This window comes from Sinohyriopsis cumingii, chromosome 15 (assembly GCF_028554795.1).
Source record: "Sinohyriopsis cumingii isolate HCF-2022 chromosome 15, ASM2855479v2, whole genome shotgun sequence".
NCBI lineage: Eukaryota > Metazoa > Mollusca > Bivalvia > Unionida > Unionidae > Sinohyriopsis > Sinohyriopsis cumingii.
This window is the reverse complement of record NC_142975.1, coordinates 72,377,148-72,449,236: the sequence shown is the minus strand read 5'-3', so window position 1 is coordinate 72,449,236 and position 72,089 is coordinate 72,377,148. Positions and strand designations below refer to the sequence as shown.

Below are 72,089 nucleotides of genomic sequence, written 5' to 3'. Positions count from 1 at the left end.
GATTTTGTACTCTAATCTTTCCATTTCCTCCTTTGTAATACCAGATAATCTTGTTTCTTTCACGCAATAGTGTTATCTCTGGTATCTTCTAGTTCGTTTATCTAATTCCACTTAAACGTTTCTACATGCTACATTTGTAACATTTAAACACTCCAGATACAATTACTGATATTTGCTTCATCCAGATAGTGCAACGATTCTTCCTGTATCAGCTGATATGTACTTAATTTTGAGGTATTATTTTTTAGACCAGATGTTTTATGAATGCTTTAAAGTTCAACATGGTAAACAAACTGTCCAGGAGAAATGCATTGCTGTTCGAGCAGTTGTCTTAATAGCTGCTTTAAGCTTTTAGGATATTTTTTTAAAGCAAACTTTTTTCAGTAGTCTAACTTTTCTATTGATTGCATCATAATCTACGTGATTCTCGTTAACCTTGATCTTTCTCGGTATCTCATAGGTCCATTTGTAACTCAACTTCAATATTTGTAGTCAAAATCATCATATTTTTCAGAATTATCTCTTTTATTTTATTTGCTGATATCTTATTACCCAGTTAGAATATTGTCTATTCTAAAGTCTTCTAGTCAAGGTTTTTGCTTGCACAATCTTGTTTGATCAGAATATTTATGATGCAGCTTTTATTTACCCCGTATTCTAATTTTCTCAACCCAACCATATTTTGAGTTGCTATTCATCATCATAACGTCATATTTGAATCCATTGAACATTTCATATGCTTGCATGTCCATAATGTCTGCCTGTCACTGTTTATCCAATCTGACTTTCCAGTATGTATACCTTTCTATATGGAAATAATTACCTTAATTGCGTTTGTAATGTGTAGGTAGATTGTTCAGTTAACCAATCCTTCAGTTCTCAGTATTTTGTTTTCCAACTGGTTTTTGTTGTCATCACACTTTTCCATGATTTTCATGTGATATTCTATACATTGTGCTAGCTCAGCTTCTTACTGAACCTTTGGTGTAAGAGTTGTTATGCCACAACATCCTCAGTAAAATAAACTTGTCTTACTGTATTTTGTAAAGCAAATCTTACCCATTAGCAGGTGCCCTACATGGTTGGAAAAACTTGTAATAAATTACCATTAAACACAACTGACTTAGAATTGGTCAGATATATATAACAACAGTATATATGATGATTTCAAATGAGAAATTATCTCACAAGACTGGTCAGTGTGACCTACCTTTGGCCACTGTGAGTATTGCTAATCAAGATCAATACACCTAGAATTAAACGTTTTTTATTTTTATATACCTTAAAGAGATAATGCTAAATGCAAACATCAAGACCAGTTGGAGATTGGGGGAGATACATTATTATTAAAATGTGCTTGGTTCTTCTTTTTCAATGTAGCCCAACCCCAAAAGTATATACTAACACTACTACCATCCACACTCCCACCACCTCTCATTTTAATCTGGCTAGCTGCAACAGACCTTTCAAGTGTTATACTGCATACACCTTGGTTTGCCTAGAGTACTACTGTTTGCAGTTCTTTTATTCTGTCATATTCAGTTTGATCCATTTAGAAAACAATCAGTTCCATATGGTTCCAGTTTAATGGCTCTGTTGATGACAAATACTCCTAATGTTTTAACCCTGCAGGAAGAAACCTACCCACATTGTGTGGCAGTGCCCACTGTGGCCCCTTCCCTCCCTTCCAGCCAACCCACAATGAACAATGTTGATTCAACCAATATTAACAACAGATGCATGCTCTTCAGTAATAAAATAAAATGTATATCTGTATATGTCATACAAGTTTTGCTGTCAAGTGAAAGAGAGACTGATTTTTAGCTGGATAAATTTTACATCAATAAAATATTTTAAAATATATATATTTGAAATAGAGAATTTTTATGAAAAGTAGTAGGTACATAAATAACATAAGCAAGTGAAGTCACAAAAACATTTAGAGGCTTGCTAATAAACAACAAAAAGAATCTTATTTACATGTTCAGAAGTTACATGGATATAACAGATTTATTTACTATTGGAAACTATGTAGTCACACTTAACTAAACTGAACATGCATTTTGAAAACAAAACATCAGCCATGATGAGATTTTATCAGGAAATCAACATTCTTTCAGTAGTGGTACTATGTACAAAAAATCAATTTGATTATAAAGTGCATTACATGTACATGGATTAAAAACACATCAGTTACACACACACACACACACACACACACACAAAGATACACAACAAAACAATAAATAATATATAGACTGTTTGCCTTATTTTTAGTTGAAATGACCTTGACCTTCTTATGCTAAAATCATCAGGCTTTTTTGTCTTGCTAAGGTCAACCCATCTGTGTAGTTTGTTGAAGGTATGTTATTCAAAGCTCAAATTATTATTCAAAACTAAGTCACCTTGTTGGATTGCAGGGACCTTGACTTTTGACCTTTTCATGCCATAATCAACAGAATTCTTCCTGTCTTCAATGGCAACACAGCTATAAAATTTAATGGTACATGTTCAACTTAACCCTCTAGGTTTTGCCACAAAGTTCTTTACTTTCTTTGGTCACTGTGACCTTCACCTTTGACCTTATGACCAAAAATCAATATGCTTCTTCCTATCCAGGGCAGGCCATCTGCAAAGTTTATTGAGGTATGCAGAGCAGAACTAAATTGATTACAAAGAAATTATTCTGTTCTGACTGGCCAGTGACCTTGATATTAATGATCAGATACCCAAAACAGTAAACATCTTTATATCCTATAAGGTCACCTACATGCAAAGTTTGGTAAAAGTGCATGAAGCTGAACTCAAGCAACAGCATGGAGTTAAAATAGTTAACTGACAGATGCACAGATAGTCATGACTAAATCATAATGTGCTCGGCATATGAAAACTCAAATACAAGTACACCCAGACCACAATTTAGTTTTTGCCTCAGTGGTGAATATCTTGGTCATAACACATCTGAACATCATCTTACATGACCCTATCCATAGTAGTGTCAAACAAACTTTGCTAAATAACCAATAAAAAGAAGCCATATCACAAAACCATGAAATATGTATTGTTTATGGGTCCGGGGGAGTAAAACTAATTTCAATAATACAATACTTACCCATTGCTTTACTATAGCTTATGTTTTTTGTGCTGAAAAAAACTATCCATTCGATGTGAATGCATCCTCCAACAAAGTGGAAATTGTCAGTATGATGCAATCAAATAATGCACCTGACTTGTGTCATGCGTAGCAATGTCACAGACAATGATACCACCAGGACATCAGGATAGGAATAGGGCATTTGATAATAGCAATGGGTAATTGGTCCCCCCACAAAAAGACTACATTTTAATAGCAGCAATACATTACCCATCACTACTGCATAGCTAAATTTGTCAGTTAAGTAGTTTGGCTGATATTCTTGTAAGAAATGGAATGCACTCAATGTTGAGGGAGAGGTCCATGTTACAGAATATTGGTGTCTCTCTATTCCACATATTGCTGCCACAAAAATAGATCACAGAGAAAAAATTCCTATGCTCATATGTGGTGCACCACTCCATAACAGAATCGACCAAAATGCATTTCGGGTCACAAGATGAGCAGTACATTACCACTCTTTTTGGGAGGGAGTACATACTGCCCTGAACATGAAGAGTGACCAGCATCTCCCTTCAAGGTGAGGCGATCCAATCCTAAAATGTTAGTCCTACTTTTGGAGGGGCCGCACAGGCCACTTAAGATGGTAACAAGCAAAAGTAGCAGGTGGAGAAAGGCAGAAATTATGGTAGCAGTCAGAATGGTGGAAAGGCATACGCAATCTGATGATCCCACTGAAAGCTGAATACATCCACTGCCCATGCACTATGGTCCAGTACTGTAGAGATGTAAAAAGGAAGTATGTTGTTGAACCTGTTGGCAATCAAGTCCACCAGTGGCTTTACCCATAGTGGGCAAATGGACTATGTAATGGAGTGGTGATGAGTCTATTCTGTGAAAACTGTTTTGAATGACTTAGAGAGACTGTCCACTAAAATATTCCTTCCTTGAATGGACGGTGTGAACTCAGAGGGTGACTTTCTCTGAGGTGGCCCATTGGGGGTTTCAGATCTCCACACAAGGAGCATGTGTGCCTCCCTGATGTCAGAAAAACACTATGACAAACTTCCATGACACATCATCCCCTTACTTGTTGATACACCCTTGCAACATTCGATATACAGCTTTCATTTCTACATTGTTAATGTGGAGAGGGAAATCTTTCCAAGTCTTCTAAGATGTGAAGAATTGTACCTTCTGGCAATAAGTGTGCATCCGAACCTCAATCTGATGCATCAGTGAACAGATAGGAATGAGAGTAAGGTGCATGTATGGGGACCCCAGTCAAGAATCTGTCCTCTTTCATCCACCGGCATAAATAATGATGAAAGTCTGATCCTAGAGAATTAAGAGCTGATAGAGAATCTCTGTGTGGATTCTGCCTTGCAAAGAATAAGAAACGGATGAAGATGTCCTAATGAAAACAGATCCATAGCAACATATAAGGTTCCCAATCAGGACATGTAATAAGAAGAGGAGACAAAGATGTTTTTGAATACAAGTGCCAATTCCATCTTTGTGAGCCAATAAAATCCAGACAAACTTCTGGTTTGTGATGAAATTTATTCCCATGTAACTGTAAAAGTCCCGAGGTAGAACACGTTCTGACATCTCGAGTTGCTATGGATCAACAGCGGAACAGATACTGATAGAGTGTCTGAACCAGAACATTGTGGATCACAGGGTTCCTGCAGACTTAACAAAACCAAATTCCATGACCTTTCCAAAACTTTCCAGGGTCATTCACAAAACTCAATGACTACAATATCTTGCATTACCAAGTAAATTAATTGTTGTGTTCAAAACAAATTTTTGAACTGGTGCTCAGCAAAATCTTTTAAATGGTCTGTGGCATTTATTACTGTGCACTGCAAACCCAGCTCGTAGTTTGAGGCTTCATGTGTACGAAACACTTGGACGACAGTCCATGAGGGTGACTCGCATTCCAATGCTGCTTGGTTGATTGCAATGAGCCAGGAGCAGTTGGGAAGGATACATGTTGATGCCCCAGGAAGACTTGAGAAGCCAGACTCTTGGAGAGGGTCTTGGCTCCAAATGGAAGGTCTTTACCTAATGGATAAGCAAGACCTTTGATGAGTCCAATGTAATATCATAGTGGATATGCAGAACTTCCACCACTAATGCCAATGCAAGAGGAGCAAATGTCTGGATGTCTTGGCCACAGCTTCCAGTATGTATTGAAAGGTGGATTGATTCAAGAAGACTCTCAGCAAACTAGATGTAGCTGAAAAGATGTCAACCTGCCAAGCTATGGTGACAAGAAACCTGGCTTTCTGTTCCATGGCTTCAATTGTTTTGATGGGAAGGTGTGCCCTGACTCCCATTGAAAATACCCATTTTTCTCTTTCTTTGGACAAACCAGCATCCTACTAGGGAAGTTCTGTAGGCCACTTCATAGAATCTACCCTGTAACTGGCAGTATAGACATGGGATCTTAACGTCAAGGGGTGGAATTGGTCCAGCCTCGATATTGCCAAGCGACATTTTAGTCTGTGGAAAAAATCTGAGAAATTTCTTTCATCATGGAGAAATGAGAAGCATGAGGTTGCACAAGAGATATTTTCCAAAATGGAGAGAATTTTGGACTATGTACCACATGGTTGAGGCAAAAGTGAGGGGTTAAGAGGCAGTAGATTTTACTTTACTGCCTTGTTGGGCATCAGAGAGGGTATCAGTGCAATTTGTGTCATGTCCTGTAAAGCGGAGTGGAAAGGAGTGGGGAGACAGGATTATCTGTCTGTCCCCTGATGATGTGATACATTTTGCCTTCTGTTTCAGGTGACCTGATGAGGAGGTGATAGTGGGATATGAGCCATGTCATCACCTCTACCATGGGGGTAGGGTCCTGTAGCCCATGGAGGGATGCAGGACCAGTGACACTAAAGTGGAGGGCCCCGCATAACAATAAGGATTAGCTGGGATAATAGGAAAGGGGTGGATATCAATCCATTTTACTTCCCTAGCCTGAGCTCAGTGGGCAGACTCCCAATCCTGCACAGGATGGGACAGCAGAAGGGGATGGGGGGGGGAAATAAGCAGTCTATAACCTATCCCCATATCATGAGTCCACTGAGTGATAATCGGAGAATACTTCATCAACCTATTCATTATTAAGAAGGGTGCAGTGCTGATCCTTCCCATCTGCAGGACATGACATGCTACCATTAATATGCTGGAAGTGATGCACCACCTCATGTGTTGGAAGGGTAACAAGCTCCTTGGTGTTGTGCACCACCTCTCTAAAGGGAGGGAGTAACATGTGCATGCTGCACCTACTAATGAGAAGGAGGAACATGTTTGTGCAAGCACTCCACCACCATATCAGGAAGGATCAACATGCCTGTGTGATGCTCCATCTCCCTGATGGGATGGAACAAAATGCTTGTGTGGTGTTCCACCTCCATGACAGGAGGGGGCAACACACTACATGGGCATGAGGTGAGCAGTCACCATCTACCTCTTGAAATCTCCATTTTGCGGGGAAGGTGATCTAATCCTTGAACATTCAGTTCTACCTTCATTATGTACCTCAAATGATGCATAAATATTTGTTTTTCTTTTGTTTATTTTTTAAAAATTGATCCCATAATCTCATGGAACCCTTCACTACTCTTCAGAGCTGAAGAGCTAAGCCTCTCACAGGGCCTTAGAGGTCTGTAAGTGAATAATCAGAAAATTCTGATGATGAGGGGGAGGGAACATTTTGTTTCCTCTGCTGTTCATAGGTACTGCTGGAATCAACTTGATTCCAGGTTTCAGAAGCCATAATCTGCAATATGCACAGCGGTATTTTTGTGTGCAATTTGAGAAATGGATACAGCCTGGGTGACTATCCCAAGACCCCTTCTTGTGGTCACACTAACCTTCAGACTGTACTGACAGTATTCTGAAAACAGAATAATGACATTTTATATATCTGTACCATGTACTCACCTTGTTTTTATGCAGTACATACCACATATGCCCTTGTGTATACATGGGGTAAAAAAATAATAACTGCTGAACCTGTCTTTTTCATTTGTTCAATAGAGACATTTACTGTTGTAACCGTTAATGAGGAAAAACAAATGAAAATACACATGCCTTTTAATTACAGTTGAAAACAAGAAGCACTGACAGTAACAACCAAATAATTTTCACCATGTCAATCTTATTTCCAACTGAGAGAGAGAAATATGTTAGTTTCTCATTTCCCTTTAATGTTGGACAGATTGTTACTGTTATTTATTATACTATTAAGGACTCCTCCATACCTTAGTTGTATATTTTAGAATGGTGTACCTAAACCCCAAAGGCAAGGATACACAAGGTATCTTTTATGTCCCCATATTAATTCTAATTTTGAAGGGAGTGAAAGATACTGGCACAGAACTTTTTAAATATGGAATGGATAGTTGCAAGAGTGAGATATTTGTCTTAAAAAGAAACTGGAAGACTGCTAATATGGTACATGGTACAGGTTTTCTACAGGTAGATTTCTCTGGTGATCGAACATAATGTCCATACAGCATGATATTTTTGAAAAAGATGACAATTGTACACATGATACAAGGTGCATTTTACTGACAATTTCCCCACTGTGTGAGGATGTACTCACATGAAACAGATGGTGGGTTTTCAGCACGAAAAAGCATAAGCTAAACAATAGTGATGGGTAATGTATTGCTGCTATTAAAATGCATCAAAATGACCAATTTTTTGCATAAACTGTGATGTATCTACATTTCAAATTATATAATTCTGCATGCAAAAGTGTCCAAGAAAATAAGCTAAAAGCAAAATTTTACATAGATCAATAGAGCATAAAAGATAGGTACCATATACAAAAATACAAATAAAAAACTATAGGTACCATATACAAAAATACAAATAAAAAACTAAACTATTATATTTTTTATACATTTGTTTTTATACCCAGAATTTGAAGGAGCAACACACAATACAAAATCTAAAAGATTTAAGCAGAAATGAAGGACCAATACCCTTTACAAATCTGAGTCAAAACTTCACACATTTCATAACATCATAAAACTTTAAAAAATCTATCTGCTTGCCTGTTAATATGATGCAATTCACAGAATATTTCATCACACCTCTTCATATTCATAAGTAATTTCATTACATATCATACATTACATATCATACATGCTATAAAAACATGTATCAAATATAAAATGTAACATATTATAGAACATTATTCTTTTACAGGTCTTTTTAAATAACAATCATTGAAGCATTTGGTAAGATGATGAATTATATCTTACATTGTACTCATTTTACCAGATAAAAATACTGAAACTTAACAAACAAAACAAACAAACAAAGAAATCTACCAATATCTTAAGACATACTACTGTGGAGGATAGAGACACAATGAAATTTTAAAAAAAATTGTAAAACAATGTCTTGAACTGTTTTTGAAGGCAACCGGAAGTCTTTTAAAAATAAAATAAATTTTTAAACATGTGTCATTACAAAACCAAATTAATAATATACAAAGTACAAAGTACAATCAAACTTACATATATATATATATATATATATATATATATATATATATATATATATATATATATATATAATGTATAGTCGTATGGCTGCAATGAATACAAAATTTAGGACTTTAAACATTTAGATGAAACTACAACAGATGACTACACTATTATCAGTCAGGCTAGTTCTTGCTTCCTGCTTCCTTAACATTTTTGAAAACATGAATACAAAATATTAGTAAAATTTCTGCTAAATATCTGTTTATGTATTAAAACACATAACTGCACACCAGTCAGAAAAAAAAAACTGCTATGAAAAAAACAGCAGCCCAAGGAGGACGAAAGAAGAGATAACGGTAAGCACCAAAGAGAAAGCAAAAGCAGGATTTAAAAATCTGTAAATAATAGATGTAAATAAATTTTACCAAAAATAATACATGTATAATGAAGTCTACACATTTGACCAGTAAACCATGGTCTATTGAAACAACATTTATTAGGGACATTATACATACAATGACCAGTGTCAAACTGAGTAGCTGACGACTATATTAATTTAATGGAGACAGTTTAGTACCTTGACCAGTGAAAACATGCTTGTTCTGCCCCCAATTTGCTTGTGTTGTGCTCCACCTCCATGCTACATGTTGCATGAGGTGAGTGGTGCATTACCTCCCTTTAGGGAAGGAACAAGATGTTGGTATGAACATGAAGAGTGTTCGACATCTCCCTTTCATGGGAGGCCATCAACTCCTTAAACATTTAGTTTTATCTTCATTGGAGACCTCAAATGCAACAGAATTTTATTTTTATTTTTTAAAGTTGGCCCCATATGGAATGGATAGTTGCAAGAGTGAGATATTTGTCTTAAAAAGAAACTGGAAGACTGCTAATATGGTACATGGTACAGGTTTTCTACAGGTAGATTTCTCTGGTGATCGAACATAATGTCCATACAGCAAGATGTTTTTGAAAAAGATGACAATTCTACGCATGACACAAAGTGCATTTTACTGACAATTTCTGCACTGTGTGAGGATGTCTTCACATGAAACTAACAGTGACTTTTTGGCACGAAAAAGCATAAGGAGCATAAAGTATAGGGAACAGTGACATAATTTACCATATACAAAAATACAAATAAAAAAATAAAAAATAATATTTTCATACATTTTTTTTATACACAAAATTTGAAGGAGCAACACACTATACAAAATCTAAAAGATTTAAACAGAAATTAAGGACCAACACCCTTTACAAATCTGAGTGAAAACTTCACACATTTCATAACATCATAAAACTTTAAAAAATCGATCTGCTTGCCTGTTAATATGATGTAATTCACAGAATATTTCATCACACCTCTTCATATTCATAAGCAATTTCACTACATATCATACATGCTATAAAAAAACTCAAATATAAAATGTTACATATTATACATATTATACTTAATTCCTCTACAGGTTTTTTTATAACAAGCATTGAAGCATTTGGTAAGATGATGAATTAAATCTTACATTGTACTCATTTTACCAGATAAAAATACTGAAACTTAACAAACAAAACAAACAAAGAAATGTACCAATAACTACTTTGAAGGATATAGTCACAATGAAAGTTTAAAAAAAAATTGTAAAACCATATGTCTTGGACTGTTTTTGAAGGCAACAGGAAGCCTTTTAAAAATAAAATCAATTGTTTAAACATGTTTCATTACAAAAACAAATAAATAATATATAAAGTACAATCAAACTTATCTATAGTCATATGGCTACAATGAATACAAAATTTAAGACCTGAAGCGTCTGATTCAACTCATACTCATGTACTTGAAAATATAACTACTGACTACACTACTATCAGTCAGGATAGTTCTTGTTTCCTGCTTCGTTAACATTTTTGAAAACATGAATACAAAATATTAGTACAATTTCTGCTAAATATCTGTTTATGTATTTAAACACAAAACTGCACACCAATCAGAAAAACACTATGAAAAAAAAAACACAACCCATGGAGGATGAAAGAAGAAATAAGGACCAGAGAAAGCAAAAGCAGGATTTAGAAATCTGGCTAGATGTATATATATTTTACCAAAAGTAATAAATAAATATTGAAGTCTGCAAATTTAACACATCCTTATATTTATGACCATTAAACCATAGTCTATTGAAACAACATTTATTGGGGGCAATATATATACAATGACCAGCAACAAAATGAATAGCTGACCATTATATTCATTTGCTGGGGACAATTTTGTAGCATGACCAGTGAAAACATACTTGTTCAGCACACAACCTCCCTATCTGGTGGAAGCAACACTTGTGCATTACTCCACCTCCCTGTTCTGAGGATGCAACATGCTTGTGTGGTGCTCCATCTCCCTGAAGAGAGGGAGGAACATTGCTTGTGCAGCACTCCACCTTCCTGATTTGAGGGAGCAACATGCTACATGGGGCATGAGGTGAGTGGTGCATTACCTCCCTTCTGGGAAGGAGCAAGATTTTGGTATGAACATGAAGAATATTTGTCATTTCCCTTTCATGGGGAGGCCATCAACTCCTCAAACATTTAGACTTACCTTCAAGAAAGTCCTCAAATGCCACAGAATTTTTTAAAAAGTTGGTCCCATAAATTCTTGGGCCAAGTGCTCTTGAGAGTGAAGAGCTAAGCCTCTCACTGAGTAATGGAGGGTCTGCAAGTGAAAAACCAGAAAATTCTGACTCTGAAGGGGATGGAACATTTTGTTTCCTCTGCTGTTCATAGGTATTACTGGAATCAATTTTTATTCTAGTTTTGAGAAGTCTATAATCTGCAATATGCACAACATTTTCATATGCACTATGAATGACAGATGCAGTTTTGGTGAGTGCCTCAAGAGCCTTTCTTGTAGCCAGACTCAAAATTTAACAAACAATAAAGAACACGGCACTGTACCCAAAATCTTAAGATTCTGAAGAATGTATTTTCAAAATGAAAATTTTAAAAATGGGAAAACAATGTGGCATGATTTTGAAAGAAACAGTAAGCCTTTTTAAAATAAAATCAATTATTCAACACAATTCATTGCAAAAGTAAACCAATAATAATATAAAGTACAGTCAAACTTAAGTATAGTAGTATGGCTGCAATGAATACCAAACGAAGGATTCAAACTGCTGAGGTGGCAGATTCAATTGTGTACTTGAAACTGCAACAGCTGACAGCACTATTTCTAAGCCAAGTCAAGTCTTGTTCGCTGCTTCCTTATCATTTTTGAAAACATGAATACAAAATATTAGTAAAATTTTTGCTAAATATCTGTTTATGTATTTAAATACAAACTGAACACCAATCAGAAAAAAATGGTATAGAAATAGCAACCTAAGGAGGCTGACAGGAGAGAAGGCCCAATGAGGAAGCAAATGCAGGATTTAAAAATCTGGCTATAAAGTAAACACTTGTTAAGTATTTTTACCAAAAATAATAAATGTACACTAAAGCCTGTGAATCAAATGCATCATTATATATATATATATATATATATATATATATATATATATATATATATATATATATATATATATACATGCTGACTAAACCATAGTATTTAGAAATTATATTTACTGGGGACAATATACACAGAAAGACTAGAGACAAACTGAGTAGATGACCACTATATAAATTTAACTGAGGACATTATACATAAAATGACCAGTGACAAACTGAGGAGCTGACCATTATATACAGAACATAACACAATATAATTATTATAGCACAAAAAATGTGTGGCTGGGTCAACATGACTCTAACAAGCAGATGACCAATTGTATGGAGATGACTGATATTGGTCAGTCTGTACAAGAAAAAAAATTAAATTTATATATGACCAGTTTACGAGCTGGATTATGAGTTAGATCCTCTACCAACAGTATTAGGGCTGAAGATATTGAGGATATAATGAATATAGGGCTGACAACTAAAGTCATTCAAGTGCCAAAGGTAGGTCACAGTACTCCACTTTTGATTTGATATGACTAAAATACTTTCCCCTGGAAATGCATCCTCATATTAATTGTATTATTCTGTATGAGAGATGCGGAGTTGGGTCCAAGATTTTGTTGCTATTATGTGCATTTTACTAAAAATATAAAAGTCACTCAAGCATGAAGATTAGTTCACAGTGACTCAGTTTTGGTATGGCCGAGATTGATCCACATACCAGTTTTCATGAGTGTAAGTGAAACAGGTCTAAAATATCAAAGGTATGTCACGTGTTTAGGTTCTTTTAAACAGTAACAAGAAAAAAGTGAAGACAACAAGCTTTATAAAATTTAACAAATAATCTATTTCCCTAAAACAGCAAGGTAAGAATGAGAAAAAGAACTTACAGTTTTAAGAATCAAATCAAAAAATAATCCAAGAATAATCCAAGAATTAAAAAAAATAGAAGTCCTAGTAATAATATGTTCTAATGAAACTGAGTTTGAATCCTGATGGAATCCAAAATGGAAGGCAATGATGTACGCTGTGGTCAGTGTACACTGATGTGTCAACAGTTCTTTGTTGAATCACAGAAAATAATATTCCAGTGTTTGAATTCTGTAAATTTCGATAACTGTTCTTGTCCAAGAATTAATTTTGATCACAAGTATTTCCAGTGAAAAATAATCTCTTTGAATCCAAATAATCTGAAGAAAAATTAGAAACTGAACTGGTCACAACAAAAAACACCTGAACGTCTCCAGGGTTAAGGCAAGAATAAAATTATTTCTCAACATATAAACATTAAATCTAGCTACTGCACAAAACAGATGCCCAGATGAGGGTCAATCTTCCAGTATTCGAAACAACTGCCACATGTTATTTGTCATGTACTTCAAGTATGGCCTAGATTTCACTTATTAAATCTACTCTAAGAAAGAATATAAAAAAATAAAAAAGTTGTTTACTTCAATTCATGAATCAAGGTCAGGCACAAAGTCAACATCAGATACAAAATTTCTAACTAATGTTTATGAAAAACTGAACTGAATTTCTGGAAAATGTCAAATCCAGCAAATAAAATTACATTACAATAGCACGTAATGGAATATAAATAAAAATTAAAACTAACAAACAAACAATTAAATTAAATCAAATATAAATTAAATCAAATAAACATAACAGGTATAAGAAACAAATTGCTGAAAATATAAAAGTCACTCGAGTGTAAAAGTTAAGACACAGTGATATACTTTTGGTATGGCTAAATTACTCATGTGATTCATCCACAAATTTTCATATGTATAGCTTGTCCAAGATATTACGGAGCAACGAACAAAATGTTGAAATATACAAGTCACTCAAACATGCCAATCAGGGCCGAGTGATTAAGTTATGTGGCTGAGTCACTCTCCTTAAGATTTATCCACATCCCAATCTTCTAAAGTATGGGCCAAATATACAGTGAGTGTACTAAAATATGAATAATATGTCAGAGTGATTTATCTTTGGTATGTTACTTTTATTGAGATGCATCCACACACCAATTTTCACGAGTGAGTGAAAAAGAGTCCAAAATATTTAGGGTTGTATCAAGAAAATGGCTGAAAACACAAGGCACTTAGGTATGAAAAATAGGTTACATTGAGACAATCTTGAGATGGAAAAGTTACTCTTCCTAAGATGTATCATTGTTATTGATTTTCATAAGTGTAGGTGAAATAGGGTCAAAGATATTCATTGTGCAACTAATGCATTGCTAAAAATACAAAAGTTCCTTGAACATGAAAATTAGGTCACAGTAATCCAGATTTTATATGGCTGTATTACCTTTCCTGATCTGCAAGCAAAGATGAAATATGATCCAGAATATTCTGGGCATAATGAACTGAACAAATCAACAAAAAGTGCCAAATGATGCATTGCCTCCAACTTCTTTGTTGGGAGGTAACAAAGCTACAGTGGGTGAATCTTTAAAAGTAACCTAGTATCAAGTAAAGCATTTCTAAAGTGAAAAAGATACAAAATTCCCTGGTCCCACAGAATACACCATGTCCACAGCAGTAACACTGATGGTTATTTGTACAATCTGATCATCCTGACCCTTACATGTTACATATACAGGCAAGAAATTCAATCAAAATGCCTTAATAATCTGTCATTACATTAAAGTGCCTTAACTTTCTGGCTTTGCATGCCTTACTTAAATCTGGCAATTTGAAAAATGGCATATACAAAATTTTTCACTCAACATTTAAAAAAATACCAAATCCAAATGATTGCTAAATTATAGTGTGACTGACAAGGAGCTTTACACAGGCTAAGATGCCTAACAATTCAAAATAAATGACATTTTGATGTAAACTTCTTGACAGTTTTAGTTTTTTAACACAAGATAAAAAATAAAAAAACCTGTCTACTTCTATCAGTCTTCCCTGCTGCATGACAAGTTTAATAATCCTGTTTCACACCTGGCTATATATCTTCAGTCTGTTCCATCTGGGTAAAACAAAATTACTAGCTGCTTCAGAGTAAGTGATGCATCTGAGGTAGCATGAAAATAATTTCATCAAGTCATTTTCATACTTTAGTATCCTCAGCTCTACACCTAAAAGTCATCACCTGCCATAAAATCTTATTTTATAACAAACAAAAATCAACTGTATTTACTAAATCTCATATCAAATATGGGATCTGGGGTGGGAGAACCATTTTACCTCAAATGCCATAAAGAACAGACACAAGTAATGTCCTTTAAATTTCCTGTCAGTATCAAAGCAGAATGCACACACAGAATTGAGGAAATGTGAATATGTGCTTTTCTGTGAATAAGCAGTGATACTGGCATGTTATAAAGATATTATACTACTTACGCAAGTAACGCTACCAAATGTTACAAGACTTAAATTTATTGCCAGACTGAGACTTAAACTGAAGACCTCTCTAACGCTGGACATGCATGCTAACAAAGCTATCCAAGCCAATGCACTGTTCATGTGACATCTTACCCCATATTACTGGAGACATATCCTTGTGTGTCCATTACCAATTACCATGCAGGTTGACACAATTCATGGTCAGACAAGTCTCCAACTCCAGAACTCTAATACAAGAATTCTAGCCAACTGGGTTATCTGAACTGATACACCCAACCTATTCCCATTGCTTATCAGAGATAACTCCATTTGTGTCTAAAAACCATGATCACATACCTCTGTATGAAAACTGAATGTCAAACTTTTGGCATCTATGAAGAGAGTTTCTTATGCTACCAAATGTCACAGGGGAAACAATCACAGCTAAGTTGGGTCTCTGAACTGCAGACCTACTTAACTCTATATAGTCACACTACAAAGAAATCTACCTCAGTTTAATTACTGGCTGTAAATGTTTAGCAAATCTGCAGCTTTGTAAATCAAAATGGCTGTCAGTGAACTGCCCATATTGTGTTATGTACATAATCAATACAAAACAATATCCTGATGAAACAAAAGCTGATTGTCCTATAGTTGTCTTATATGTCAGACACAAAAGGTGCCTGGCCTAAACTTGTCTTATGTGTTAGACGCAAAAGTGGCTTGTCCTATACTTATGTGTTAGAAACAAAAGCTACTTGTCCTATATTGATCCTCTGTGTTAGACACAGAAGCTATAGGTCCTATACTTGTCTTATGTGTTAGAAACAAAAGCTACTTGTCCTATATTGGTCTTCTGTGTTAGACACAAAAGCTATAGGTCCAATACTTGTCTTATGTGTTAGAAACAAAAGCTACTTGTCCTATATTGGTCTTCTGTGTTAGACACAAAAGCTATAGGTCCTATACTTGTCTTATGTGTTAGACACAAAAGCTGCTTGCCCTTTACTTATGTGTTAGACAACAAAGGTGTCAAGTTAAATGAATCCTTCCACAGTATGGCAGTAAGAATACTGTGAATGAAACAATGATAGTTTCAGAAAAGTACTTCATGTACACAGCCATGGACCTACATTAACTGTCAGCTGACAGCCTGTAAGGTAGATTACATATAAATAAATTAAACTCACTTTAAATGAAAGAGTGACAAAAGAGTGACATTTCAGTTGTTTTAAACCACATACATGTTAAAACTTTTTGTAAACACCACTACCTTACTAGAGTGGTAACAAATAAAGCCATTCTAAGCCCAGATCACCTGATTAAATATGCAAATATTTCATTATCAAACATGATATTATTCAATGATGAACATTGTTGCACAATCTGTTCCCGACTGGTAACAATGTCAAAACCCATCAACTTGACTGGTTATCAAACTTGTCAAAAATCTTAACTTCTAACCTGCACTAAAATATAACCAGAATTGTGCTGACATGCTTTTAAGACAATCCAAAAAGTTTCATCAAAAAATCTGTTTATAAATAAAGCCTCAAGAGTGCGAAGGAGCACCTGTTCATGGATGGATGATGCAAGAGACACAATAGAAGTAGGATTATTTCATAAACTCAACAATGGCCAGGTGAGTTAAAAATGTGTAGTACATTATATGCAAGTGTAATTCATGTTGTACTTTATCACATATTCTGGATACACTTGATAATTGTCAAAGATAACAAAAATTTCAGGATTTTTTACATCATCAACACACGAGTCATACAAATCACTGCATGGATTTCTTGGATCCTTAAGAGGAGGTCGAGTATATGTTTTATCACCCGTTGTGTAATCTCCAGCCACAACTCTAACAAGAAACACAATACAGCAGTTTCCACGCTCAGTATAGCGATCTGCAAATTTGGCAGTCTTAGCAAAGTAACTTCCCTTGCCAAGTCGTGTTCCTGTTGTCAGTCCACTGAGACGGAAATCAAAACCCTGACGGCAGATGGCTTCTATGTACTGCGACTGAGTCCCATGGAAAAGATATAGTTCTTTCAGGCCTGGATTCTTCCTTTGCATTTTTTCCTTTTTGCTGTAAATAAAAAGGCTCAATGACAGCAATTTCAACTAAGTCTAAGGTACCATTAAACATCAGTTATCTGACTCCCTGGGGTATGTAGATTTTGTTTTGAGTGTGATTATCTAGATAAATAATAAAACAAATAAATGATTAATCCCAGAGTTCAGTTCATTAGTCTGGATCAGCAAAATGCCCATGATAGTTGGTCTACGGATAATTAAATTACAGTAATTTTGGATTTTTATTTTAAAATCAGTCAATTTACATATGCATATCAACATACATAAAAAAGTTTATCGGTCTTAAGTGTTTTCTGCTTCAGTGTCATATAAAAGATGTTTTCAATAAAGTCAAAATTCCAGACAATAATACATAATTGAGGAATATGCAAAACTTACAAATATGCCTAGCAAACTTTATTTATCTAATTAAATAGATTTTTTGCCTTCATTATAATAACACCATTGCTGTCAAAATGTTCCAGTCCCCAAAAAGTTATAAATGTATAAGAGACTTACAGATTTCTGTAAAAGCATTAAAATATAATCAGGTCATCGACTTATGACCATGGTAGACAGGAAAATTTCATGGCTCTAATTTTGATAATTGTTGTGCTATTCTGCAAACAAACTTCTGGTCAAATCTACTGATGTACAGAAAAAGAGATCAATGGGAGGAAAACTATGTGCCACCATATGCTATCACAGTGGATGCATGCAAAAACATGAAATACTGACAATGTTGATGTTTTTAGAGGTCTCATAAATTAGTTTGGACAATTTACTATACTTTCATGTTCTCCAATTTAAAAAATCTTTATCAATCTTTATAATGACACTGTTTCTATTTAACAGCATTGAAGTTTTGATAAGAATGTTTCAATTTGTTGGCAAAAGTAGGAACACTACATTTCTTTGTTTCAAACTTCATCTTTTAGTTTGCTGCAGAATACAGTTAACACACCAGTGGCAGTATTCTTAAATGTGTCTTTATCTTAACAGGCGATAATATCTTAAGACACTGTTTACGGACAGCCAAACTTTATTTCCCAAGATAATTACTTTACACTTTGCAATTTTCAGACATAATTTAAAGAATTGTATTTATGCACTTATGTGTTTGGTTACAAGTTTCAAATTTAGTTCTACAAGTAAGAGTATCAGAATAAGACAAATCATGTAAGAATATGAGAAAGCCTGCCAGTAGCCTCCTGGAGTTAATGGTTCTTGTCAGGGTTTTCCCTGTGTTTTTCCTCCACTAGTTATACTGGCTGCTATGTATAGCCTATCATGTGCTGAAATAAGGCATTAAAGCCACACAACTGTGGTAAGATAATATAAACTGATTAACATCATTGTCATGAAGTGTAAGAATGGCTTGATTTTCTTCAGAAACGGCCATGACAAGTCATATTATGATTGAAATTATCCCAAATTAGGAGAACCAAAGTTTTATTAGATCACATACAATGATGTAGTAAATAATATTTTTTTAAAGCTATATTATTCACCTGATAAGGAGAAGAAATCTAAATCACAAAATGAATAGAAGTATTGTCACCCTTTATTAAAAGAGAAAATCACTGATGTCAAAGCCGTTATGTAAAAAATATTGTTAAACCCTTGTACAGAGGATATTTCTAATTCTTGCACCATCATATAACATATTGGTGACACATGCATTTTGGATGTACATGTACAATAATGACTTGTATTGGTTTAGACAGGTTATTTCAGTCAATGAAGAACTGCATGCATATTTTAAAATGCAAACTCACACAGGAAGTACAAGGATTTACCACGTTTTTGCCTCTAAAAGTCATCGTGAACCATGAAAATATGCATGAATATTCTGACTGGTTGCATATAGGAAGTACAAGGATTTACCACGTTTTTGCCCCTAAAAATCATCGTGAACCATGAAAATATGCATGGATATTCTGACTGGTTGCAGAATTTGTCATTAAATAAATGGAAGCAGATTTGGCAAAATAAACCTTGAAGGTAATTTTTGAAATAGTCACATTGTCACATACAATCTTTAAGAAAATCCTTGAATGAGACAGGTTTTTTTTAACTTGTTGAACTTTGACAAAATCTCCTTGAACGTCTTGAAGGAATGCAAACAGTTAAGAGTAAATAAAATATACCAATGTTTAAATTCAGGATTGATGTTACTTACATTCATTCAAAAAAATTTAAAAATAATAAGAACTGGGAGGATAAATGATAAATGTCACTGGTATGTATTATGTTGTGGTGGCATGTTTATCACATTTGCAAATGGATGACTAATTCAGTAAGAAATGTAACCCAACTTGGAATGAAATGTGTTTGCAATTCAAAATAGGAGCACAACCCACTTTCCCTAAGAAAAGTGTTGCTTGCAGGTTTTTTGGAAGCCCTTGAAAACCTGTTGAAAAAACTCTCTAGGACTGTATGAACAATTAAGCAGTATTTTATTTCAGCAGTAGGTGGGAGACTAGAAGGAAGGCCATAAATATTGCTAAATGAACCAATTAACTGATCCGGTTTATGCAGTTCAGTACTGAAATTTATACAGTACTAATTACAAAAAAAATTACATTCCAATACTTATTAATTCAAAAGAATTTATAAAACACAATAAATAAGTATATCAGTTTTACGTTGTTTTTTCAAAATACTTTATGATCTATTGAAACTATATGTGACTTGTATAAATGATAATATTTACAAATATGTGTACTTGTTGCATTTAACTCGATTTTAGTTTTTTTTTTTCTTCCTCATGGTGGTGTTGACAAATGTCTAAAAATACACTTGCCCAGTCAGGAAAGCAGTAAAAGTGTTAGTTTCCCAGTCTAAACTCTTACTCAACCAGTTATAATTACTGAAACATGAAACTGATGATGTTGAGTACCTATATTCAACAATCTCAAAGGTTGTTATATTAGAAAAACCAACAGCCATTCCTTAGTCTGCAAGGTTTATGGAAGTGATTGGAAAATTCACTCAACTGCCATAAATTTTCATTTGTCATTATAAGTTGGATGAATGAATTTTCAACTTCTGGCATGACAACACATTATTATGCAGTTTCACATCAGTGAATACTGTGAATTCATGACTGCCATGTACCATAAATGTAAAGGTCCATGTTCAGATGCAGATCAATATGTGAAGACAACTGGACCCCAAACCCAATTCATCAATTTAATTAATAATGTAATGTCTTTGCAAAGCCATAAATATCAATACCCTCAAAGATACTGTACATAATTGTCTACAAGTCAGGTCCAACTGCAAACAACACAGACCCTGATCTGCCATCACACAAGGTGCCAGCAGATCAGGGTCTATGTTGTTTGTTCTGCTGATTACTCCTAACAAACCAAATAGACCCAGATCTGTTGGCACATTATGCAATAGCAGATCTGGGTCTATGCAGTTTGCAGCTGGATCCAACTTGGATGTGGGTATATGGTACATGAAATCATAGTACCCAAGAAAATGACAACCTGACTGCAACATACATGTATCTTGTTTTAAGGTGACTTCACTTTAGAGTGCACAAAACTGTAATGATTCCATGAACAGAGCTATAATGAGATAGCATTGTATTTTCATAGCTTTAATAGGATATCTCCATTCAATACTTACTTATGGTAGTTAGACCAAAGTTCACCATTCTCAATTCTTTCTATGCTGACTATGGATGTTGTGCTTGGCATACTCTCCATAAACAAGGTTTCCACTTTCTGATACTCCTCTCGATTGAACTTCTTCTTCACCTAAAAGGAACAGGCTCAATTAAAAATGTAATAATAATAGCTATTAGCTAAAATGTAATAATTGCAGCTATTAGCTAAAATGCAATAATTACAGCTATTAGCTAAAATGTAATAATTACAGACATTAGCTAAAATGTAATAATTACAGCTATTAGCTAAAAATGTAATGATTACAGCTATTAGCTTAAATGTAATAATTACAGCTATTAGCTTAAATGTAATAATTACAGCTATTAGCTATGGCAGCATCAAAGGGCCCTGCTCATTCCATTACAATTTGCTCAGAAAACACTTCCACAGATGATCGTGTGTCAAGACACAAAAGTTAGGAGAATGGGAAATCAGGGAACACATCTCCTCCAAATGATGATATGGATTTGTTCGAAACCCAACTCATTCAAAGTCTTAACAATATAAAGGTGCATGATACATTTAGCTGAAATTGACAGGATGGGTACTTAGGGGGTATAACTTCAGTAAATGACATTGTAAAATGCTGGAAATCAAACTCATTAAGTGTCTCATCAATATAGGGCCTCTATACAAATTTGGTCAAACCAACAAACCTGGTAAAGTGTAGCTGACAGGTAATAAGGGGCATAACTCTTGTAAATCATGTTGAGGAATGCTGGAAATTAAGTTCTAATTAATATAAGCCTTTTACTATATTTAGTTAAAATCGAAGAGAGCTTGGTAAAGTTCTGCTGTGAAAACAAAAGTCCAGAGATCATGGACAATTGAAGGACATAACTCCTGTAAATGATGAAAAGGAAAGCTGGAAAATGAATAAGAAACTGTTATAAAAAGCTGCATTTGACCTATTTCTAACAATCCTTGTGAAAGATAAGCCGTGGAAATGAAAATGGTGGTGGGGAAGAATAAACAAGGGCAATAACTCCACCATATAATGACAGTTATGGCTGGAAATCAAATCCATCAGAGGATTCATCAATATAAAGTTGCATAATAGATTTGGTTAAACATTAATGCATGTAATTCCCAGTAAAGTTATCCCACAAAAATCAAATTGTTCATGGACAGACTGTGGACAGCAGCCCTACTTGACCATCTACTGTCAAACCTGTGCTAAAGCTCACCTCTTTTAAACAACCACCTGATCACAAAATCTGATTCTATATTATATATTTTAGTTGCCAAAAAATTCGTAAAGGAACAATTGTTTTCACAGATGACTTCTGGGTTTGGATGCTTGGTATCTTCAGACAGATTTCACTGTATATAACATATCCCCATCTACAAACAGCACATGCCCATGTCTGCCATAACTTAACATGATGGCAGATTGATGGCATTCACTAATACGGTTCTCTGAAATAAATGATCATGATCTGCAGGTGCATAATGTAATGAAGGTCAGGTTGTATGTATTAAAGATGTTTGCTTTTGTAAAATATATATTTAAGATCTAGAAATGACATGGTCATTACATTACAACACCATCAATATCATGTGACTTGCTACCTAAGCTGACCATGTGACAAAATATCAAGGTAATGCTTTTACCTCTGGGAGATATTGCAAATAAAATAATGGTGTTGCAGCTTCATCTCTCATTAAATAATGAAATTCTTTTGCAACAATTACAATAACTGTCCTGCGAAAAAAAGTGATAAAGTCATTTTAAAATAACAAACCTTAGGAATTCATTGAAGACTTACAACCTGTTGTAAATCAGCCTGGCAGGCTTTTTGTTTCAGAAACCACTGTGATCTCATAAACTGTGTCATATGAAAAAAAATCCACACACTTTTACCAACAGAAACATTTACCAACACATACTTTCCAACACACATTTTTCTTTATGTATTTAATATGAGAAATCTATGATCATGAACCTTTAAGACTGGTTTTATGGACAATTAATGTTAGTGTATTTTTCCCCATGCTTTCTGATTTAATGACCTTATGCTGGGATGGATATTCAACTAAAGGCAGCACAAGAAAATGCACATGAGCATATACATTATACAGGGGTAAATAGATGTTTGGTTTTGAAAGGCACTATTCAGTACATTATTGGCTATATCATGCCTTGAAATGTGAACTACCAGGTAAGTGCATTTTGCAAGGACAGAGGGAGACAACTCTAACTGGCCTAAGCAGATGAACCTGTGATTTTTGGGGCTCACAAATCCATTGCTATACCAGTTGAGCTATCATGACTCCCTGCACAGAAGTAAATCTGATAGCAAATTAAAAAGGAGTTTATATTTCGTGTTTTCTAGTACTATGTAAAAAAGAAGAGTCTTGCACTAACAAACAAAGGCAATGTATATGTTGAATTCTGGGCAACACAAGCAGCCTGGGTTGGAAGCACATCTCCTGGCCACACACAATGAGCAACAAAGTAGGAAGTTATATTTAGAAAACACACAGCACGTGATATTCATCATGTGCATATACATGTTTAATTTGGCAACAAAGTAACAGAATTTATGTACATAAATACATCCATACAAGTTTCATTCCTTCATCTCAAATGGGTAACAAATTACCAAGCAGAAAGGAAAGTGCAAAAAAAAACATTCAACATACGACATGAAGCCATAGGACTTCCAGATTATATTCCAATGCAGTACATGGCAAACCTACTAATGATGACATATTTACACCAAGCTGCATCCCTTCATCTTGGAAAGCTCCAAAGATAAAGGAGTAGAAAAGAAAGTGTCATAAACATGAAATATTGAGCCATCTTTTATGTGTTTCTGTATCCCCCATAGTGTTGGTGTTTGTTTTTCTGTAAAAACATCAAAAAGAATGAATTTGGAAGAAAAAAGTATTTATTACTTTTGTTTCAGGGTTGCTCTTTGCTATTTGCATTTTGTTATTTTATGGTAGGTCATGCTCAGAAGGTCCCTAGAGCTGATCGTCTTTTTTTCTTCCCAGTTCATTTTTTATGACATATACTTCCATCCTCAGACACTAGCTCCTGCACTGGTTTCTATGTCATGGTCCCTAAATTTTAGTGATCTTGACCAAGGATCAATCTAATGTCTGTGTGTGTTATATGTGTATGGCAGCTGGTTCTATGTCATAGTCCCTAAATTTTAGTGATCTTGACTAAGGATCAATCTAATGTCTGTGTGTGTTATATGTGTATGATATATTGTTTTATTATGTTTGTGTTAGGACTGGCCATATTCTATATTTTAATTTGTATTTAATATTTTTAATTTATTTACTTTTTTATTGCATACAAGAAAGAATGGTGAAGGTATAATAGTTGCATAAAATTATGTATTGTGATTATATATATATATATATATATATATATATATATATATATATATATATATATATATATATACACACACACACACACACACATACACCCACACACATACACCACTCCCACAATAACTCACATCCTGGTATCTTGTGAACCCACTATCACATGGGGTCAAGTGCAGATCCCATATTTTATACCAGAAATTTTTTTTTATCCATATTGGTTGAACCTTAAGAAAATCTTGACCAAATTTGGTAACTGAAACGTTTAATTATCACTTGTTTAATGGTCGGACATGGTAGATAGGACCTGGAAATTTTAATCAACATTATCAAATGATCAACTTTTAAAAAGAAGTCATATAATTTATTACAATTTCTTTCCAAACGACATATTTAGTACAATGTAATTAAAGACATTCAAGGAAATTTTGAACAATTAATGTCACTTACACATGGTGTATACAGTACATTAATATTTAAATGCCAGTAATTTTTTATTGAGTGAAATTTGTGTTATAGTTTTATCTTTTAGTTCCTCTTAAGTGTAATCATCATAAATGTAATGTGTATTTAAATGTAAAATGTGTCAATCTATGGTAACAGCTATGTCTGTGAGAGTTTCTCTGAGAACATGCTTAAGTGCTGACCGCGTTTTGATAACTGACTTGTGGAAGTATTTTATTGTTGCACTGAATTAAAACCTGGAATCCCTTGTATTATCACATTAATTATGTCTTTTGAATCAAGTAAAAGCAGTGGAATAAAAGAAAAATTTAAAAGTCATGCAAATCTTATGTACTTAAAATCTAGCGGCCCTGGCTGTATATCGGGTGAAGTCACTTTAGCCGATCATTCATACACTGTTAAAAATGTTATTACGTATGTAATATATAAGTAAACTACCTTAATTTAATTGACTCATTCATAGCTGTGATCAAGCATAGCAAAGCAACCAAGCGAAATTAAAACTTTGTCAAATAAAGAGCTTGGTTTCAAATATTTGGACCATTGTAGGCAAATGAGTTTCAGAGAATTCCTGAATTGTCACTTAGAGATATCTTAAAGGATGATAAGAAGTTTCACTATTACTTCTAATGAAATCATGACATCAATACTGTACCAACTGAACAATACAAAAATTGAGTTTCAATGTAGATGATATTCTCACGAAATAAATGTTACTAGTTTTTTTTAAAAAAGGAATCTTGTTGGGTGGTATATCTATAGTTAGTCTTGTTCCCTGCTTCATTGATCCCCTACTTGGTACTATACTATTAAATACCACTTCATGAACCAGACTAATCAACAAAATAAAAAGCTGTGACGTAATTAATGCACAGATGCTTTTGCAAAATTGTATGTTAGAATAATGTTAACAATCTTTGACATGTTGGATGTTTTGAAAATAAATGTAATTTATACAGAATAACGAACAGCTTCATTAGAAAAGCGCATTTTTGACAATTGTTATCAATGTGATTGTAAAAAAAAAGGATTCAGTCATTAATTTTGTAGCTGTATACATACATATTTGTTGAGTTCCTCCCCTCCACAGTAATTGTATATTGTGAAAGGGGATAAAAGTCTCTCAGCGCTGCATCATGGATAACGTAACTAAATACAAAATACTTGGTGAACACCGATCTATTCATTAGTGACGATAGCAGTTATCTTCTTGTTCAGTGGTTTAATTACCTACTGGATAGAACAAATACCTAACACAAAAGGGAGATAACTAGGTTACCAAAAGCCTCAATAGTCTTAAGGTCTAGAGAGGTATAAGCTCAGACAATCAGATGCAAAATCATCTCAGATTCTACCTGTTATAAAGCTAAAGCAAAATCATACTTAAAATGGTCTCAAACTCAGCCAATCAGACACAACCCAACCAATATATAAAAAAGTGAAACTAATTAAGAAGTTGGATCAAAATCTGAAAAGAAATATATTTGCTACAGTGTTGACAAGCTCGGCTAAAAAGATGCAAGATCATTTAACATACATGGACCTCAGTGATGATCATGCTCAAACGAGATCTTGATAATATAAAGCCTATTTACTAAGTCTAAATAAAATCCAATTAAAAAAAAAAAATATAAAGTTTCCAAACTTGGTAATAATACGCAACCAATCAGATACAAGATTACCTCATCAATATACCTGATGATCTAATAGAGGGTTAAAATTTCTGATGACAGTAACTTGTGTGTAAAATCTTTTCTAAATTTTTCAGGCATTTTTTCTAAAGATGTTGTTAAAGCTGTTTTTTTCTCTTCTTCCTGTGATTCCAGCCTTATCTAATGACAAAGCAACATCATTTGTCCAAACTTGAAAGCTTTAAAGGTCTTGATACTGAATGATCACAGTCCACTCTGGTACAATTTGGTGAAATGACCATTTCATATTCAGTTGGGGTGGCAGTATCTGGGATTTTCTTTCCAAACAGGATTCTTTTCTTCTTTTACCTCAAGAAATTGTTGGCTTTATTTCAGTAAGGAAGATGCAAATCAGAACGAGGCCCCAAGTGGCCGAGTGGTCTAAAGTGCTCACCATTCTGGATCACTGCCATCTCACCTCTGTCTGTGTGGGTTCGAGTAAAAAAATTCGGCTAGCATGGGTACATGGGAAAGCCTGCCAGTAGCTTCTTGTGGGTTGGTGGTTCTTCCCTGTGTTTTCCAGGGCTCTTCCTCCACCAGTTATGCTGTTCTTCCTCCACCAGTTATACTGGCCACAATGTATAGCCTATCTTGTGCTGGAAAATGGCATTAAACCCTACAACAACAACAACAACAAAAAGCAAATCAGAACAACAGTTCATTTCAATGAGAAGTCAAAGTGGGTGGGGGCAGGCTGATAAAGTTTTAAAAGTGGACTTATCATGTCAGATTTAAAATAAATGTTAACAAAACAGTTAAATAATCTACTGAATTAGATCATCTAAGACTCTACAAGTTACTATGAAACAGACTGAACTTGAATTTACCTACCTCAACTTTGTTGAAAATATCAATTACATCCTGTCCATGTTGAACATCCCAAGTTCTGGGCACAGGGCATTGTTTCATCCCTATTGCTGCCCCAGGAACTCGTTGTGAGGCCAACACTCCAGACTGAACCGGCCTGAAAATGTACCCAATATGAGTAAACTTAACAAGGTGCAATACAAACTATGTTCAAATGCATAATCTTGGTGCTGTCTGGTGTAAATCAGTACATAAAATGTATTTTGGTAGAATCCATTCTACTGGATAATGCCAACACCTGAATTAGTGTTTTGTATGTAAGATATAGAAATGTATTCGCTTCATTGAGATTTAATGCAGTGAGGCACAGGATGCGTCTTTAGTTAGGAACTGAACAGTGGTCTTGATGTTAGAGATTTGATAAGAGATTTATCATGTGCTCACTATAAAGGTTAAATTATTTTACCATCTTCGACATGAAGTCTGATATGGAATTTCAGGTCATAAATATCAGGGGATATGGAATTTGTCGTTATAAATACCAGGAGATATGACATTTTATGTCATAAATACCAGTGGATATTTAAATTTTGTGTCATAGATACCAGGGGATATGGAAGTTTGTGTCATTAATACCATTGGATATGACAATTTATGTCATAAATGCCATTGGATATGAAATTTTAGGTCATCAATACCAGGGAATATGGAATTTTATGTCATCAATACCTGGAGATATGGAATTTTATGTCATAGATACCACTGGATATGACATTTTATGTCATAAATACCATTGGATATGAAATTTTAGGTCATCAATACCAGGAGATATGGAATTTTAAGTCATCAATACCTGGGGCTATGGAATTTTAGGTCATAAATACCAGGGGATATGGAATTTTAGGTCATAAATACCAGGGGATATGGAATTTTAGGTCATAAATACCAGGGGATATGGAATTTTGTGTCATTAATACCATTGGATATGACATTTTATGTCATAAATACCAGGAGATATGGAATTTTAGGTCAATATTAACAGGGGATATGGAATTTTAGGTCACAAATATCATGGGATATGGAATTTTAGGTCACAAATATTATCGGATATGACATTTTAGGTTATAAATACCATTGGATATGAAATTTTAGGTCATCAATACCAGGAGATATGGAATTTTAAGTCATCAATACCAGGGGCTATGGAATTTTAGGTCATAAATACCAGGGGATATGGAATTTTAGGTCATAAATACCAGGGGATATGGAATTTTGTGTCATTAATACCATTGGATATGACATTTTATGTCATAAATACCAGGAGATATGGAATTTTAGGTCAATATTAACAGGGGATATGGAATTTTAGGTCACAAATATCATGGGATATGGAATTTTAGGTCACAAATATTATCGGATATGACATTTTAGGTCATAAATACCATTGGATATGAAATTTTAGGTCATCAATACCAGGAGATATGGAATTTTAAGTCATCAATACCAGGGGCTATGGAATTTTAGGTCATAAATACCAGGGGATATGGAATTTTAGGTCATAAATACCAGGGGATATGGAATTTTGTGTCATTAATACCATTGGATATGACATTTTATGTCATAAATACCAGGAGATATGGAATTTTAGGTCATCAATACCAGGGGATATGGAATTTTAGGTCATAAATACCAGGGGATATGGAATTTTGTGTCATTAATACCATTGGATATGACATTTTATGTCATAAATACCAGGAGATATGGAATTTTAGGTCAATATTAACAGGGGATATGGAATTTTAGGTCACAAATATCATGGGATATGGAATTTTAGGTCACAAATATTATCGGATATGACATTTTAGGTCATAAATACCATTGGATATGAAATTTTAGGTCATAAATACCAGGGGATATGGAAATTTATATCATAAATCCCATTGGATATAACATTTTATGTCATAAATGCCATTGGATATGAAATTTTAAGTCATCAATACCAGGAGATATGGAATTTTAGGTCATAAATACCAGGGGATATGGAATTTTAGGTCATAAATACCAGGGGATATGGAATTTTAGGTCATAAATACCAGGGGATATGGAATTTTAGGTCATAAATACCAGGGGATATGGAATTTTAAGTCATAAATACCAGGGGATATGAAACTTTAGGTCATAAATACCAGGCGATATGGAATTTGAGGTAATAAATACCAGGGGATATGGAATTTTAGGTCATAAATACCAGGGGATATGGAATTTTAAGTCATAAATACCAGGGGATATGAAACTTTAGGTCATAAATACCAGGCGATATGGAATTTGAGGTAATAAATACCAGGCGATATGGAATTTTAGGTAATAAATACCAGTGGATATGAAATTTTAGGTCATCAATACCAGGGGATATGAAATTTTAGGTCATAAAATCCAGGAGAATAAAGCGCTCAGCACATTGCCAAGACCTGTATCTATTTTCATCATCTCTTATTTCTTAAAAGCTCAACTGGGACATTAAAAACTGTGTACGAGTTGGAATTCTTCATGACTTTACTTAACTGAGAGTGCTGATTTAAGTATTTTCAAAACACTAAACCATGAACCCTCACTGTGTTGTAAAGAAACCATGTACCCTCACTGTGTTGTAAAGAATCAATGCACCCTCACTGTGTTGTAAAGAAACCATGTACCCTCATTGTGTTGTAAAGAAACCATGTACCCTCATTGTGTTGTAAAGAATCAATGTACCCTCACTGTGTTGTAAAGAAACCATGTACCCTCACTGTGTTGTAAAGAAACCATGTACCCTCACTGTGTTGTAAAGAAACCATGTACCCTCATTGTGTTGTAAAGAGAAAATTGTCATGAACTGTGTTGTAAAGAAACCATGTACCCTCACTGTGTTGTAAAGAAACCATGTACCCTCATTGTGTTGTAAAGAGAAAATTGTCATGAACTGTGTTGTAAAGAAACCATGTACCATCACTGTGTTGTAAAGAGAAAATTGTCATGAACTGTGTTTGAAACATGTTTTCCAACAATCAACTTGGATGTCACAATAAAAAGATCCTACTGATCAATGTGACAGAACCAGTCCATCATAAATCAGTAGATCAGTGAGACCTTTTTATCAACATAAAATTTACAGAACCAGTCCATCATAAATCAGTAGATCAGTGGGATCTTTATATCTACATAAAATTTACAGAACCAGTCCATCATAAATCAGTAGATCAGTGGGATCTTTATATCAACATAAAATTTATATGTTTTAAGGAGAATGAAAACAACTCAAGGACATTTTGGACAAAGTAACTAACCCTTACCGTTAAAATAAAAGACATTTTTTAAAACATGAATCAGATTCTGACTGCAAATGTTACAACATTAAAATTTCTGCAAAAATTTAAAAACAAAATAAAATCTACAAGCACTTTTAATTTCCCTCACACAATAACTGACTGTTGACCACTGCTGGCATTCACTGTGATTATTAAGTTTCACACTTAATAGACTCAGTAGTTTTCTGGTCCAGATTTCTCTCTGAATCACTCAGTATTTTTTGGAAGAATGAAGAACGACCTCTCCATATCAGCACTGAAATGTGGCAATGACAGAACTTTTGATCCAGTCTAAAATAAAGACTTTAAAGTGGGTGTTTATGCTACAAAAGAATAATTGCATGACACATACAGTACAAACTTTGTACCTTCATCTTGAGTGCCACCAACTTCAAGTCCGATTTCCAGAAACTGTTGATGCTTTAATATTTCCATGCTGGTGTTTTTTTTTAGTTTTGAAAGAAAGTGTACATTTTTTGGCATTTTGACAGGAATTAACCAAAAAAGGTTAAGAGCTGCCGTTAAATATTACTCTTAAAACATCTTGAAAACACAGAAAATTAGAATAAAAATCAGAATACTCGCATAAGTATTTCATCATATCATATTTTGGCCAGTCTCCTTTTTATCCCACCACCGTCAAAGGTCAGCCGATTTTAGTAAAAGACTCAGAGGTCATCGTGGACAACCTTTAGTCCCTTTATAAAACCTCAATAACTATCCTGCTTTGCCACTGAACTCTCCAAATTACAACAATAAGGCAATCAATTCACAGCTTTTTGTTTACGCAAGTCAGTCTTATTCAGATTACACAGCATAAATCATAGCGCAAGTTGTTGAACTGGTGGAACAGTTCTGGTCCCCAGTAGAGTGGTTCTGACTGGTTTCTGTAATGTGCAGATAAAAAGACCTTTTTTTCCTTCAGATTATGCAAAATCTTTTAACTTTAAAAAAGTGGCAAATTTCAACTATAAAACGGTATGTGCAGTAGACAGTCTTTAAAATGGTATTTATGTCCTAGTGCTGGTAGATTCCCATGTCCATGTATATATATATATACACACACACACTGTTCTCCTCATTATATTGCAATAGCCATGTTCAATTACAAAATAAAGCATAATGTGCTGAACTGTGTTATACCAAGAATCATTATATACGCAGAACCACAAAATACTGACAATAGCGTAATATACAGAACCATGGTATAGTGATCACTATCCAATTTTTTAAAAAAATAATAGAGTTTTCAAAGGAAATGAAGATTTAAGACTAAGTTTGACCTTGCTTTACTTCAACTCATACTGTCATACATCAGCATTATTTTGGTCATTGGGTCCATAGCAGTACTGCATTATATCCAGAATTGTGTTATAACAAGGTGACTGTGCTATAATGGAAGAATGCTTTATGTACAACAAACCATAGACGAGGTATGTTGTGTAGACACAGAATATGCTGATTTTGTTAAAATAACAGGTAATATTTGTTTTGGCTACTTATATGTTAATGACTGCAAATCTTGATGGATCATAATACTGAAGTATGCAGATAAATTTTGATTTACTTTCACCATCTCAGTTTGAGAGTACTATTTCACTAATATTTTTCCACCACTAAAAATTCCCACTATAGGGTTACAGAGCCTTTTATGGGATCTCCATTTATCTGACTAAAACTTGAATATGTGAAACCATGGATGACATGTAACAAGCTGCAAATGAATGATGATAAAACTGAGGCCATTCTGATCACAACACAAAGACTTTCTCATTCACATCCTTTACCTCAAACAATAAATATCAGCAGCACCAACATTAAATTCACACAATCAGTACAAAACCTAGGTGTTACTCTGGACAGTACTCTCACAATGCACCAACATGTCATGAACATATACAAGGCTGCATATCTTGAGCTGAGATGCATCTGCTCAATTCGCAAATATCTTTCAGTTGATGCCACTAAAACACTTTTGTGTTCATTAGTACTTTCAAGACTAGACTATTGTAACTCAATTATGTCTGGTTTCATCTCAATATCTGCTCCAGAAACTTCAGAAAGTTCAAAACACTGCTGCTTGGATCACACTTAGAGTACCATGATCAGAGCATATATCCCTGCTGTTCTGTACCCTACACTGGCTATCCATTCGATCCAGAATCAAACACAAAATTTATTCTCTGTGCTACGTTTCAATGTTGGACTCTAGTCCAACATACCTATTCGACCTCACCCATGTGTACACACCAGCAAGATACTTACGCTCCTCTTCTGACAATCATATACTCATTATTCCCACTATGAAAACAAAGTCATATGGACAGTGTTCATTTGCAAACCAGGGCCCAGCAATGTGGAATGAATTGCCCACTGAACATAGACACAAAGACAAAGTGATCACATTCAAGAGGGCTCTCAAAACTCACTTATTTCGACTGCAAGAACAAACTTAAAGACCTAATAATGTTTCCTACCTTAAATATTCTCAGCATGTTTTTAAATGTTTTCTAATTTCATGGTGTTTGTTTTTGTAATCATATCATTATATGTTTTTTATCTTATAGGTGTTGTTTAATGTTGTAAAGCGCTCAGAGCTTCTAAAGATTAGGTGCTATACAAAGTCCTCATTATTATTATTATAGTGTGCACAACTTAGAGTTATCTAACATGCACATCTTCTTGATAGTAGTCCAGCCTACAACCATTATAACCAGACTTCCTGTCCGACTTCTTATGATTGACAACCATTATTTCCAGACTTCCTTAGCCAACTTCTTATGATGGACTTTTGCTGTCAAAGGTCATATTTCTTGTGCTTGTGACTGCTAGTAACTATCAACTATAACCTTTGAATAAAAGTGCACAAACTGTTAACTTTTCACAAATTATGTGCCACACTGATGAGAAGCTTCCAACCAATTATTGCAGTTCAGGGGAAGTTTCCAAATGGGTCATCAAGGAAGTGACATCACTGACCAACCAATTAGATAATATCATTAGTTACTCGACTATGAGAACAGCATGACAATTAAGGCTGGTACCAGTAACATGAAAAACTCTGAGAACTTAAAGAATTAAAATTTTAGAGCAATAAAATAAAAGAAGCCTAATAAGAAAAAACAATTTCAACATAAATAAGTAACCAAACATATATTTTGTTATTCATCTGGTTTGGTGTTTGGTATTTTAAGGCACAACAACACAAGTAGGTTATTTTAGTTCCAAAACAATTAGAATAAAGTGCCTTGCCCAAGAACACACTAAAGTAGTCAAATCAAGCTGATATTATGGTAGGATTCTGACCTTGCAACCATGTGTCTGCCATACAACCATTAAACCAATGCAGCTTCTGTCATTATTTATAATAAAAATGTTAATATTCAATGCAACACAAATAACCCAACTTTTTCTGTACATGCAAAATTATGCATGTGGCTCAGTGTAAAGTATATAATGTCACGCAGTATTGTTGTTGTTGTCCATGTGTATTCCTCTTATGTAGAAGCACACAGTCAATATATACAAAATGCCAGTCAGTTCACACAAAACTAATGACTCTGCTTATTTTATGTATCATGCCATATTACCCCCTGTAAACATAGCACGCATTATTTAATATTATACCATATTTACCCATGTAAAGCAAGCATTCTATTTCATATTTTATATCATATTTACCCATGTAACGTAAGCATTCTGTTTCATATTATACCATATTTACCCATGTAAAGCAAACATTCTGTTTCATATCATACCATATTTACCAATGTAAAGCAAGCATTCTGTTTCATATTATACCATATTTACCCATGTAAAGCAGGCATTCTGTTTCATATTATACCATATTTACCCATGTAAAGCAAGCATCCTGTTTCATATCATACCATATTTACCCATGTAAAGCAAGCATCCTGTTTCATATTATACCATATTTACCCATGTAAAGCAAACATTCTGTTTCATATCATACCATATTTACCAATGTAAAGCAAGCATTCTGTTTCATATTATACCATATTTACCCATGTAAAGCAGGCATTCTGTTTCATATTATACCATGTTTACCCATGTAAAGTAAGCATCCTGTTTCATATTATACCATATTTACCCATGTAAAGCAAGCATCCTGTTTCATATTATACCATATTTACCCATGTAAAGCAGGCATTCTGTTTCATATTATACCATATTTACCCATGTAAAGCAAACATTCTGTTTCATATCATACCATATTTACCAATGTAAAGCAAGCATTCTGTTTCATATTATACCATGTTTACCCATGTAAAGCAGGCATTCTGTTTCATATTATACCATATTTACCCATGTAAAGCAAGCATTCTGTTTCATATCATACCATATTTACCAATGTAAAGCAACCATTCTGTTTCATATTATACCATGTTTACCCATGTAAAGTAAGCATCCTGTTTCATATTATACCATATTTACCCATGTAAAGCAAACATTCTGTTTCATATTATACCATATTTACCCATGTAAAGCAAACATTCTGTTTCATATCATACCATATTTACCAATGTAAAGCAAGCATTCTGTTTCATATTATACCATGTTTACCCATGTAAAGTAAGCATCCTGTTTCATATTATACCATATTTACCCATGTAAAGCAAGCATTCTGTTTCATATCATACCATATTTACCAATGTAAAGCAAGCATTCTGTTTCATATTATACCATGTTTACCCATGTAAAGCAGGCATTCTGTTTCATATTATACCATATTTACCCATGTAAAGCAAGCATTCTGTTTCATATCATACCATATTTACCAATGTAAAGCAACCATTCTGTTTCATATTATACCATGTTTACCCATGTAAAGTAAGCATCCTGTTTCATATTATACCATATTTACCCATGTAAAGCAAACATTCTGTTTCATATTATACCATATTTACCCATGTAAAGCAAACATTCTGTTTCATATCATACCATATTTACCAATGTAAAGCAAGCATTCTGTTTCATATTATACCATGTTTACCCATGTAAAGTAAGCATCCTGTTTCATATTATACCATATTTACCCATGTAAAGCAAACATTCTGTTTCATATCATACCATATTTACCAATGTAAAGCAAGCATTCTGTTTCATATTATACCATATTTACCAATGTAAAGCAAGCATTCTGTTTCATATTATACCATGTTTACCCATGTAAAGCAAGCATCCTGTTTCATATTATACCATATTTACCGATATAAAGCAGGCATCCTGTTTCATATTATACCATATTTACCCATGTAAAGCAGGCATTCTGTTTCATATTATACCATATTTACCCATGTAAAGCAAACATTCTGTTTCATATCATACCATATTTACCAATGTAAAGCAAGCATTCTGTTTCATATTATACTATGTTTACCCATGTAAAGCAAGCATCCTATTTCATATTATACCATATTTACCAATGTAATGTAAGCATCCTGTTTCATATTATACCATATTTACCCATGTAAAGCAAGCGCCCTGTTTCACATTATGCCATATTTACCAATGTAAAGCAAGCATCCTGTTTCATATTATACCATATTTACCCATGTAAAGCAAGCATCCTGTTTCATATTATACCATATTTGCCCATGTAAAGCAAGCATCCTATTTCATATTATACCATATTTACCCATGTAAAGCAGGCATTCTGTTTCTTATTATACCATATTTACCCATGTAAAGCAAGCACCCTGTTTCACACTATGCCATAGTTACCGATGTAAAGCAAGCATCCTGTTTCATATTATACCATATTTACCGATGTAAAGCAAGCATCCTGTTTCATATTATACCATATTTACCCATGTAAAGCAAGCATCCTGTTTCATATTATACCATATTTACCCATGTAAAGCAAGCACCCTGTTTCACATTATGCCATATTTACCGATGTAAAGCAAGCATCCTGTTTCATATTATACCATATTTACCGATGTAAAGCAAGCATCCTGTTTCATATTATACCATATTTGCCCATGTAAAGCAAGCAAGCTATTTCATATTATGCCATATTTACTAAAGATCAATCATTACAGACATTACATACTGTGCTAGCAGATAAGAGTGTGTATGTGTGTGTGTGTGATTTTGATTTTTTAACATAGATTTAACAATTTTTCAGTCTTATCGCTACGATGTATGTAGTGTGACAATTTATAGTGTCTAGCACTGAGGTATCATGCTGCAGACATGTAGCATGATGTCCCACCCAGACACATTATCCTGACACCAGGCCAGCCAGACCTAACACTAACCTCTTAATGCTGAGCGCCAAGCGAGGCAGCTGTCAGTACCATTTTTGTAAGCATTTGGTATGACTCGTCCAGGGATCAAACCCATGACCTACCGCATCCAAGTGGACACTCTAATCACTAGGCTACTGGAGCAGTCGCATATAAGAGACTATAATGTTTATTAAACCTATGATTTCAAGTATATGGGGTAGAACCTGATCAGATGGCATAGTATGCATTGGCATATCACTTTGAATCTTCATAGAATATTGTTGCTTTCTGCATGCACTATTCACCGAGACTCTTAATAGGACAATAGGATTTCTGCATGCACTATTCACTGAGACTCTTACAATGCATATTTTAAAATACTAAAAAACATCAATTCATCCCCCCAAAATGTTATCTTGAGAATCTGGAATAAAACCTGGTTTTTACTGGAGAACTGGGAATTATCTCATGGGACTTGGTGGGAATTGGGAATTATCTCATGTGATTTACCAGAGACAGGGCTAGAGATGCACGAGATGCTACTAAATTTAGATTCTCTCTTGCTTTTTACCTAATGTCCATCGGTTGTTTCTGCATTTGTTGTGTAGAAATGTGGAAGTATTAATGGTTTATTTCAACAGAATTGGCTATTTTCTATCAATTTAAAATCTCAACTATAGCAGACCCTTGTAACCAGTATAGTTCATGAACCATCAGACATAAATAAATGCAATTTGGTATGGATCTACATCTGCCTTTTAATGGTTTTGTTTTGTCAACTCCGTTTGGGAGAATAACTGTCATTGTCAAATAACTGTTCATCTTTACATAGGGTGTTGCAAGGCATAGTTAAAGAACCATTCGATACATTATGATATTCAGTATATCAATATTCCTTCAGGTGTTCTTCATAACAGCGACAATGTATGTTAGAAAATGTAAAAGTTACAATTTTTTAACTGCCTGCTGTAAAAGAAATTTTTTTTCCAAAAGAAGCCACTAAAAATGCAATTTTTTATAAAGTTAAAACTGACATTGACTTTAGAAGAAACATCACAGAAACATTCTTCACCTGTTGCAAAGGAAGACATATAATTAGAAATGAACCTCTAATAAAATATTTTACTTTTGTAGCACATTTTCTAAGGCTCCTAAAACGTTTATTCAAAATGGGTCAAATGCTTTGCAGGAAATGCCAAATATACATTTTCCATTTGGTGCTATGTAGCAAATAGCTGTTAAGAAAACCACCCAAAACAAACATCCGGAAGAACACGTCTTGAAAAAATGTTCCCACCAAGCTTGAACAAAATAAGCCTGGAAGTTTTGGAGGAGATTCCAAAAATACTTTTTCACACAGCTGCATTAGAAACCAAAAAATTCAAGAAACATTCTTACAATGTTTTGTCCAAAATGTTCCAGTAGTTTTGACAATGCCCCCCCCTCCCAAACATTTTCTAAGTGGTTGTTATAGAGGTCATACAGTAGCTAAGGCAGCTGCCAAAAAGACAGCTATGACCTAACATATATCCCTATCAAGTCTAATCATAATTAGCTCTGAAGATTTGAAGATACTGATGGACTGATGGCAGGTATGACATGAAGGATGCCAAGTCATAAAATAGCTCTACTATATCCAAAAAATTTTTTCTCCAGAAAGGTGATGCATGGGCAAAAGACATCATGACAAAACAGTAGGATTCATCATGTTGTTAATATCTTGTAACATCAAAAAATTTATTAGGAGTATTAAAAATGTTATGGATTATATAAAATGCTTACTGTAGCTTCCTTTTCTTAGCTTCCAGTGGTGAAACAAGTTCTGGGCGGCGTTTTACTCTGCGTTTTGTTTTAGTCTTCATATTTTGTTGAATCATCGTATTGAAGTCCATTATGTATTCATGGCCTAGTGTGGCAAACTGACATTGACCTTTAGGATTTGCCAGATACCTCTGCTCAATCACATCGCTGACAACATTTGTCTGGTACCCTGTCATGTTCTGAAATCAGCAAGGTTGTTTGAAATGACAGCTAACAGTTCTACAGAAAACATGATTCTGTATTCTTATTAGATAATGAAAAGTCAAAACAAAATGAACCTATGAAAATACAACTGTATTGAATTTTATTATTGGCTGTGGAATCGGTGTGTAATAAACCTACAGGGATACACTAGGGACATCAAAAGACAATACATAATAAATGTACAGGTATATACCAGATATATCAAAGGACAATATATTGTTAAGTCTAGAGCCTTAAACTTACATAACAAGACAAGGTAAACCAAACAAGCATTCAATTTTCCAAAAACATAAATTTATTTAAAAATAATACAAAATCAAACAAAGTGAAAGAGTTAAAAATAACTTAAAGTGAATCAATTCCTAGAATTATCCTAAATTGTACCTACTATCAATTTCTCACTAATATGGAAACTGTCCAAGGTTATTCCAAATGAAGGTTCTTAGCAAAGTGTTTATATGCTACCATGCTAGCAACACTGAAGTATCACAGTTCTAAATCCAAATGTTTTTACTTCAAGGTTATCTTTGGAACATAGAATATCACTGAAATCCTTGAAAGTTTCACATAACCAGTAGAATTAATTAAATATTCAAGTCCTGGAATAAATTCACATCATCCAATAGGTACTGACTGTTTAAATTAAAGATTTTCCACACCGCTAAATCCAATGAACAAATATTATAAATAAATCACTAATTCTTCTCAATGACTCTTACATAATTGGTATAGACTAAACAATAGAATATGTGGAGTGTATATTCTCATTTTATAGTCTTTATATATGCATCCAATCAATGGAATCTGATTACCTAAAGGATTACTGAACAATTTAATTGTATCATTTCAAAATAACTAAAACCATCATGTTCTGACCTTCTCAAACTATGGAACCATTCAACAATTAGGGTGTGCATGATAGCTGTATCAAGGCAAATGCACTCTCAGTTTCAAATGATGTTTTGTGGCTTCCATTCAAATAAATGCAGGGTGTACTTAACCAACATAGTTGTTGATTTGACGTAAGTAAACGGCCATGGTATGAATGAGAATTCTATATGTAGTGTACATGTACTTTTGAAATAAGACAAGTAAGCCACTCAATTAAAAGAATCTAAAATACAACTGTCACAAACGGAAATTATTTATAATAAAACCATATTATAAATGTAATATATGATACAGACATTACAGATCTGACTGTTTAAATTGCACAATAAAATCACATACAGTTAGCAACATCTGAATAAATCATTACCAAACATTAACATGTTATCATGTAAATGGAGATGTATTATTTTAGAAGAAAGTCGGTTATTCTACTTGACAACATCGGGTGAGGGACTTGCTGAACAATTTTATGTAGAAAATATAGAGACTAATGGTTTATCTTGTTTTAGTAAGTTGTACTTAAATGTTTAAGTCTTTTTCTTAACGCAGGAAAGTTAAAAAGTAAAAGAAAGTACAACATCCTCCCTCCTTTGTAATTCAAATAATGCATTTTTCACTGCAAGCTTACTAATTTCTTTGTTGTGAAAGAATGAATTAGGTGATAATATGTTCTCCAGATACCTTGTGGCAAACAAGGGAAGATTTTTGAAAATTCTTTAACCCTGACATGAAAGGATTATTCACTTTTGCAGTCTTCACAAACACAGGAAAACAGTCACACAGCTAATCCCAATGGATATGCTGTATTCCAGCCAAGGGAGTTATTTTATCGATTTATCTTTAGTGTTTTACTACACAGTTACTCTGCTTTGTTCTGCTTCTTTCACTTTCTTGGCTGGTGATTCTGAGTACATGTCATCTTCATCTGGAAATATTTTTTCCTAGTCAAAAAAGTCTAGAAGTTCGATTGTCTGGACCACAGGGGTGCGTATTGTTGCTTCCAATTTAACTACCAGTCATACATGTACTATAATGTATTATTGTATAGATGACTGATAGGTAATTGTAATCAATGATATGATCCCCTTTGATATGGATGGCATGTTGCTGGGCCCGATGTAAATCGCATCAGAGTTCACAAGATTAGGGGAAGCTACTCTGTCATAACAATGCCTATGCTTGAAGTATACATGATACCATCCCTCGTCCTATGCATTAGTGGATGAAGAAATCCTGATTACATTATGTGAATCTTTGCATCAAAAATATGCAGGCATAAAAAAGTGTGTCAGATATTTCTGATGTGCATCTCTATGTACAAATGTGCACATAGCAAAACACTGTCTTATAAGAAAGGGACCAATGAATGTGAAAAGAATTATGCAAGAATGGGTCAATGTGGATTTCTGAAAACTAACCTTTGAACCATATTCCACCCATTTCCCTCTCTGATCTTGCCAAAACCAGCACCATCTGGTTGCTAGTGGCTGGTTTTCTGCATCCTCTGACGAAACTGTTGAAAGACGTCTAACCTCCAGATTTCTCTTATCACCTGTTTCTGCCTCCATTTTTTCAAAGAAGATGTGTATAGGAAGCCCTGATCTGAAGGAGAAAATAAGCATAAATAATAATCACTAAATAATCATGACAAGAAAATAAAGCAACTAAAACAACAGCTTCTGCAACAACAAAAACAGTGAAGACAACAACAAAGCAATAATAATAATAACAATAATAATAATAATAGTAATAATAATAATATGAGTAATGGCTAGAATCCCTCAATGGGCCTGACATTCTACAAGCCCCCAAAAAGTACCTTAACTTTAATAAAAGATAATAATAATAGACTAATATAAATAATAACATTATTACCTTAATATAAGACTAATACGTCCATTTAACTGCTGAGTGTTGAAATCATCTCTGATATTCTTCAGCAATATCAAGATTTTCAAATTAGCAGCTGTACATGGGTGTCATATTGGTATGATTTTCATTTAGAACCAACAAGACATCATGTAAAGTCTTAATGTGGAAATCCCATGCCAATATGACTTTCTGTTATGGCAAGGTCACAATTACAAGATGTTCAAGATGGCTATCATGGTGGCAATACTGGATATCAGACTGCATTTAGGACCAACTATTCATTATAAGAAGTCTTCTGATAAAGCACAATATTGATACAACCAGCCATTCATTCAGAGAAGCAATATTTTCAAGATGGTCAATGTGGTGGGCATACTGGTTGTCTGAGCAGCAGCATTTTCATTTAGGTCCAACTTAACATTATAATAAGTCACTTAGTAAAATCCCCATGTTTATATGAAAATTCCTTCACAAGGAGTGGCAATAACAAGATTTTACGGATGGCCACTGCATTAATTAGCCATATTGGATGAGCATGTGGTATCCATTTCATTTAGTACCAACCAGTCTTTGGTTAAAACTCTATGACAATACATGTATAATTTGTATCATGACTCTATTGTCTAAATAAAGCAATAGAAAAGAGTGAAAACCAACAAGTTTTCTATAATTCAACAAATAATTTATTTTCCTTGAATATAAAGTGAAAATTTAAAAAGAGCTAGGAGTATTGTGAATTAAATTCAAAATAGTCCAAAATGTTCTATAACCAGTCATAATGAATAAAGTTCTAATTAAATTCCAGTGGTATTCCAAATAAAAACTTCAACTCTGAATGTTTTCATGTGCCTGTAGTCCCTACAGCATGCAGATGTGCCAACATTTTTTTGATGTATCACAGTAATATAATCCAAGATGTACTTGTCTGAATTCACTATAATTCCAAATTAATGTTCCTGTCCAAAGAATATCATTGATCACTTTGTGATTCCAGAGAATAATAATTTGAATAAATAATTCCACCCAAGCCAAAACTGAACACAACAATAAGAATAATTCTGCTACAAATTGGTAAAGCAAGAATGAGAAATTTTTCAAGTAAACAAGGACATAAAAACCTAAGAGACAACATTTTAACCAAGATGAGGGTCAAATGTTCATTTCAAGAAAATTCTATGCTGTCAGCAAGATAAAATATGTTACTGAAATTATAATAAAAAAACATGGTAAACATCAGGTATAACAGGTCCATCCATGTGGGAATACCAATGTCCTTGACTAAGATTAAGATAATGATCCTAATATTTAATCTATCCACAGAGAAATATAAGCTATTTATTATATTTGTTTATAGATTGAATGACCCCAGTCAGGTATAAAATGAACATGATTTTGGACAAGGTCATTTACAAATTACAATTATACAATACACACAATTATAAAGAAAAGCCAGCAAATATAACAAATTAAATGTATTTAACACTTTTCATTCAGTTGATGTAGTATTAACAAGATTTTGAAGATGGCCGCTGTCTTAGAAATATTGGACATCAGATTGGTACTATTTTCATTAGCACCAACAAAACATTATAAGAAGTCTTTCAGTGAAAACCTCATGGTGATATGACCAGCCACTAAGAAAAGATTTTCAAAGATGGCCACTGTAGCATCCATTCTGGATACCAGATCATCATCAATTTCGTTCTGGACCAACTAGATATCATACTGAGTCTTCTGGTGAAAACATCATGTCAATATGACTTTCCATTCAATAGGAGCTACCAAAACAAAATGTGCATAATGGCTGTAAGTAGGAAAATTCTGTATAACAGGAATATTCAATTTAAAAACAAACATAATTTCAGGTCATGACTGACCAGTATCAATAAATGTTATTTAACAGATAATAGAGCAAATTTGTTTTATAGTTTTATATGCACAATACTTCATAGTGATACAGCATTTTCAACATCCATCAGATTAAGATGGCTTTGCTTATAAGAACTCCCTCAGTTTAAGGTACTTATTTATAACACAGTTCCTCTTATAAGGTGGGTATGATCAAAGATCATATTTCTACAGTACTAACCCATGTATTATGTGTACCCAAATGCAAGCACAGACTGCCACTGTGTCAAACAATTAGGGTTCATACTGTTCATTCTTCTTGGGATTCACTGTTAACACATTATCCCCTGGTGGTTTTTGTCATTTTCGCCTGAAATTCGAGTAGGAAAGCTATTTCTGAATACATCCTAATATATCAACTTCCAGGTGATTTTCCAATAACCTAATGCCTAGTTGTGTTAGAAACATAATTTTTCATTGGCTATTTGGCTTGCACATGAGCAGAAGGATAAAAGTTGGAGTTCTTTTTTTTTTTTTTGCTTAATGGACCCATTATTTTCATATCAAGACCATTCTTTATTCCAAATGCCCATCTTATCCTACCCTTTGCAAAGATCCATCTGTCTGTTTGCAGTTCATACCAGTCTGCTTTAGATCTGAAACCAAAAAGTCTAAAATCTGGACACAAAATCGGATTCCGACCACGGGCGAATTTTGGGTGGAAAAAAATCAGGTCCAAAAAATTAGGTTTTTCCCTCTGTATTTTGTAGTGCAACTAGAACTTCCAGATTATTTGGATTCATTAGAGAGATACATCTGTCTACCTTTCTATAATACCACCCACTTTAACGTATCATACATGAACTTGACATTACAGAGCTTGTCAGTAGGCTACTACCTCCTGCCACATAAACTCATCGCCAGGGGTTAATGTGTTAACACTGCAAATTTCCAACCCATTTCAACCTTGGTGCATTAAAAACTGAAAACTTTGTTGTCATCTATTCATTCTTGTTAATATTATCATCCTTCATTAACTGATGTAGATGATGATCAGGTCCATGTGACCTATAAAAATGGGACCTTTGATCCTCACTTTCCCTGAGGTCTACATCAAAACTTTTTGATGCCATTTTTATAAATCATCATACCAAACATGATCAACAGACAACAGTTCAGGTAACAAAGTGATGGACAGACAAATGCAAGGTCACACAGGTGGGCTGATGATTACCTGTCTTCACAAAAGCAGTCATTACAATCTGGGTTGCTGAAGTTCAACTCCACATCCAAATTATCCTGTTCACCAAGGTCTTCCCATACACCGTCAGACTGGTATCGTATTTGCCATTGGTATGGCATATTCTTGTGTACATTTCTGCATGAATCTTTGAACCAACACTGTCCTCGCAAATTGTATAGGCAAATATGTGTTCCTTGGCTAGAGTCAAATGACTGCTGCCTGTCAGGTGCGTTCTTTTTCTTTGACCGACTTCGGTGCTTTTTTGACCTTGATGACTTTATTCTTGCACCACCTTGGACTCTGTCACTGTCAACTGATGAACCTTCATCAGAATCAGTGACAGAGGAATCTGGCTGTGGATAAAGAGACATCTTCTGCATGGCAAGGTTTGGAGTAGACGTGCATCTGCAAAAGAGTTGCCATCATCATCACCATAAAAATTACATGTGTGATAATTCCATTGCCAATCCCACTGCTTTTTATTACATCTCCCCCCACCAATCCAGGACCATACCAACAATCCCTGAAGGGATTGTGATACAAAGGTTACAACACCAGATCTCTTATGTGTGTTTGTGTGTGTTTGTGTTTGTGTGTGTTTGTGTTTTTGTGTCTGTGTGTTTCTTCCTGCTGTGACTGCAGGTGTCAAATTAAGTAAAACTCTTTAAAAATTTAAATGTAACTAATGTTTTTCTACATTTAACCTCCCATACTGACAGGCAAAAGCTTATATAAAAACTTTAACGAAGAGTCTTTTTCATGTGACTGAGTGGGACATGATGCTACTAGTCTGCAGCATGATGCCCCATGCAGTGCTAGACATCACTATAAACTGCCACATTGAAGACACTGTAGAGATATGACTGAAAAATTGTTACGGCTACATTAAAAATCCAAATCCCACACACACACACAAATATTGCCAATGCTGCCATCTCAGTTGCCAAAGCAGAAGTCATATATGTATCTGATAGTCCCCAGTCTCAGTTGGCAAATTAACAGATACATTTCTTCAACATCATGCTCTTACAGGTTATAAACAAGCTACTGTAGAAATATGTATATTAATAAAATATATGTATCATTTATGATGAAGATCATAAGGGCCTTCTTACCCAAACATCTGGCATGCAGTTACTTATAATCAAGCATTGGCTTCATAAAAGGGGAATATGGACTTACCATAAGTATGGGATTATCACTGAAAAATTATATCCATGCATATTGCCATTTTGAAAGAGCGGTTGAGTGAAAACAATAAATCAATGAGTTAGGTCTCTTTGCTACAGCAAAGGATGGATAACACTTGCTGTAACATTAAAAACAATCAATAAATGACAGCAGACAATTAATAGTAATGGTTATTTGTCACTGAGAATTTTAAAAAAAAATATATAATTAAGAGCATTTATCACTATAATTAATAATTTGGTGTTGTTAAAGGGTGCAATCCATTCCCCTATTCCCCTATGTGTCTTTCTCTATGACGAATGTCTGTCCTATCCAAAAATTCATATACAGTACCATCAACTCTCATTTACTGGACTAAATTTGCTGAATCAAAATTTGCATGACTAAACCAACTGTTGGATAGGCAAATATTACCTACAGACCTCTTATTATATAATCAGAGGTCTTGCTAGGATTTTACAACTAGAAGTCCAGGACTCCTATTTTGGTATAAAAAAAAGGAATCCCTCCAGCAAAAGTTGCAATCCCCTCCCATAAGGATATTGGGCAAACCTGAAGCGGTTAAATGTCCAGATGAGAAGAACCAGTGGTTGTCACTGAGCTTACTTTTCCAAATTCTTTACACCACTGACATATAGGCTTAGCTCTCGTTTGTTCATTAGAATCGGACTGAATTTTGTCAATTCAAGGAAAGGTCTTTATCTGAACACAAAGCCAGGAATCACACTTTCTTACACTGCGCTACTATCCCATCCAAACTATCCATTCTAGCAACTTTAGCACTCTTTTGAATCTCATTACAGTCTTCATCAATCTGCCCTTTAACCCCAAAATACTTATCCAAATTTGCAAAAATGGCATTTTGTCAAAGTTTTGACATGCCTTGATTTTGTGGTCATGAGCACTACTTTATCATCTACACTAGGAAATGAACAAGAGAATGAAAGCAGTTGTTCACTTGATGTACTCTTATAATGACCATATGTATATCTCTGGGTCTTTCTGCCTCTGAATATTCAGTCATTGTGAATATCAGTACATTTTCCCACCACTCAGCAGCAAGTCTTAGAACTTGCCACCAAGCTATTGCATATTGTTCTTTTGATGTACTCTTATAATGACAACATGTACATCTGAGGTACTTTCAGCCACTGAATTCTATCATTGGAAATATCAGCAGAGCTAAATAATCAATTGATCAACACATTTTCCCACTCATCAGGTGGATGAAATAGGACTGGCATTGATTAAGCCACTGAATTTGGTACACAAGCAATTGCATGTGTAAGGAGGACTCCTGTGTATGTGATTTTCTGCATCCGAGACAAACAATCTGCATCCAAATATGCGTGATTAAGCTCTGATAAGGATGTTCATGTTTGCATAAGCTCTAATTATACTTAATTTGTGTATTTATATAACAGTATAAAACCTTTCTATCCGTTTTGCTTTCTCACCTTGTCTGAAAACAGTCATGTTACATTATGTGCGACATACAACACACACACACATACACAAAATGACTGCTCCAGTGGCCTAAGTGGTTAGAGCAACCACCTCAGATATGAGAGGTCATAGGTTCAAACCCCAGCTGAGTCATACCAGAGACTTGTAAAAATGGTAACTAACAGCTGCCTCACCAGTGGTGCTCAGCGTTAAGAGGTCAGTGTTAGGATTTGTTGGCCTGGTTTCAGAATAATGTGACCGGGTGGGACATGATGCCACTTGTCTGCAGCAAGATGCCCTAGTGCTAGACATCACTATAAACTGTCTCACTACAGACACTGTAGCAATATGACTGATTTTTTTAAAAAGCAGTTTTTAAAATCTAAATCACAAACACAATCACACACACACACACACACACACACACACACACACACACACACAGAGCGTACCTTTTTGAAACCAAGCCTGGGGCTGTTTTACGTCTCTGGTCAAGAACTTCACTGGTTTCACTTTTACTGTCCTCATCTTTTGACAAGGCCTCTTGTAATTCTGCAATGATTTCTTTGGGAGTTCTGCTAATATTTATTTTGTAACGAGTCAAAATTTCTTTGACATCGGTGACAAAAATGTCATGATTCCTCTTACAGCGTGGCCCAAAGCTACATTTGTCCATGATGTAATGCCTACATACATGCAAATGTGGGCATGATTTTCCCTGCTGCTGATAACGGCATCCTCCTTCATTATTGTAAAATTTACATATTCTTGGAACTGTTGTTTCAGACCGATTTTCTGCTAGATTCAGCAAATATTTTAGCTCTTTTATTTTTAGATGATCCAACAGATAGTCTCGTCGTATTTGCATATTATGCTGTGTCGTAAGATCATGTCCAAATTTACAGTTTCCAATTTTACAACTATCAAGAATATAAAATTTACAGATATGTAATCCATTACATGGTACAGTGGGTCGCCCTGGACAGTATCCATTCTTGGAACAGTGAGTTTTGCAAAGTTCAATCCTGGTTTGTGGTTTTACTGCAGTTTGATGTGTCGAAAATCTAACTAGAGCAAAATGATCAGGGTAACAATTCAGGATACCATTTAAATGGGATACGCCAAGAGCAGAAATAAACTGACTATCTATAAACCCACCAGCACTTTGGTTACAAAGTTCACTGTGTATCTCCATCAAAGACAGTGGACACTGTTTGGAGCATAAAATCTTCAAAGCCAGTCGTACAATTTCAACATTAGGATCAATGCCTGCTGGAGCAGTTAACTCTGGCTGTTGTTGCATAAACATGGGAGCAGGTAAGCGATATCGGCTGAATGCCATTGTAATTTTTTAGAACATAATACTAAAAAAGTATTTTGTATGTTTTGGATACAGAGTCAGATCTTTGAAAATCTAATCCTGGAACTGATACTATAGGTTGTGACAAATGTAACTGACCTTACCTATTACATCATACACTTTACCATGGTGACCAATATAATCAACCTACCACATCATTTACTATAAAATGTTTTATACACCTTTTTTCAAGATATCCGAAAATATAAAAAGCTTCCTTTTACTAATATGATTATTAATCCCACATTTCACACATGATGATGATATGCAGCCAAAACAAACTCAGCCTGGAATAACGATTTCAGTCGGTAAGGTTGTAGGCTCCACAGTATCGAAAACCTTGATTAACCCAGAATCAGAACAGTGGTTTATTAAGATACATAATTTATTACAGAAAAGAACGTGTCTAAGCTAAATTTATCAATGTGTGGCATGCTGATGAGTTGCAGTACTCGATTTTCATACAGAAAAGCTGTTATTAAAGCGAAAGTAGTCAACAGTGTCTTGCAGTACACATCCGCAAGATGAACCGGAAGTCCACAGCTAGAACGGTAACGGGTCAGAAAGGCCCAGTACCAAAACGGCCCGGGTTAAAAAGGCCCGGTCCAGAAAGGCGAGTAACGGGTCAGAAAGGACCTGGACGGAAAAGGCCCGGGTTAAAAAGGACCGTTTACAAGATTGAATAATAATAATAATAATAATAATAATAATAATAAAAATAATAATAATACTAATAAAAAAGAAGAAGAAAAAAGTCAGTTTTTCTACAATACCCATATCTATTCACTTCTAAGTCAATGATATTTTTACATATATTGCTAAAACACTGAGCTGCCAAAACTGAAACACTGGTTAGTGAGGATTAACACCTAGACAAAAATAAAGAACGGATAGCAAACAGCAGAAGCAGCAGAGGGGGCGAACAGACCGACTTTGGAAGCGTCCAAACACCGAAATGAGCCTTCCTAAAAAAAAGGATTAATAACCTTAAAAATCAAAATAACTAACTACGGAGGGCTCTCAAAGAGTCCCTAGAGTCCCTAGGTTAGTCCACGTTGTTTCTCCAACTAAAAACTTGTTAATGGCGAGTATATTACAAAAAAAACGAACCAACTTGAGGTCTCGCCCCCTCTGCTGCTATTAATTTATCCAAATATTTTATCAAGTCCAATACGATATCTTGTTCTAGGATCGTGCAAATTTATTGTTATAAATCCATGCGGAGTAGCTTGCGCTCGTGAAAAGAAGTTTCTGAATTTAATTATGTCACCGCTGCACCAAGTTTGATGAATATTTCGCAACGTATGTGTATCAACTCCATTAAACACAACTAAAATATTACAGTTATCTCTGATCACTTTTGGTATTTGTGTGTATCGTTGAGTAACATAAATGACATCGGTGTTTTTATGTCTACCACGGGAAAAAATCCTAGCTGGATTTGATTGTTTGTCCAGCATCACATCATCGTATACAACTAAATTATTAATAAATCCGTCTATGGAATCAACGGATGGTGCTTCATCAATATCGGTTATAAACTCGATAACATCGTTATCTTTATCTATTCGCGCGTTTTCATTAAAATCCTTGAGCACATTATGACATCGTTGATCATCAACTGACGGGGCTACCAAATACAATTTATCCCACTTTAACCATCTCATTATAAGATTAAGTAACAACTATGTCTTTCCACTTCCAGATGGTCCTATTATTATCATTCTGATGGAATTTGGTAACACAGGATGGTGCTTGACAGGTTCTCGTTTTCTTGTCGCTGAAAAATCAATTATATCCATGCTGTATAAAATATCCATGGATTTATATTGTGTGAAGTGTAGAACGCGTACCCCTACGGATACACTAACAACTATTACCACAAAAAATAACAGATCAGCAGTTACGGGTAAGTGTACGCGGTGTGGTACAAAGAAATTTAAATTTATTCCCGGTGATAATTCAGGGACAAAGTCAGCGTTAAAAAACAAGCAACGAGGAGGTGATATTGCAGCAAAATTAACAAAATTACCCGGGACTCCGTGGGCTAAATACCCAGGAGAAAAGCATCTACCAGGATATAATTATTGCGGTCCTGGTACTCGACTCGATATCAGGCTTGATAATCAGGATCAACCAAAACCAGGCGAGGAACCAATAAACGCTGTTGATAAAGCATGCCATGCTCATGATGTTGCGTATAAAAGCAATGATCTACAAAATAGGCATATTGCAGATGTGAAATTAATTCATGCGATAAATTCTATAAAAAATAAAAATATCAAAGAATCACTAGCTAATTGGTTAGTAAGATCCGCGATGAAAGGTAAATTAACGCTAGGGGCTGGTAATATATAAAATGGAATCGATTTATTATTCCCCAATTGGATACTGGAAAGGTAAAGCAGCAATTAGTAAACTTGCTGATGCAGCAGCGGTTAAACATTCTACTGCTAAAGCGTGGTTATCCAAACAGGCAATATGGCAAATTTACCTACCACCACCGAAACAAATTCATTACGCGTATTTCGATGTTAGTGTTCCTAATGAAGTTCATCAAGCTGATATTCTGTTTTTACCACATGATACTGTATGTAGAAAAACGTACAAATAAGCGCTAACCGTTGTTGATGTTGCAAGTAGATATAAAGAAGCGGAGCCGTTGTCAACAAAGACAGCTGCTGAAGTTGCTTTTGCGTTTAAACGAATTTATCAACGAGGTGGTCTACGATGGCCACAGCTGTTACAAGTTAACCCTGGCAAAGAATTTCTTGGTCCAGTATCATCGTTAATGAAGCAACATAATGTCAAAATACGACGAGGACATACTGCAATTCATCGTGATCAGGCAATTGTTGAACGATTTAATCGAACACTTGCTGAGCGGTTATTTGGATATCAATACGCGAAGGAATTCATTCAAGATAAAAGATCTCGTGAATGGGTGGCAAGATTACCAAATGTTGTAACTGCATTAAATAATGAGATTACAACCAACATGAAACCTATTCATGCAATTACAAAAGCGCATTTACCAATACAACGACGTGATTTTTCAGCGCAAACCATTATTAGGTAATATCACTGTCAGGTATTTATATGAGCCCGGTGAACTTGAAGGTGGTAAAAAAAGAGCGACTGATCCTATTTGGAGTATTACGACTCACAAGATATCCACCGTGACGAGATCCTCAGGTAGACCCGCAATCTACCGATTAGATTCAACTGCTCCTCAGCGTGGATTTGTACGTGAACAATTACAAGTAATTCCCGATGACACACAATTACCACCCAAATCACTTAACTAGCACTGGTCCAGCACCTTGACGTCGGTTACATTCAAGACAGGTCAACATGATATTTTCTCGTGTATGACCAAGATTGTTATTTTTTCTATCTACGGTAAATTGTCTTGGATCATTTTTCAGATACCGCCATAACATTATACAATTACAACTTGCACAATTATTATTCTGTTGTTGTTTCAGCGCATTAATAAAATCAACATCAAGATCAAAATCGCGTTTGTTTTTCTTTTTGTCACCTTGTTTGTAACCAGATAATTTTTTTCTTATTATATCATTTTGACATTCGTCAATATCATCGTTGATCACTGACGAGTCCATGACGATTCTCCGCAGTTGAGATATTTTTCTAACTCGAGACACTGCAAGATAAACTAAGTTCGACCATTCGATACGATCATCAACGATCCAAACAACTGTATCAGTAATAGTTAATCCCTGAGATGAATGAATCGTCATTGCGTATCCAAGCGTCCACGGGGATTTATCAGCACGTAGAGCATCTTCAACAACATCAACATCAACTGCAACAATATCATTCAACACAAGATTCTGTTTCCTTGACTCTGTCAAGTGTCCTGGAATATCAACGTCAATATTTTGCCGTCGCGTATCTGCTGGTCGATAACATAACGGAACTGGCAACGTTGGAAACTTTTCTCGTTGTAACTGAAACAACTCCCGTTCAAGTGTATCACGAACTATCTTTCTACTTGTAACTATCAAATCGTTTGGTCTCCACGTTTGCAGAAACTCTTTCATGGGTGTTTCTGAAATTATCTCGCGCATTACTTCCCACTGAATTTTATTCGGTTGTAGTCTGATTAATTTTTTTAATTCCTTTAATTCTGCATCAAGTGCTCTATGATCATCAGTTATTTCTTCATAGTGATCAACGAAATTTTTCAGCCAATCACGTGGAGATGGTCCAACTACGGGTGGTGGTTGACCGTGATCGCCGCACATTATCACAGCAGTATTTCTTGTTAATAACCAATCAAGAAATATTTTTAATGTTTCTAGCGGAACAGTGCATATTTCATCCCATATTATAATCCTTGGAATATATTTTTCTCCCATCCTTAAAGATGTCCATGTATCACCCTTCCATCGGAAAAAGCTGTGATAAGTACATGATTGTACTCCTCGTTGTTTCATTTCTCGCGCGAGTCTGTGTGTAGGTGTTAGCACAATCATATCTGAATTCTGAAATAGTTCGATAGCTCGAGTGGTTTTACCAGAAATTCCAGGTCCGTTTAGATAAACTGTTTTGTGTCTAGTTATTGGATCGTATACCGATGGTAACAACGAAGTTGTCGACGATAATTTTGATGTTTGATATTTTTTACAGTAAATATCTTTAACCGCAACATCAGCGGATTCGGAATAATTAAGTATATTTTCCTTTTTTATTCTCCACGAACCCACGATGCACTAGTGTCTATGTTTAATTTTTCAAACAGTATTGAATATTTTTTACTTATATAAAACGAATCCGTAGCAACTCTGACAGCAAACTTAGAAACCTTATTTATCATCGTTAATAAATTTATCGAAACGTACGCTAACATTGAAGATCTTAAATGAGTAAACTGTGGTGACTCACCGTCCATGTAGCTCACAATTGTACCTAGTTTATTTCCATTTGGCAAGAAAGCTATTTCTTGACTTATAAACGTGTTCTTATTGTTGTATCAGCGATTATGAAATCTAACTCAGCATCGTCCATGATCAATCTTGTACAATGTCGGTTATGATCATATGATCCTCTTTGAGTGAACTTGCCAATTATTTTTCTACCAAGATCTTTTGTGATCTTATTTTCATAATCAGTTTCATCAGAACATTCTTTTTGTTGTGGTAACCAAACTTCGGTTTGTTTTCGATATGATATAATTGCTTCGCTGATCGTCAGCGATATTAATATCGCACAATCAAGCATATACCGTAATAGAACTATTGGTGTCCACATTTTTTCTGAAAAATGTTTTCCAAACCAAACATAACAAACTGGATGAAGTCCTTTAGACATTTCGAATGACTCGATACAAGCGAATCCAGTCAGGTCAAAATCCGGTAATGGTCCATTTATCGATACTCGCGTCATTTCGTGCGTCGGATGACCAAATCTTTTAAAGTATACAGAACAATCTCCCATCCCGAGAAAACTTCCGGGATAACACGCGACCATATCAACTGAAATAACATCTCTGTGATCGTATTTAGTATTCCACAATCCGCCGTGTCCATATTCGACACAACTGGATACTATGTCATCAAGAAAATCAAACCTAGTTGGTTTCCACGAATTTTTCTTTCTAGCAAAATGAGCCGCAACTGACGGAACAGTAAAGCAGTTGCTCAATAGTTCGTCAGTATCATCAGTATATTGCAGTGCAAGATTTATCATTTTCTCGTGAAGAAGATCTGTTCGATAAATAACGCCATTTGGTCTCACAAACTGATCAAATTTTTTTTTTTTCCATATCTGATTCGTCGTTAGAACTCTGAAATAACCATACTGACACAGGATCGTTTTTACTTATTTCGTTAATAAAATCAAACATATCTCCATCAGAATTATCTATGGGTTAACATTTAACAGTTCGATCTCGTGGAAATATTGTTACTGCGTTAGTCCACGCGTGTGCGTTATGATCAATAATTTCAATCGAAGCTCCTTTTGATCTATATTTTGATTCATACAAAATCTCTCCTGTTATCGTCGCTACGGTTATTGGAAATTTTAATCTTTTTCCTAACTCAGCGACATCTTTGATAGACGCCCCGGTATCTTTAACCATTTCTCCCCACGTGTTTATTATTTTACGTCTTTTATCCGTTAGACCGTTTTCACGAGTCGAAGCGGTAAAATGTTCTGTTACTCGTTCAGCTACACAGTTTATTTTTGAAAATTTCATCGGCGCCAGTTTATCAACGCTAGGTTTTTCATTTATCACATAGATTCCATAAATAACTGTTATTACAGGATATGCTCGTTCATAATACGGTTTGTCAATACCTGTCAATAGACCTAGTTTGGAATCTTTACTTAGTACGACAGTTTTTTTTTATTATTATGGACAGGATCATATTTGTCACGGATAATCCAATCATCTGTTTCTGTTAGCACGACAAATTTTATTCTGAAAAGATATTTGCGATTGTCAAGGTAGTTAATGATAATTGCTGCTCGTTTGTCGTTCATCATAGCGTCGATGATATCTTTGATGCGTATAATCTTGAACGTTGACCAGACATGAGATGCACCATCTGTGCGAAATTCTTTCTTGGCGTCGTGAATTTTATTAATCAAACTTTTATTTTTCAGATCAACCAGATCTTGCATCGGTAGGTCAGGAGATATTCTGTCGAGATTAAATTTATCTGCGCTCCAGGGCTTTATTCGGGATAATCTATCGAATTCGTTCATATTATATTTCAAACAAATATTTAAATTAAAATATTATGTATACAATGTCTCAATGCAAATGGCTCATGGTGGGTTCATTGACTCGTTGTAATAAATCCTGTAAAAAGGAATTCTGCGGACAACACATGCAAAACGTTCACTGTGGAAGCTTAGGACCAATACCATGTCTGCGATGTGGTGCTGGAGTACGAGGAAAAATACAGTTGTGTGCGTGTTGTGGTAGTAAACGATACAGAGAGCTTAAAATATATTATGACGAAAGAATAACGATCCTGACAGAGTCAATAACAACGCTATAAAATCAGTGGAGGATTATCTAACTAAGTTTTCAGACAAATTATGATTTAAACAAATAATATTGTTGTATAATGGAGCAAAATATGAACCACGAGTTTATAAAGCATCCTACAATAACAAACTACGAATCAAATATTGATGGTATGATCAGAAATTATCAGAAGAAAGTACCAGTTGGTTTTGTCATTAACACTGGCTATCTGATGTTTGGTGCTGGGAAGAAAAATTATTACTGTCATCATTTCACATACGAGTGTCACAAGGGGTTGATCAAAGACGGTCTTGTAATCGATCATATCAACGGGTGAAAATTGACAATAATTTATCCAACCTTCAGGCTGTTAAACAGAGCGAGAATTCTGCACGGGGAGGGACTAGTAAATATGACAGAACAATTGTAAGGAGGGCGGTAAAATCCACAAGCATAGAAACTGGCGAAGAAATTATATTTCAATCAATGTATTCAGCTGCGAAATACTTTGATATTAACTCGCGTGTGGTAAAATACGTCGCAGAAAATATAACCAAATCCACTTTTTCCAGTAAATATAAACAGAAAATTATTTTCCAATATTGTTAATGAGATAAACTATCATCACTATCAAGTAATTACCTTAAATTGTATAAATTAACCATTTATTTTTTTGGGGACCCAGTATTGTACAATCGTATACTACTTATTTTTCGATTATGCGAAAGGGAGATAATTCTGTAATATAGCTTTCTTCGTAGATTTCCAATTTTTATGGTTGTAATTAGTTAATTAATCATCTACGTCGTAATTAATATCAATAATTATACTAAAGAAAGATATTTATGAATTTTTAACTCACAAAATAGAAAAATAAACGTATTTCACATCGTACAATATAGCGAGTTATTTTTAGATCTGTTATGAGGAATCGAGGCAGAACACGCTGTTTTAATGCAGATATTTACAATCTGTTCAGAGATACAGAAATATTTAAACCGATCTGCAGGTGGTTAAACGTTTGATGGTGCAGTGGTAGTATGTAAATATATTTTATCAAGACAGAACACGCTGTTAGTGCAAGATATTTACAATCTATTACGAGAAATCAAGGCAGAACACGCTGCTCATTTACATATTTACAATATATTCAGAAACCGCTGTTTTAATACAGAAATATATTTACAATCTATTCAGAAACCGTTGTTTTAATGCAGAAATATTTACAATCTATTCAGAAACCGTTGTTTTAATGCAGAAATGTTTACAATCTATTCAGAAACCGATCTGTAGCTATATAATAACTTCTGAAACATATATTGTTGGATGATTCGATAGCTCAGTTGATAACGTATCTGGCCGTGATACTCGAGGCCCCAGGGTCGAATCCCATGACTGACAACTGTCGGTGGTTTACGCATATTAGCGATTTTTATAATTAATTGGGGCACCGCCAGCCTCTCTGCGCTCAACAGAACCCCTCCAACCACACGTCACCGGTGGTTGATACATGTTTTGTATCACCCACGGGCTGATTATGGGTGTGTGTATTCTGTTGAGCGTAGAAAATGGCCCATATATGTTTGTGCCGTCTTTAATTAAAATTTCATTCATTGTATATATTTCATTTCATTCATTCATTGTATATAATATAAATACTACGTGTTGTACTGTCATTCATTGATTGTATATGTTTGTGCCGTCCTTAATTAAGATTGTCATTCATTCATTGTATATATTTCATGTCATTCATTCATTGTATATGTTTGTGCTGTCTTCACCAAACGTACCCTCTTGGGCCTCTAGACCGTTGTTTGACGGGTTAGGGGCTTTCATAGTGTTTCGTGTGCCCATTGAACTTGGTAGAATGCGGTGGCAAGCTACGAGTTCTGGGTTGTACTGTCCTTGTAAATATGTAAATACTATATGTTGTGCTGTGCCCCTTCCTGAACTCGCTAGAACACTCGACTAGGGGTTCATAGGGGATATTTTTTTATTTTAAATTTTATTTTATATATCGTATAATAATGAACTACGAACATATTAATGATGTAATTGTTGCTATTAAAAAATTGGAAAAAGACGGAATTAATATATCTGATGAACTAAATCCTGAAAAAATAATTTCTGATTTTGAAATTTTACAAGAACGTAAAAACCAAGGAATACACACACGAATACGAGGCAAAGAAAACGATTAGTACTCGTATAAGAAAATTAAGAAAAATTATGTTAGATCGTGAAACGATCCAAAGTAACTTCGTTGGTGAAACGACCGAGCACGTGTAATATTTTATTTTATTTTATTTTATTCTGAAATATTATATATTTATTCTGAAATATTATATATTTATACTGAAATATTTTATTTATTCTAAAATATTATATATTTATTCTGAAATATTAAATATTTATTCTGAAATATTTTATTTATTCTGAAATATTTTATTTTCTCTGAAATATTTCAATAGTTTTAGTCAAATTTGTTATTTTTTTCAGCTATTTTAGTCGATTTGTCAAGGAAAATTGATGAATTTTCCAATATCATTCGGGTCAAACCTCAAGCGGTTCTCTAATTGATTTATCGATAAATCGTTAAAAATCAGTAAAATTAGCTCAAAAAATGAGATTTTTAATGCGATTTTTGTTAATTTTTCTGGTAATTTCGAAAAAATGAGGATTTTTAACGATTTATCAATAAATCAATTAGAGAACCACTTGAGGTTTGACCTTACGAAAAACTGTAATTTGACGAATTTTCCTTGACAAATCGACTAAAATAGCTGAAAAAAAATAACAAATTTGACTTAAAATATTGGAATATTTCAGAAAAAATAAAAATATTTCTGATAAAATAAAATAAAATATTTCTGATCAAAGATCTATGATCAAAAATCATTACGACAAAAGTATTTAAGACAGAAATCTTAAGATAAAAGCCTTTAAGACGAAGATCTACGATAAAGATCTACGATCTTACATGTAGATTGACAATCAATTCCTCCCCACGTAGGTCAATTAATCGTCCTATGTGGTCTGTGAGTTTGAAATTTATTCGTGACAAATACTGATTATGTGTACGTAGATAAACAGGATTGGTTGGCTCTTGCACAATCAAATCCCCAGGGGGAACTTGTGGTGTGAACGTGTATAAGATATATCCTTGTTGAGCCTGATTTGATTTTCCGAGATCTATTTGATAGCTGCCATCGATTACGTCACAAACAAGATTGAATGCGATTGTCGATGTTATATTAACGATTCCCGGAGATACATGTCTGCCGCCTCCGTGTGGATCATTATTATATCTAAGAACAGTTGCTGGTGGGGCTATTTTTCTCCACACAGCTAGTATTTCAGGAAAGTTTTTCGCGATAAGATCACTTAATGATCTTATCAATTCGCCGGTTTCAAATCCTGGCAATATGAACGTTGGTATATCCGCGTCAGTTATCTTATAATGATCAGTAAATAATTTTTTAACTGTTATATGAGGTTTAGCATTATAAATAACACTACCACCAGTAAACGCAGACTGTCTTGGAGTGTTGATAGTAAGTGATAGAGTAATAATTTTATTAATAAAATTAAGATTTGATATAACATGATTTAAATGTTGTATTGCTTCAATAATCTGTTGTCTTGTATTTTCTGAATAAAGATGTGTTATATCAAAAAATAAATTTCGTAGATTACCTAATACACGTTCATACTCGGACTTAATTGTACTGGAAAATAAACCAATAAATCCTTCACTGACAAGCGCTTTTTCATTACTAACATAGTACATACTACTTCCTACCATCGTAGGAAGTTGTGTGCCATCAGGTGCAGTAAATACAGCTCTAACACCACCTATATAGTAATTTGTTAGAGTCCATGGGTGTTTGCTTTGATATTCTGGAGTTATTATAAACTTTGTTTTATCTGTGATAAAATCATTTAACCTCGGTTCTGGTGGTCCATGATATTCTGGCGCAATATCAGGCCATCCTAATACGGATCTTATCGTGGACTGATAAATATCAACGACGTAATCAGGAGAGTTTATTTCAATTGCAGAAGACAGCGTTGGTTCATGAACGTTAATTGATATTTTTGCTTCTTTTCCGGTTATTGATTTTATTCTACGTGCAAATTCATCATTGATTTGTTCGATCTCATAACTACCAGTGGGTATTCCAACAACAACCCAGTCAGGTTTTCCATGGGGTTTATTCTTATTAGCAAATACAAGCGAATTATTTGCTGGTGTACCATTAAATGATCTCGATCTGATATTTGGCCAACTATGGTATACTCGTAATTGCGCTAGTGCAATTTGTTTTCTGGAATTGCAGTTGGAAAATTGATGTTAAATTCAGGATTAATCGAGCTTACCGAGATCATCGTGGTCTTGTGCGGGGTTGTGTTCGTCACGATCTGCTGGAGTAATTCCGTCATTATTAATACTCGTACCTTTAATACCAGCGCAGTTGTATATTTTAATCATCTCTGAAAACTCAGAATCAGATATAATTCCATCACTGAGACTCGCTGATAACAACGAGGATAACTTCGAGTATGCGACAGTTGCTATGTGTAATTTTATCATGTAATCGGATAATTTTTCATTCGTGCAAGTACATATTTTGTTCGCAATGATATTGAGCACACCTGCAATCGTTGTTGCAGCTGAAATACAAATGGTTACAGCTACTGGTGCCATCACTGTCATTGTTGATAATATCACACCGGTTGCAGCAACAACAGCGGATACTGAATAAACGATCACGTCGACGATAGCTAGTAGTCGTCGATATTTCTTTACTTTTACTGTATATTGTTTGACTCGATCTTTCAACGCTGCCTGCCATTCACGCGCTTGATTGTACCTATAATGTTGCGATGCAACATCATTTTCAACGTCGACTGAGGTACTCATTATATTTTATGCAGTAACCAAGTGAGGTGTTTCAGCTACAAATTCCAAACACCACCAGTAAGATGTTGCGGTTAATTTCTTATCAGCTGCTTCCAGAATAAATATTTCTTCGTTTCCGCTATTTAATATAACAGATACAACCCCGGAGAACTTAGCAGTTGAATGACGCCATGGATACGTTGTAAATATTTCAAATTTTGCAGCACTGAACACAGACAGCCTGTACACACCAGTGACTGTTGCGATATACTTGATAGTTTTATTTTGCTGCGACCATGTTGCAAATCCCGATGATACTGTGTATACGATGTTGGTAATATGCCCGGAAGTAACCCCGCCGGGAATTTTAATCAAACTGGTTTTATTAACGATCTCAGCAATCCCCGATACGATGTTTTTGCTGTGTTTGTTTGATTGTGTCGATGTTCGTCTTGATATCAACGAGTTTTACGTCAACGGTGTGCGGATTACCAAAAAATTCCTCGGCGGTTTCATTAACGTTTCTAAAGTTTCTGCGAAGATTTGTAAACGCGTTTACGTGAACGTCATACTCGGCCCGCAACGTGGATAATTTACCATCTACGGTGTTGTAGTTGACGTCAACGATTTTTTTTGTTGCGGCATCTTCGTCCGATGTTGGATCTCTCAAAACTACTATCTTATTCCCGTTCATGCTGAGTTCTCCCGTCATTGTGTCACCGGTATTTTTCACGCGATTAGCAACACTTGCTGTAATTTGATCTCTGATGGTTGTAAACGATACACTTGAATCCCTGATTTTTCCGCTGTCAGTAAACACAGGGATTTTATCCGAGACCGCACCGAGTACTCGTCGAATTATATCATTCCATTTGATATTGCTGGTTTTTAGTTTACCATATCGATCCTGAAAAATAACAACCTCATCTGGGTCAACTCCAGCAAGATTCATAATATCAGCGAGTTCATCTTTAGTCGCGTACTTCGACAGATCAATGTCATCGGACTTTTTTAACGCGTGAAGAAGATCTTCTTCCGTAAGTATCAACCATTATATAAGATCTAAGATCTAAGATCTGTTTAAAACGAATTGGTTGCTTGTATAATCATGCTCAACTTTATGTAGCGGTTTGGATGATTTTGATATAGCGTTAAGTACATTAATTACTTCACGGCCGCATATTGGCGGATCTGTCATTGTTTGCGTGGGTAGCGTTGAATACCAAACTTGCGCGTGAAGTGGTGCAACATACTTGATAAACTCACGCAGTGGAGCTAACGCGTATGAATCAAAATAAACGATTCCACGTGGATCAACCGCGTATGATACCCAATGAGTACCAGGTCCTGAATTCGAGTCAAGATTAATAATACCTGTTTCAATATTGTTTGGTCGGTGCGGCAATTGATCTCGCATACAAACACCTCTGAGGTTTTTTATTTTTAATCGTTTAGCAGCATCAAGTAAATCAAAATTTGATTCTGGAGTATCTAACGAAGTGATCCTGGAAGCCTCAGACCTCTTCCCCAACGAGATCCCGGTAATCTTAGGCCGCGTCCCTTTTTATATCCATTTCCTGTTGCTTTTCTTTAGAGCCATTCCAGCAGCGGTTCCAACAGCACCTAACGCGGCTGCTTTTGCTACGGCTGGAGCGGCAGCAGCTATTATGGCTAGAATATCCGCGAGAAGTGGAAAAATACCAACGATTTTAACTGAGTTCTTAATCGCACCCGCAGAGAGATTAAGTTTGACGCCTGTTTTTGATTGTTTTGCGCAGTTGAAATGTTTAAGTTGACGTTCTGATAAAGATAATTTATTTTGACCACCGTGATCTGATCTCACTTTAGTGATATTTCATTCCGCAGTTTTTTGCTGAATTTGAGTGAAGGTTTTTAATCTGACCAGGAGTCAGACTGACACTAACGTGATGATCTGGCATTTTATGATAAATACTTGCCACGCTCCAAATAATGATTAAAGATTTTCCACTGGTGCATCAATGACTCTCATTCGACCACTACCACCTTCAAGTAACATGGCTTTATCGCTGAGCATAACCGCGATTGCTCTGTAATCAACACCACCTTTAACGTTGCTTTAAGATGTATATCAATGACAGATTGTTTTGATAGATCAAGATGCTCCAGTGAAAAATAATAAATCGGATACAAAGTTCTGAAATCATATTGTGATATTTGCAACCCAGTATCTACATTTTGATCACGTCCTATGAATGATATCAAACGATGATATGCACGTCCTATATGATTTTGTTCATAATTTAGCTGTACATTTTCTGTTGGTTCTTGTTGTCCGTTTATCCGTAAAGAAATATCTGTGATACTTAGTTTATCAAATATCATATGAGTACGTTCTTGATTACCTAAACGACCATAGTTTTGAAGCGCAATAAAAATATGCCGTGGTGCAGAAACACCTTGTTGTGATACTATATGCCATGTAAACTGACCGTTAACGTCAGTTTGTATACTATCTGTGCTTGTTGTTAACCATGACAACAAGGATTTACCACCTGTGTCCATGAAAAAAATCAATTTTTGTTCTTCTGCGATCGTTGGAGTCATTACCGGCATCCACATTGAAAGTTTCGATAATACTACTTTACCAGCATCACCAGCAGGTCTCCACAGAGCATCGTTATCATCACCCTTTCTTACAAAAACAACCGTGTGTCTAGCTCCAAAAATAACCTTTTTAATATTCCTACAAAATCCAAAAATATGCGATAGTGGAACTGTACATGAAAAACTTCTATTGGCTCCTAGCAACATAGTTTTACGCGTTGCAAATCCCAAGTTGAAATCTGGATTAGAACCATGAACCACTGGCGCCACATCGGCATCAGCGTTATTGAGATTGTTTCTTGATCGTCTTATGTTATACGAAATATCATCGGGGTGACCCGAATTATCTTTTACAAACATCATTGTGGGACCTGCTGATTTTGTATAATCATTGCTAGACCAATTTTTGTTGTAGCTACGTCGACATTATTCTGAATCGGTTCGATATTTTTTCCATCGATCATATAAGTGGCGCTATCAAATAATGCCATGATCCCGTTGTTGACAAAACCAACTTTTACTGCATCTGCGTAATTAGCATCGTTTGTTCTTACAATTGTACCTTCTACCTCAATAAAAGCCTCAGCGGGTAAAAAGTATCTACTTGTGATATGAACTTGTAGTTCAATTCTTCCTCCACGTTGATCTGGTGTTCTTGCGTGATAAGAATAAAACTGATAATCACGTACCGATTCATCTTTAATGACAGGTGCTTCCATGTCAAATGCTGTGTCGTGCATGCGCTTGAACATTTTATTGTAATTATTTTCGTCTGACACGTTGATTACCGCGTTCGGGAAATTCCACCTTGGGAAGTTCCACTTCGGGAAGTTCCACTTCCTGATGTTAAACTTGAAATATTATTTCCCGATTCACCGAGTCCTTGATCTGCTAACGCTGCTAGTTTTTGATTTGCAGCTTGATTTATTATTTTGCTGACATCTGCGGGCATAATTTCAGTACTTGGTAATTTTACTGGTTGTCGTTTTCGTCTTATTAATCGTGCTAGTCTATCTTTGATCGCCGAGAACGCTTTACCAGCGACATTGACAATTGCACCAGGAGCTTTTTCACGAACATTATCAATAGCTTTCATCGATAATTGTTTTGCAATAGGCGCTGCTTTTGGGGCTAACCTTGTAAATAATCCCTGAATAACATCACCAAGTCCATCTCCGTAAATTGCTCTATAGGTTGGTAATCGTGAGTTTACCGCTCTGACCTGTACGGATTTACGATGATTATTGTGTACAATCATCTTATTTTATTTACCATTTATCTAATCGCGGTGACTAATCATCAACGAGCTCATCAATAAGTTCCCGGTAAACGCCAATATCCATGATGCCGCCGCGAAATAATCGTTGGCAAATATCAGCTGCTTCATTGGTTATTTCTGGTGAATTATTTCCGGGACGTTTTCCCCCTATGAGAACTTCTAACCGTGACACGTCATTGAGGATATTATCAGGACAAACAAAATTATTTTCTCCTGATGTAGTCAGAAAACCACTTCCTACAGCGCTCGGAGGATCATCATCATCCTTCCCTGCCAACATCCGTTCTCTTTCTTCTTTAAACTCCTCAATTGGTTCCCTCATTATAGTACTTCGTCGGGTGTATAATCGCTGCAGGGGTGAAGGTTTTTGCTGTGGTGGAGGAAGTTGATATGAAGGTTCCTGCTGGGAGAGTTGTTCTTGTTCTAGTTGTTTTATTCTCTCTCTATAAAGTCTTTTTACTTCTTTATAAAGATTTTTATATTCTGAATCTCTGGCTTGGTTTTTTGTTTCTATATACGCGATATATCCATTTAATAAGATTATCATCACTTACTTTTTCATGACGGGGTTTTAAAATATCAGATTTATTAAATATACCAAATGATATTGTTTCGGGTAATTTTTCTCTTTTAGTATTTCTAATATCTTCGACAAACCCTTTCCTAAATCTTGCAATCAATTCTACGTTTTCTTCTACTGGTTTGGGTTCAGATGCAAGTTCTTTTTTCATTTCGGCGACTTCAGTACGAAGTTTTCCAATATTTTCAAGTATTTCTTCATCGACAGGTGGAGGTTGAGCTACAGCTATATCAGTTGGAAGATCTCGTAAAATCTTTTTTGTTTGTTTGGTTCTTCTTGCTATTTTTTCAGTCTGCGCTGCAGTTTGTTCTAATACTGGAAAAATACCCTCTTTCCTGTTCTCATCTTCCTCCTTAATATCTCCCCATGTAGTTTTTTCAACAGCCGCTGCAGCTTTCTTAGTAGCTGCAGTGACGGGTTTAAATAGTTTTTTAGTGTCCTCTTCGTACTCAGCTTGTGCTTCCTGCTGCGCTTGTAGTTTTTATTTCTGAATGAATCTCTAACAGGAAGAAATTTTTTGATTGCTTCTAATCGTTCTCGAGCTATCCTTGCAGTATGAGATTCCGGATGTACCATTTTATTATAACATTATGATTTAATCATAGCAGCAGAGGGGGCGAGACCTCAAGTTGGTTCGTTTTTTGTAATATACTCGCCATTAACAAGTTTATAGTTGGAGAAATAACGTGGACTAACCTAGGGACTCTAGGGACTCTTTGAGAGTCCTCCGTAGTTAGTTATTTTGATTTTTAAGGTTATTAATATCTTTCATTTTAGGAAGGCTTATTTCGGTTTTTGGACGCTTCCAAAGTCGATCTGTTCGCCCCCTCTGCTCTGCAGACCTTTACCGATTACGCAGATTGTAGTACCGATATTACGAAAGAATCAGTGATCGCCTTGTACTTTTCACACTTCCTTTACCTGTTTTCTGTCTCAGATTTATTTAATATGTTAGGAAACTTTGATAATCATAATTAAGAGTCAAATACAAATCTATACAATCACAACATTTTCCTATGCCTCTAGTCTCAACAGCGCTTGATGTGTCATATGATTTTAACAGTTTTTATAACGATTACTGAGACACTACTTACTGAACTACCCCAGACGATTATCTGCAGACTTCTTATGGGACCAGAAAACATCTACTCCCATAAGGTACATGCGCATGCGCAGCAACAAATAATAAGATAATTACAGCATGTAATACCTATATAAATAGCAAAGTCTTTACTGGTGATCACTGATTCTGGTGCTTATTGATTTATTTGTATGCCAACTTTATTACAATCTATTTATTTTAATTTTAGCATTGTTTTTCTAAGTTTTTAGTACTTATTGTTTCGTCTTGTTTCACCATAATCTATTTTCCATACTCGTTTTTCAATTTATTATTACTTATAAAAAATATAAGTACTTTGTTTAATGGCGTATGCTCACTGTATTCATTGAGCTCGGGAAGTTAGGTCAGGACAGCATGCGAATGCTTGTGACGTGTGTGGATTTTGGCAACATCGCACGTGCAGCACTGGTAAGTACACTTTTAAATATATTCCTAAAGTTGTGAAAATCTTCATATTCACTTCTATTCAATTGGAAATGGGGAGCACGAGCAAACACATTTATTATTCTTACGTACTCTACCTTTTCTTGAAGTCACAAGAACTACAATGAAACATATAAAGATGACGGTGCAGGTCATTGATAATAAAATTATCAATGAGAGTTTTGCCTATTGCGGACTTTTGCAACACAGGGCACAAAAAATAAGAAAATTCTTTTGTTAAGAAAATTCTCTTTATTTACGACAATTAAGATACTACTATGCAAATGATGGCGATATTTAGCTTCATGTGTTCAATTAAATCACGTATGAATTTTGTATCCTTTGCATGTTTTAATTGTACATCCTACAGAGTAAGAATCGAAAATATTTATCTAAGAAGATTATATAATAAATTATTTATTCTAGGAATATCCTTGCTGGCGTACAGGGAGGCTGTAAATAGCAGAGGGGAAATCAGTTTACATGCAGGCCATGCAGAGAATTTAATCAGGTATGATATAAAGCAACTAAATATTAAGAAATTATTTCTACCACGTATGACCATGGCGGTGGAAGGTGAAGACAAAGACGAGCCGATGAACCCAACTTTGTTGTATATATAAACAATTAAAATATAGTTGATTAATTTCTCATAAAATTAACGGCGTTTATCCAGAAATGCTGCTGACATGTCGTAACACTATTTTGCATTTATTAAATACACCTTATTCGTTCACAACAGGTTCCAGTGACCATAGGTGTATCCGATCAAGACCAAGATGAGCCAGTAGATCCGCCATTTTTGGAGTTAAGTGTAAGTGTTTAAAATTCATAAGGCGACACGAGGAATTTTAAGAACACTTGTAATAAGGTAAATAACAGTACAATCGTGTTCATTTCGTATTTATGTTGCATATATAAACAAGTAAAAATATAGTTGATTAATTTCTCATACAATTCAAGGCTGGTTATTTAAGAAATGCTGCTGACAATTAGTAACACTATTTTGTTCATGATGAGCGTTTATCGAGGCAAATTTTGTATTAATTAAACAAACCCTTATTCGTTTACAACAGGTTCCAGTGACCATAGGTGTATCCGATCAAGACCAAGATAAGCCAGAAGACCCGCCATTTTTGGATTTAAATGTAAGTGTTTAAAATTCATAAGGCGACACGAGGAATTTTGTTTGTAAGGCGATGAATTAAACCACTCGGTTTTCGACTGCCTTAGTATTTATATTTCCATAAGTCACAATTTGCCGTTATACATATGATGAAACTAAATTAAAAATCATTATCTGGTGCGAAGAAAAATAGAAAATGTAATGTCTTTTATTGTTTTATTTATTCCATAGATCCCTAGTATTGGCGATTTGTCGACTGATATTCCGGTGGCCGAGTCAACGGAAATTGAAGTGGATCCATATGGGGCGATTACGATTCCCGACATCCCCGACGCAGACACTTCATTCGATATAAGTGACAGAAACATTGATCCAGTATACGCAAGTAATACAAGTAATATTTGCAAAGAGTCTGAGACACGTTATTATAAACACGATTTTGAATTCCTTGGTAATCATATACAAACATGAAACATGTGCAACCGCAATACTTCCTTACAACATAAATATTTAAATTTTGTATGATTGCTTGCATAACATTGTTTATTTCAGGTCAGTGCACGATGTTTTGACTGAGACGATGGTCGAATACCGTGGTATAACGTATTCAATCCTAGAGGGATCTTCACAGAAACATACCAGACTATTGGTGTCCAGTCTTAGATATTCATATGGGGTAAAGGTGTGTGAAAATGTGTCGATATTAATAGTATTTACATCAATTATTGTAAACGTAGACAAATACATATGATTTATTTTCAATTCTGACAATTCAATTTCTTTGAAATCCTGGACAAACATTTTTACTTATATCGACAAACAAATTCCACATGATAATTTCAATTTAGTTTGTTAATATGGATGTGAACTTGTGTGCATGAGGTTAGATTACTGCTGTATTTAGATTGAATTTATCCTTATTTAGAATCAAAATACATACTTATTGAATGTTCCCTAATTGATTGTATAATTTATAACACTGAATACTGTTGTTTCTAGGAAATTAATCACATATCAATTACAAATGACATGTATATATCAAATGCGTAGCAAAATACATCTTTCTCGACCTTAATTTGTTACAATAAAATTGGTGTGTGTGTGTGTGTGTGTGTGTGTGTGATATCAAATCTTTAATTGCATTAAATTTCCTCATTGGACAAGACTGTTCAAGGACAAACATAATGCATTTTTGTCCTTGCAGCGAGATAACGTAAATTCTACTTTGTGGCGCTGCACTTCTAGAAGTCTCAGCGTGAAGTGCAAAGTGACAATACGCCAGCAAGGGAACTTGTTTGTTCAAAACTATGCTCAGCACCCCCCCCCCCGGCTGTATCTGATCGTCAGCTAAAGGCACAGGTGTACGCCAAGGTAAATTTTTGTCAGCATAGCATGTTACATTGTCAGCTAATTGTACCTTTTGTACATAAACAACGCAAAATTAGAATTAAAAGAACAAAAATTACATGTAACTATAATTATTTAAATATTCAATCCTAACACAGTGGTGATACTAAAGGCAATAATCGCGAAACGTTTTTTTTTTTTAATATGCTTTTCATAATTTTAGTGGATTTCGTGGTAAAGGCAAGAAATTTTCATACATGTTTAGTGTTTAATTATACGCTTGTGATTACCTCCTTTCACATAACAAGATTTCCTCCTTATCAAAGGTGAGACGTGCTGCTAGAGAGCAACTATTCACACCAGCCCTGAAAATTGCAGAAGACACTATTCTGGACCAGATACAGTCTCTCTCCCAGAAAGGAGCTTTTGAAAAGAGTTGCCAATAGAACCAGAGCGAAACTAAGTCCAGAAGAGCCAAGAACGTTGGACTTTGAAGTTTGTGGTTTATATAGAAATCAGACAAATCTACAGTTCGATATTAATTGACTATAAAATTTAAACTAATTGATTTTTACTTTTTTATAATGTTTGCTCATTATTCTTAATATCTGCTGTCAATTATATTTTGAAGATAAAATGTACTATATATAGTTTGTAATTAAATTTTGATAGTTTAAAGTGTGAATATTTTATGACATGAATGATATCGACAACAATTATCTATTTGTTCTGATTTTTACAGCTGAATGAGGACTTCATCAACGCTCCTGACTTCTTGGTGGTAGACATCAGAATGGATGGGGAGCGACACTTCCTGCTGGCAACTGAATATCAGTTAGGACTTTTGCGAGAAGCGAAACGGTGGTATATGGATGGAACATTTAAGGTAAATCATTATGTTGTATTCATTATTTAATGCTGTACGACTACCAGTTATTGCTGAGCTGCAGATATTGTCTGTTTTAAATTTATAATAGCACGCAATAATAGCCTTCATGTCCAATTGTTTAATAAATGTGATTATAACTTCCAGGTCCTTGGTGAGCCTTTCCGACAACAGGGTCAACTCATGTCCATCCATGCTTTCATCGAAAGAAATGGCGCGCAGAAGCAGTTGCCGCTTGTGTTCTGTCTAATGAGCCGGAAGACGAAGTCAGACTATCTGGCTGTAAGCCATTATGTTAAAGCTTTCTTTCTCTCTACCTGTTACAAAATTCACTGACATTTCCAGCATGTTTATTGGATAGATATAGGATAGATAGAAGAAACAGTAACAAAATGAATACACCCTGTGATGAGACTATGTCGTGATATCTCAAAAATGAAACATATGTCTCTTGAATGTTCTACAGTGTTTCCAGCATTTGTATTTCTTTCCAATAATTAAATGATGAGTCTTTTTTAAATGTTAGGTAAATGACGTTATGTAATCGCTGTAGAATTGATTATGGTAACTGCACTACGAACACTGACCTCATTTCGATTCTTTGGATTACAGGTGTTTCGTTCTCTGTAGTCAAGGTTGGGACATGTATCATTAGAAGGATTCGTATTGGACTTCGAAAAAGGTAAGCTGTTTATTAATAACATTAATGAAAATTTAAAATTGAACATTACTCAACAACGCTAACAGTGCATGTCTGCAAAAATTAATGACATCGCGCAATATCATTAGGACACCGTATTACCTTTCACATAGAATTGCTTCATACACAGACAATATCATATCGAGAATTTTATTTGCATATGCATATTTTCAGCTGCATGGCTTGCCATCAGAGAGGTCTTTCCCGGCGTCGAACTTAAGGGCTGTGCCTTCCACTGGTCCCAGGCCGTGTGGCGACACGTTCAGTCTGTTGGACTGGCTGAAACGTACATGCGACGAGAAGGCCTTCACTCCTTCGTTCGTCAAGTGCTGGCCCTTCAGTTCCTGCCCAGCGCGTACATACACCACTGCCAAACATCCACAAAGGAGAACCAATTCAAGCGTAATTTCCCTTTATTAACAATTGTACGACAAACGAGATAAGAAATATGTTACCTCGGTCTCTAAAAGTAAAGTGAAATAACAATACGGAGTACTGTAATATAAAGTGATTTTTCTTGTTTTTTCTCACGGCTAAAGCGAAGCCATATGAAAACATCTCTCTCTCTCTCTCTCTCTCTCTCTCTCTCTCTCTGTCTCATATTTGTTATTTCAATGCAACGTAACAAAATCATCACATATGTTTCTTACGTTTACAGAGAAAATTTGTTTGCAAAATATTAAACCTCAATTTGGAGCTATCATTGTTCATGTTTAATGTTCCATTAGTAAGTAAAAACTTATTTCTACTACTAAATATGACATCAACAGTAACTCATACTCTCTCTCTCACACACACACACACGCACGCGCACGAACACACACGTCACACAGAGCAACAGTGAATCGCACCCTCTCTCTCTCTCTCTCTCTCTCTCTCATTTAGATACACCCGCGATAGGAATTAGATAAGCGCTCGAGCTACCGCACCTTACGGAGCGTATTGTGCCTGTAAAAAATTCATGCGAAATTAAGGGACCTTTTGGAGTCCGCGATTAATATGGGTAAACTATGACAACGAACAAACAGCATAGTACAATGGACGTAATTATATATCGTATTGCAGGCTTCCTTACACCATTCTCACCTCGAACTAACCACAATGGTTTCAGAATGTTTAAATTTTTTGATCTCGCATAAGATCTCAAAAGAAATG

General features: G+C 34.9%; 1 protein-coding gene across 1 annotated transcript; it reads right to left on the bottom strand.

Annotated features, from left to right (window-relative positions):
- Positions 1–16,754: 16,754 nt before the first annotated feature.
- LOC149782056 (protein mono-ADP-ribosyltransferase PARP11-like) lies at positions 16,755–48,327 on the bottom strand. The gene is made up of 7 exons (XM_089933480.1): positions 48,068–48,327; positions 44,970–45,383; positions 41,434–41,617; positions 38,882–39,099; positions 27,526–27,658; positions 21,153–21,283; positions 16,755–17,523 (listed from the first exon to the last, which is right to left on the bottom strand). Exons 1-7 carry the CDS (start codon positions 48,289–48,291, stop codon positions 17,097–17,099), a joined length of 1,731 nt encoding a protein of 576 aa, XP_089789606.1. The 5' UTR covers positions 48,292–48,327; the 3' UTR covers positions 16,755–17,096.
- Between the last annotated feature and the right edge of the window lie 23,762 nt (positions 48,328–72,089).

Bases quoted from the DNA above. Each gene is read 5' to 3' on its own strand.
- LOC149782056 (XM_089933480.1), bottom strand. From the start codon at position 48,291: ATGGACAAATGTAGCTTTGGGCCACGCTGTAAGAGGAATCATGACATT. The intron at 41,618-44,969 runs GTAATCATCAGC...TTTCTCCTTCAG, and splicing joins GACTGCTTTTGTGAAGACAG to ATCAGGGCTTCCTATACACA. The intron at 17,524-21,152 runs GTAAGTATTGAA...TTTTATTTACAG, and splicing joins CTTTGGTCTAACTACCATAA to CAAAAAGGAAAAAATGCAAA.